The 72,089-nt window shown below is 37.1% G+C and overlaps 1 long non-coding RNA gene across 2 annotated transcripts; it reads left to right on the top strand.

The window, feature by feature from the left end:
- Positions 1-36,943: 36,943 nt before the first annotated feature.
- On the top strand, positions 36,944-58,500 carry LOC120226987. Of its 2 annotated transcripts, none has more exons than XR_005527137.1 (3): positions 36,944-37,029; positions 40,665-40,774; positions 56,544-58,500. It is a non-coding gene; the product is annotated as an uncharacterized LOC120226987 (long non-coding RNA). The 2 variants fall into 2 exon arrangements; XR_005527138.1 differs by lacking the exon at positions 56,544-58,500 and adding an exon at positions 46,875-47,074.
- The last annotated feature ends 13,589 nt before the right edge of the window (positions 58,501-72,089 follow it).

Raw genomic sequence — 72,089 nt, 5'->3', positions numbered from 1 at the left:
CCACCTTGAGATCCAATTACCCCCACTGCGTTTAGGTTTCACAATTTAGTGACTACAGATCCCAAAGTAAGGTCTGGTCTACAGAGACAAGCAATCACAGATCTCTTCAAAGATGATGGGGCTCCCCTCACAAATGTATTCCTCATAGTTGTTGTAAAAGATATATCTTCTGGACTCTTCTAGGGTGATGAATAGGTCTTAAGATCCACTCCAACATTCCAATGTCTCTAAGCCTCTGAATCTTTTTCTCCACATTAAACCAAGGTGGGTCCAACATTTTCAACTCATTCACAATGGGCCACCTTTTGTCCATATTTCAGCCAACCAACCAATGTAGTTTTTTGGGAGAATATTGTACCCCTTTAGGGATCATACTTTATACCTTAGTCATAGGGGCCTACTGGGACTTGAATCTAGTTATTGGTCCTGAAGCAAAGAGGGGTTGTAAAGGTCCTAAAGAGAACCAGCATTATCTTGCATATCAACTGTCTCAGGGGAGGCCATTATAGTTTCATCAGGCAAAATAGGGACAATCTCCTCAAATGGGGACAGAGAGGGTACTGCTACTGGAGATGAAGAAAGAGGCTGTTTCCACTGGGGTTGGAGAGGCCCTTTCCTTTGGTGGTGGAGAGGTTGCTTCCATTGACAAAGTTGATTCATCAGAATTTAGGGAGCCAGCGTCTCAGCTTCATCAAGGTCTTCTTACCACATCTCCATTCTACTTTCAGGATACCATTTCTGTCCCTTCAATGCCTTTACTTTAATAGTAGACACCCTTCAAGGCTGGGATTTCAACTTGCATTGTAATTCAGTCAGTTGTAGGTTACGAGTCTGCATTTGAAGGACACTGGGGTGGCTCAGTCGATCAAGTGTCCGACTTCAGCTCAGGTCATGATCTCATGCTCTGTGAGGTGGAGCTTTGCTGTCAGGCTCTGTGCTGAGAGCTCAGAGCCTGGAGCCTGCTTTAGATTCTGTGTCTTCCTCTCTCTTTGCCTCTCCCCTGCTCACACTCTATCTCTTTCTCAGAAATAAATAAATATTTAAAATTTTTTTAAAAAAAGATTCTGCATTTGATTTTCAGCAATTTGAGCCCTGAAGCTACAGGGGATATGAGTGCTCTTTAGAGCACGCACAGAAGCTTTTAGGTCATTTAAGTGGCACTTAAATTGGAATTTGAATAGTTGAGCTCATCTATTTCTTCCCCGACTCTGTCCAGCAGTGGAAATAACCAGCCAATTTCTTTATACTTGTTAGTTTGACAAAAATGTTCAAAACTATCATATACATAGTCACTCAGGCCTTTGCCTTTTATAAGTGGTTACTGAGGAGTCTCTACCAGTGATAGTTTGCTTATCCTCTATTGCCTGAACATGCAATGGACTATCAGTGCATTAGAGTCATTAGAATCTCTAAATCTAATCAGATTAGAAGGAGAATTCCAGAAACCCCAGAACCAATTCAGAAAATTCATCCTTCTAATTCTGTTTTTATGAAATTGCTCAGTACCAAAATCAGTTTTAGTTAGTATTCCCTAGAGAAACAGAACCGGTAGGATAGAGATCAAGATCAAGATGGAGATGGGGGAGGCAGATTGGGAGAGAGAGAGAAATGGAAAGGGAGATTTATTATAAGCAATTGGCTCACAGAATTTTGGAGGTTAGTAAATCTCAGATCAGCAGAGTGAATCAACAAGCCAGAGACTCAGGAGAGCCAAAGGTTTAGTTCCAGTCCAAATCTAAAAGTCTGTGAACCTGGAGAGCTGATTGTGTGGTCCTATTCTGAAGACCAATGCTAGAGAACCAGGAAGAGATGATGTCTGAGTTTGAGTTCAAAGGCAGAAAAACCCCAATATTTCAGTCCTCAGGATGTCAAGAACTCTCTTACTTATGAGAAAGTCAGCCTTTTTGTTCTATTTAGGCTTTCAACAGAAGGAGGCCCATCCAATCTAGGGAAGGCAGTGTGCTTCACTCAGTCTAATGATTTAAATGTTAATCTCATCTAAAACACCCTTTCAGAAACATCCAGAATAATGTTGACCAAATATCTGGGCACTCCGTGTCCCAGTCAGGTTATCACATAAAATTTATTCACTAATTCTATCTCTAGCCATAACTAGTCCTTTGTTTTCCTATTTCAGTGACTACATTTTTTATTTTTACAAGTTATTTTTTTGTAAGTTAACTTTATATAATAATAAATTTTTGGAAATCTTTACACATCAGCATATATGGACCTACTTAATCTTTTTTATTGCCATGAAATATTCTATTATATGCTTTTTAAAATAATGTTACATTACTGTCTTAGACTTTGGATTCTTTCCTTCATTTATTTAAATCAGTTTAAACATACTTGTTTGTTAATGTGTTTTAATCTCATGACCTAAAGTTCCTGGAGTCTTATTCTGTTAGCTTTTCCTGTGGTTGCAAATTTTTGGTGTCGACTGTTTTTTTCCTACCCAGATTCCAGGTCAGCTCAACAAGGTTTCTTTCAATTCACTGTGCCAGTAGATCGATTTTTCCCTAGCTACAGTTTCTCTCAGGACATAGCCCTTTAGGTGTCCTGGTTTTATAAAACGGTGAGGGGAAGGTTTGCTAGTCCAATTCTCCAACTGAAGCAATCCTAATGTCTTATTTTTTGGTCCATAAATTAAATTCATTTGAGTAACGAGACTGACTAGTATCTCCTACTTTGTTAAGCTGCCAAAGTGTTAGCATCAGTTAACTAATCTGGCTTTCAATTTTCTCCTTGCTCTTAGTCCCCTGGGGATTTTACAACTTCTTTGGGAATTTGAGTATGCATTTTAAACAATGCTAGTGATGCTATTAGCCCATTCATAGGTATTTGCAGTTGAAGATTTTCAGGATCTAATAATCTATAATATTGTTTGACATTGAAGTCCTGCTGTTTCATCACTTAGCTTAGAAATGTCTGGGGCACCTGGGTGGCTCAGTCGGTTGAGCGTCCGACTTCGGCTCAGGTCATGATTTCACGGTTCATGGGTGTGAGCCCCATGTCGGGCTCTGTGCTGACAGCTAGCTCAGAGCCTGGAGCCTGCTTCAGATTCTGTATCTCCCTTTCCTGCTCATGCTGTCTCTCTCTCTCGGAAGTAAATAAAAACATTTAAAGAAATTAAAAAAGAAATGTCTGGATGCCACCTTCCTGCCTCTCCAACTCTGGACACCTCTATCTTCATATGTTCTTTATGATATGTTTACATAAAAGGGGAGCTTACTTAAGTCTGAAGCTTTTTTTTAATTTTATTTTTTACATTTATTTATTTTTGAGAGTCAGTAATAGAGCACAAATTGGAGAGGGACAGAGAGAGTAGGCACAGAATCTGAAACAGGCTCTAGGCTCTGAGTTGTCAGCACTGAGCCCATCACGGTGGCTGGAATCCACCATGATACCATGACCTGATTGGAAGTTGGACGCTAAACTGACTGAGCCACCCAGCTGCCTCTTAAGTCTGAAGATTTGATGTGAGGTGTGATCTTGTCTGAATTTCAAAGTGAAAGTGAATACACATAATATACATGGTAGAATGTATCTGGCAAACATCTTTATTCTTTTTCTCCTATGTCCTCTTCTTTCACATGACAATTGTTCAGGGGTTACTTGTTTCAATTTCAAGTCCAATATATATTTTACAAATACATTTGAGGCAGTACATGTTAGTAGATATAATAGTGACTAGAGAGAAACAACCTGAATTATGGTTTAGCTATACTACCAAACTGTATGACCTTGAGCTGAATTATTCTACCTCTTAGTGACACTGTTAATCTGTATGACACCTTCAAGCTCTGTCTTGGATCATGTAATTCTAGAGCTTGTTACTTCTAAGATTTCCTTCTAGCCACCAAAAGTACAGAATGATTAAAAGCTGGAAGGTTTTCTATTTTTAAGTTTTTAAAATCACACTTTTTAAAGTCATTCATAAAAATTGAATTAAAGAGTAACTCTTGGTATCTGTTTTTTCCTCTGTAAATCAGGGAAAAGGAGTAACTAAATATATTATATTACAATTATTTAAGGTAAGAAAACAGATTGCTGTGATTTGAATAGGAAAAGTCTAGGCACCTGAACATGTAGGTGTCTAGGTTACATGAAAGGCTAGAGATAACTCTTCTGACCCAGAGCATAAGGAATTAAATGTAACCACAAAGCATATAATTAAACAACTAACTATTGTGTTTTGTTCTTTACAGTAATTTGACATTTCAGCTATAGCCTGTGCTTATCCTGTCTTCTCTCACATTTACTCTTACTCCTATTCACACGCTCTACTTAAGTCCAGAAATAAACAGAAGTCACTAGAGAAGGTCTCTGAATCTTGGCTGCCCTGGATCCTAAGAGCTTATGTAAAGAACTACATATTCATATTCTATGACCACAATGCTCCCTTTAATAAAAATGCTGGGAAGAACATTTGTAGATCTTTTTGCTAGTGGCCTTTTAGTAATTTTTTAAAATGTTTTTATTTATTTCAGAGACAGAGACAGAGACAGAGAGACAGGGTGAACAGGGGAGGGTCAAAGAGAGAGGGAGACACAGAATCCGAAACAGCCTCCAGGCTCTGAGCTAGCTGTCAGCACAGAGCTGGATGTGGGGCTCCAACCCACGAACCATGAGATCATGACCTGAATTGAAGTCGGATGCTTAACCGACTGAGCCAGCCGGGTGCCCCTGCCTTTTAGTAATTTTTAACATTTCAGAGGTGAATTACTCTTTCCATTTTGCCTACTCAAATGTATATGGGTTCATTCTGTACTTTTACCAGTGATTAATGTGATTATTTTATATTTACTTTTCTTTAACAGCAGTAAAGAACCTCAAAACCTGGGATATGATTTTCTCAAATAGTGATAGCATTTTCTAGACTCACTCTCTGCAGGCCTTGAGTTGCTAGTAGGGAAATGTACCTCCCATAGGCTTCCAGTAGATGGCAGGTACAGTACTTCAAACTGCTCATAACATGAAAAAATCCAACAGCTCAATACATAAATATAGATTATTACTGTGTTTTAAATCTCAAGAGCAATAAAAAAGGAGTGAAACTTTTGTTTATAGATCTTGTATCATATTACCATATAAGTATCTTCTTATTTTTGTCTTCTACTAAAAATACAAATGCAATGAATGAAAATATGTCTTTATCAGGGAATGCCTGCAATTCCAGATTGCAAATTAAGCATTTAAATGTTGAATAATATAATCACCATGTTATAGATGTTAATTAAAGTGCTTAGTGAACAAAGCCACATTTAGCAATTTTTAAATATAAATTTTGGAGGATGAGAAACTATTGTTTTATAGCAATTACAGTCTAATAGGCTTCCATTTACATTTTATTTATTCATTTTTTATAGATTCATAGATGGCAGAAGTATAAATATAGATAGATAAGTGCATACATATGTATATACATAGATACAAAGATAGATTTCTCAATCCATCTCTTTGCTTTCTTTGAATAATTAGTCCCATAGTGTTTCTTCAAGTTATTGTAGAAATGAATTTCTACAGTGTACTTGGAAAGAAATTCCTTTCTGTGACCTATGGTAAGAAACACAGAGGAATCTTTGGGTCAGACCCTTAGAAAAGAAAAATGAGCACTCAGTCAGACCATACATCACCTGATTAGACAGATGTTTGTTTTGAGATGAATGAGTGTGAAATCTGCAAAATACTCCATCACATATTCATATACACACTTTCATTGAATATATGTCCAGGTGTGGCAAATCTAAAGTACCCAGGGCTTCCAGAAGTAATTTTTTTAACTCCATAAAATACTTTCAAAGTATTTAAAAATCATTTTAACTTCGATGTATATTTTGAAGTCCTTATAAATCTGTCATATTTGTGTTATACAGAAAATGCTTACTGTGACTTATTTGAATGAAACTCAGCCAAAATTATAGTTGGGTGAGTTTGCACTCTTTGCTTGGTTTTCCCCACTTTAATTTTAATAAAATAAGTACATTTACTTATTTTATTTATTTTCTCTCCTTCCCCTTAGATTGTAAGCTGAGTCATTATATAGTTTTATTCATTACTTAATCTACAGTATTTAGAACAAGGCCTGGATCTTAGTGGATGCTTAGTACCTAAGTGTTGACTAAGTGAATGAATGAGTTTATTTTATATAGTAAGGTTACAGAATAATAGAAAATAAAAGCAGTCACTCAGTAAATGTTAGATTGGCTCAGTTCCCTCTTTTTCTTTCTCCTTTCTACTCTAGCTTACTAGAAACCTTATAATCATCTTTGATTCTTTTATTTTCTTTTATCATTTTGGAATAGATCATCATTTTTTTCAAAGCCTTGGCTCCTCAAAGTGTTGTCCACAGATTAGCAGCATAGGTGTTACTTTTGTTAGAAATTCAGAATTTTGGGACTCAGCCCAGAACTTACTAAATATGAATTTGCATCTTCAGAAGGTCCTAAAGTTTCATGCACACAATAAATTTTGAGAAGCTCTGATTTAAGTCACTGTTTCTCCTTCCACCTGTGAAGATTTTTTCACCTTTCCCTAATTAGAGAGATTAATCTTCCAAGAGAGAAAAGTCTTCCAATTTGGTTCATTTGCCTCTAAACTACATAGCATACCACAACCAGATTCAACTTTTTCAATATCATGTCACATTGCAACTCTGTTTAAGGATCTACAACTTCTCTTGTTATTGAGTCAGTTACAGGATGTCCAAATAGGTCCTCCTTCTGGAATCCAAGCCTCTTCATTATCTGACTCCACCTTCCCAACCCGATCTCATTTCTTATCAATGATTCATTCTTTAGTCGAATTTCTGCAAGTTCTTTGTGTTTTTGTCTCAATCTAGAACACACATCACTTTTCACTTAGCCAAATGTTATTCATCATTCAGTGTTTAGCACAAAGAATTAGTCTCTGAGGTCTTCTCTCATTGCTAGAACCCACTTGGATTTCTCCATTTTCTGTGACATGTAATTATGCCACATAATGCTCATTATAGAATAAGCTGTGTTGTTTTGGAGAGTTCTGTTGTAAATGAATTTCTTCTTTTACTGGGAAACACCCCAGTAAGATTTTAAGGTCATCAAGAGCAGAAATTTTAACTTTTTATGTCTTTGGTATCATTCATAAGTGATTCAGAAACTTAAAAAAAATATTTAGGTTCTATTTTAGACTAGTCTACTTTTAGGACTCTCTGGGTTTCTAGCAACACAAAGGAAAACTGGCTAGCTGAAGCATAAGGAAATATCTCAAAGAATCAAAGCACAGAAGTTCAGTAGAACATTGGAAGGTTAAAAACTAGAGTGTAAAAAGTTGTTTGGAATTCCTTCACTAAGATCCCTTTTCTTTCTTCCTGTCTGCTCATTAGCATACATTTGCTTCTGTCTCTCCATCTCTCTCTCTCTCTCTCTCTCTCTCTCTCTCTCTGTATATTAGTCATCTCTGCTTCTCTGGTCTGCATGCCAGAAAGATCACATTCACCATTAAGCTCTACTTTTGAGCCTGCATATTTCAGAAATTAAGTCAGGCTCTCCTCACCCTGATCTTAGATTTCTCATTAGTCCAGCTTAGAGTCATCTAGTCAACTGGTGTTAGAAAGAGAAATCATCACTGCCAGGGCTTCAGTATTTTTGTGATTAACAGTTAACAGTGAAGAGAGAGGAATCATCATGTAGGAAATTTTATTTCCAAGTATGTATGTTACAACCAGCTAAGGTAGAATCTTAGCCCGTGTCTAATCAGGTTGAAAGATAGTAAAGCTTTTTTCTCCTCAAGTAATACAGAAAGTATAATTAATTCAACAGTGTAGCTTTTTCTTTTCTCAAAATCTTCAGTTACACCTTTTCTTTAGTCACCTGAACAGCAGAAGATATTTCACTCTATTTCATCATGGCCATAGCCAAAGAGATTTCCAGAAGTTATCTTGACATCTTGCTTTTATTCAGGAAAGGCTGCATTTTTAAAAAGCTGTCTAGGAATGAAAATCCTTCAGTTCCAGTTAAGAATCTGTTATACAACTCCAATAACCCTAAATATAATATTTTCACTACCTAAAAAGGAAAGGAGGCAAAATTAGTTCTGTTCACAAAAAATGCTGCAGGATGATTTTTATAGCAATTAGAACTTTATAATAGATGAACTCTGTTTTTTCTAACTCTTAACACACACACACACACACACACATACACACATGGACTGAACCTATATGAAAAAGAAATGAATAGGAGTTAAACCCTAAAATATGGGGCTCCTATTAATTAAAAATATAATTATGATTTGAAACTCTAATCAGGAGAAATAATATTTTAGAATGATGAAATGTTCTAAAATTAGGTTGTGGTAACGGTCATACTACTCTGCAAATATAATTAAAAAAAACCCACTGAATTGTATGCTTTAAATGGGAGGACTTTACAGTGTGAAATTACATTTCAAGAATGTTATTAAAAAATAAATTATGTCAGAGTTAAAACCAAGTTTAGAGAAACCAAAAATCACAGATAAAATGTTGTTTGGATCAGTATTTGGACACTAAAATGTCACTTTGTATGTACAACTTATCATTTTGATAATGTTATGAATTATAAACAAAATTTTTGAGTTGGTTTTAGGTTGGTGAATATTTGAGTAAGATGAATTATTAAATAAAGCCAGTGCCATAGGAAAATTACAGATGTGCCACTGGAATGGAGAGTATAAATGAAGTACTTTATTTGTAGCAAATGACTAGCAGTTTTTATTAAAGTGATAGATGAATGAAGCTACCTATGATGTTGGGGAGCAGTAGGCTCTTGTTATTTGGATAGTCACTTAAAAGTCTAATATCAGAAAACTTTGAGCTAATTATTTTATAAAAAGCTCTTCAAGAAGAATCCTATGTAAGATTTTTGTGTATGAATTATCTAGAAGGAACCTGTTACCTTAATTGTAGTTGGTTATTCATGTCTTCATTTCATTTTGCTCACGGAGTCTCAACTTGGTCTTAGTAATCAGTACTCATAGACTAAGCTAAAAAGACCTTAACTTTGGCACATGCTTAATGCTTCAGTGTAGCTTTCTTACGGCTGTTGTGCTGGGTTTCACTCTGGCTCATAAACAACCTCTAATTCCAGTTATCAGTGTAGGCAAATGGAAAACCTAGCAGAGAAATCTAAGAGGAAAAAAAAGTTTTCTACTGACTTGAAAAGGTCTTCTATGCTTTTTGTTGTATGTTGTTCTCATGCGATATTCTTCAACTCTTGAAACCAGTTTTCAATTTTCTATTGTCATTAGGGATAATCCTGGGTGTAGTGATTTCCTGTGCCTTCTGATAGTGTAGCCCCTAATTGTCACCCACTACTGCTTTCTCAACAATTCATCTACAGGTTCCTTCCTTCCTCTATCACTTTGTAGAGCAAACCACATTTACTTGTATGCCAAAGCCTATATTTCATAAATGTTCATTTTATCCCTAATTCCTATGGCTCATGCTATCAGTCTTTATTTGTTCCTTTAATGGCCAACTCCCTAAACCTGCTGAGTACAAGAGCAAAATCCCTTTGTGTTTAGGGGGAAATGTGATGCCTATAAACATTTATTAAAGTACTGTGTTTATTGAGCTTTTTAAATCATAGCCCTTATCAGACAAACTGGACTTTAAATTAAAGACAATAACAAGAGATGAAGAAGGACATTACATAATAATTACAGGGTCTATCCATCAGGAAGAACTGACAATCATAAATGTCTATGCACCGAATATGGGAGCACCTACATATTTAAAACAATTAACCACAAACAGAAACAGGCTTATAGATAAGAATGTGCTAATAGCAGGGGTCTTCAATACTCCACTTACAGCAATGGATAGGTCAACCAGACAGAAAATCACTAAAGAAATAATGGACTTGAAAGACACATTGGACCAGATGGATCTGACGGATCTATTTAGAACTTTACATCCTGAGGCCAGGGAATTTACTTTCTTCTCAAGTGCGCATGGCACATTCTCCAAGATAGATCACATACTGGGACATAAAGCAGCCCTCAAGAAATATAAAAGAATTGAGATCATACCATGCACACTGTCAGATCACAATGCTTTGAAACTTGAAATCAATTACAGGAAGAAGTCTGGAAAACCTCCAAAAACATGGAGGTTAAAGAGCACCCTACTAAACAATGAATGGGCCAATCAGGCAATTAGGGATAAAATTAAAAAATATATGGAAACAAATGAAAATGAAAACACAACAATTCAAAATCTATGGGATGCAGCAAAGGCAGTCCTAAGAGGAAAGTACATTGCACTCCAGGCCTATTTCAAGAAACTAGAAAAAGCGCAAGTCCAAAATCTAACAGCTCACCTAAAGGAACTAGAGGCAGAGCAACAAGAATGCCCTAAACCCAGTAGAAGAAGAGAAATAGTAAAAATCAGAGCAGAAATAAACAATATAGAGACCAAAGAAACAATTGAAGAGATCAATGAAACCAAGAGGTGGTTTTTTGAAAAAATAAACAAAATTGACAAACCTCTAGCCAGGCTTCTCAAAAAGAAAAGAGAGAGCACCCAAATAGACAAAATTATGAATGAAAATGGATTTATTACAACCAACCCCTCAGAAATACAGGCAATTATCAGGGAATACTATGAAACATTATATGCCAACAAATTGGACAACTTAGAAGAAATGGACAAATTCCTAAATACACACTCACTACCAAAATTCACATGGGAAGAGATAGGAAATCTGAACAGACCCATAACTAGTGAGGAAATCGAATCAGTGATCAAAATTCTACCAACAAATAAGAGTCCAGGACCTGATGGCTTCCCCAGGGAATTCTACGAGACGTTTAAAACAGAACTAATACCAATTCTTCTCAAGCTATTCCAAAAAATAGAAAGCGAAGGAAAACTCCCAGACTCATTTTATCAAGCCAGCATCACTCAGATTCCCAAGCCAAACAGAGATCCAGCTAAAAAAGAGAACTACAGGCCAATATCCTTGATGAATATGGATGCAAAAATTCTCAACGAGATACTTGAAAATCGAATTCAACAGCACATAAAAAGAATTATCCACCAAGATCAAGTGGGACTCATTCCTGGGTTACAGGGCTGGCTCAACATTCGCAAATCAATCAATGTGATCCATCACATCAACAAAAGAAAAGATAAAAATCATACGATCCTGTCGATAGATGCATTAAAAGCATTTGACAAAATACAGCATCCTTCTTAATAAAGACTCTAGAGAAAGTTGGGATAGAAGGACCTACTTAAACTTCATAAAAGCCATCCATGAGAAGCCTTCAGCTAACATCATCCTCAATGGGGAAAAACTGAGAGCTTTCCCTCTGAAATCAGAAACACGACAGGGATGTCCACTCTCACCACTGCTGTTTAACATAGTGCTGGAAGTCCTAGCATCAGCCATCAGACAACAAAAGGAAACCAAAGGCATCAGAATTGGCAAAGAGGAAGTCAAACTTTCACTCTTCGCAGATGACATGATACTCTACATAGAGAACATGACAGACTCCACCAGAAGCCTATTGGAACTGATCCAAGAATTCAGCAAAGTTGCAGGATACAAAATCAACATACAGAAATCGGTTGCATTTTTATACGCCAACAATGAAGCAACAGAAAGAGAAATCAAGAAGCTGATCCTATTCACAATTGCACAAAAAACCATAAAATACCTCGGAATAAACCTAACCAAGGATATAAGAGATCTGTATGATGAAAACTATAGAAAACTTATGAAGGAAATTGAAGAAGACACAAAGAAATGGAAAAACATTCCATGCTCATGGATAGGAAGAATAAATATAGTTAAAATGTCATTACTACCCATAGCACTCTACACATTCAGTGCAATTCCAATCAAAATTGCACCAGCATACTTCTCAAAACTAGAACACACTATCCAAAAATTTGTATGGAACCACAAAAGACCCCGAATAGCCAAAGTAATACTGAAAAATAAAACCAAAACGGGAGGTATCACCATCCCAGACTTTAGCCTCTACTACCAAGCTGTCATCATCAAGACAGGATGGTATTGGCACAAAAACAGACACATAGACCAATGGAACAGAATTGAGAACTCAGAAGTGGAGCCAAAAGTATACAGCCAACTGATCTTTGACAAAGCAGGAAAGAATACCCAGTGGAAAAAAGACAGCCTCTTTAACAAATGGTGTTGGGAGAACTGGACAGCAACATGCAGAAGAATGAAACTAGATCAATTTCTCACACCATACACAAAAATAAACTCAAAATGGATAAAGGACCTGAACGTGAGATAGGAAACCATCAAAACCCTAGAGGAGAAAGACAGGAAACAACCTCCTTGACCTCCACCGCAGCAACCTCTTACTTGACACATCCCCCAAAGCAAGGGAATCAAGAGCAAAAATAAACGATTGGGACCTCATCAAGATTAAAAGCTTCTGCACAGCAAAGGAAACAACCCACAAAACTAATAGGCAACCAACAGAATGGGAAAAGATAGTTGCAAATGACATATCAGATAAAGGGTTAATATCCAGAATCTATAAGGAACGGGCACCCTCCTACACTGTTGGTGGGAATGTAAACTGGTACAGTCCCTCTGGAAAACAGTGTGGAGGTTCCTCAGGAAACTAACAATAGAACTCCCCTATGACCCAGCAATAGCACTGCTAGGAATTTACCCAAGGGATATAGAACTGCTGATGCACAGGTGCACATGTACCTTAATGTTCATATCAGCACTTTCTACAATATCTAAAACATGGAAAGAGCCTAAGTGTCCATCAACGGACGAATGGATCAAGAAGATGTGGTTTATCTATACGATGGAATACTACATGGCAATGAGAAAGAATGAAATCTGTCCTTGTGTAGCAACTTGGATGGACCTTGAGGGTGTTATGCTGAGTGAAATAAGTCAGGCAGAGAAGGACAAATACCATATGTTTGCACATAAAGGAGGATTAGGAGGAACTTAATGGAGGACCATGGGGGAGAAGAAGTGGGGAAATGTTGGGGGAAAGGGGGAGAGGCAAGCCATGAGAGACTCTTGAATGTGGACAAAAACTTAGGACTGATGGATTGGGGGGGGAAGAGGGGGGATGGGCACGGAGGGGTCACTTGTGGGGATGAGCACTGGGTGGTATATGGAAATCAACTTGACAATAAACTATTTGTAAAAAAAATAAAAATAAAAAATAAATCATAGCCTTATTTTTATTTGTTCAAAACCAGACCAAAAACAAAGAGCCAAGTAAAACAAGTAAAGAAATTGTTATATTTATATAGTAGAATACTATATAGTAATAAGAAAGTTGTATGGCTTTCACACACAAGATTGTTAAAATGTAGATATAATATTAAATGAAAGAATTATTCCATTTATATGAAGTTTTATAAGAGGCAAAACCATGAAAATAGAAGTAAACTAGGTGTATTCTTTTTCCATAGGATTATAATGGTAATTGGACATGAGGGAAGTTTCTTAGTTGCTGTTATACTATGTCTTGATCTAGGTGGTAGTTTCACAGATGTAATTACTTTGTAAAATTTACTGAGCTGTACACTTAGTGTTTATGTATATCGGGTGCATTATATTTTTTTTTCCTCATCTTTTCTCTTTAATGATATTTCATATAAACAGTAATGTTTATATACATTAAGATGGGCCACAGAGCTGTGGTTTCAAATAACTGTTTAGTATTAGATTCTCTTATTTCTTTTTTACCTTTTTGAGCGCCTTCACCCATTTCTCCCACTCCCCACTTCCTGATTCTGGCAACTACCAATCTGTTCTCTCTATCTGTAAGCCTGGTTTATTTATTTTAAATTCCACGTATAAGAGAGATCATACAGTGTTAACCTTATTATGTGCCTGGACTAGTGCTTGGTATACAAAGGTAAATTGCATAATCCCTATCCTTAAGAAGCTCACAGTGTAATTGGAGGAGACAGATGCAATCAGCTAGTATGAAAATATGTGCAAAGCATTATGGGACTATGGAAAAAAAGGAGGGAATAGCCTAACTTATACTAAAGCTAGGGAGCAAGAGTCAGGAGAGATACATTGAAGGGACTAATACCCGAATTGAATTTTTTGCCTAACGTTTTACTGCAAAAAGTTTCAAACATATAGGACAGTTAAAAAAATTTAGAAATGTTAAAAGAAAGCTTCCATCATTACAGTTTCACTATACACTATCAGATCTATACATCTATCTTTTCCTCTATCCATCAATTCGTGTCATTTTTAATTAATTTCAAAGTAAATCTCATAAGTACATTTTTCATAAATGTTCCAGCATACATGTCATTAACTAGAGTTCAATATTTGTGTCCAATTCTTTTGATGTAAAATGTATATACAGTAAAACACACAAAGTGTAACGTTTGCTTAGTTTTGATAAATGCTGACTTTTGACAAATGTGTAGCCAAACCCCTATCAAGATATTGAGCATAGCCTGATGCACAGGGGCACATGTAGCACAATGTTCATAGCAGCACTGTCAACAATAACCAAAACACGGAAAGAGCCTAAGTGTCCATCAACTGATGAATGGATCAGGAAGATGTGGTTTATCTATACCATGTAATACTACATGGCAACGAGAAAGAATGAAATCTGGCCATGTGTAGCAACATGGATGGACCTTGAGGGTGTTATGCTGAGCGAAATAAGTCAGGCAGAGAAGGACAGATACCATATGTTTGCACGTATAGGAGGATTAGGAGGAACTTAACAGAGGATCATGAGGGAGAAGAAGGGTAAAAATAGTTGGGGAGAGGGAGGAAGGCAAACCATGAGAGACTCTTGAATACTGAGAACCAACTGAGGGCTGATAGAGGTGGGGAAGAGAGGAAGGTGGGTGATGGGCATGGAGGAGGACACTTGTGGGGATGAGCACTAGGTGTTATATGGAAACCAACTTGACAATAAACTATTTAAGAAAAAAAAGATACTGAGCATAACCATCACTTCTGAAAGATCCATCATGCCCCATCCGTCCCCACCCATATCCACTGACACCAGAAGCAACCACTGTGATGATTTCTCCACCCAAGATTAGTTTTGTCTGTTTTGGATATGTGTACAAATGAAATAGTAAAATATATTGTCTTTTGTGAAGGATATTTTATCTTAAAAGATGAAAAAGGGCAGGTCAGGGAATTCTGTGAGAGAGGAGAAGGAAAAGTTTGGTCAGATTATACAACTCACCTATTTTTTAGATTCCACCATGAGTGAAATCATATAGTACTTGTCTTTCTATGCCTTATTTCACTTAGCATAATGCCCTCTAGTTCCATCCATGTTGTTGCAAATGGCAAGCTCTTATCCTTTTTATATTCAAGACCAGGAGTCCCGAGTTCATCTAGGTTCAACTATGTAGCCATAGCACTATTTTCAGCATGGCTCTTGTCTCCCAGTGTGATTCTCTATATTCTCCTTATGCCTTTAGGTGTGAAAGCACAACCAAATTCTTCTTGCATTTAAGCACTGTTAGTAAAAAATAAAATAAAATAAAATCCCAGATTTATGATGGGAATGTTACCACATGAGAAAATTCTTTAATCAGCTAAAAGCGCTTAGCTTCCGTAGCTATTCAAAGAATCTAATCAGACATTTTATCCTAAGAAAAAGCAAGTGGTAAAGATAGTCATAAAACACCACTTCCAAGAACTGTGTCAAAATTAAAACAAATATCCCCCCAAGTTAAGAATAAATGGTTACTTTACTATAGCGCAAATATATATCAATGTTCTAAGTAATAGTAAAACAACTTTTAATTCAATTGCATGAGTTTTAAAGGTAAATTTAGGGCACAGCGATCACATAGATGTCGTTTTTAAAGGCATTTAAGTAATCTCTCTTATCTGTTCTCATTACCGTTGTTTGCAAACACATTGTCTGTCCTTAGTGAAGATTATACTAACCATCACAATATTCAATAGTCTTCTAAAATATGAACATGATAGGGGTACCTGGGTGGCTCAGTCGGTTAAGCATCCAACTTTGGTTCAGGTCGTGATCTCACGGTTTGTGGGTTTGAGCCCCGCATCGGGCTCTGTGCTGACAGCTAGCTCAGAGCCTGGAACCGGTTTCGGATTCTGCGTCTCCTTCTCTCTCTCTGACTCTCACCTGCTCATGCTCTCTCTCTCTCTCTCTTAGAAATAAATAACAACATTAAAAAATATATGAACATAATATCTAGATAACTTGAGAGAATTCTCCTTTTTTATCCAGGAAACTATTCTAGCCCTCTAACCTGGTGGCAAGATTCCCTTCACCCCCTCTGGCTATGCATTATTTTATAGTATAATTCAGCAGTCAAGATGGCCCCAGACAGATCTACTCTATCACCATGTAGAGGAAAATGCCCTCTAGCTGTTTTCTGCTGTTACAGCCTGTGTGATCTTGGGTATTTCTTTGGACCTATGGTTTCCTGCTTGTACAATGAAAAACAATGTGGTTCTACCATAAATAAAAATGTCAACTTAACAAGGTACATAAAAACAAAAGTTATTCTTAAATGTAATTTTAACATCCTTGTTTCATACAGATTGTAGAAGTTCACACCATTTGGTGTTACTGGATTTGTTGGAGATTAAATGATTCGTGATCACAAGTTCTTCCAGAGTCCTTGTGATAGTAAGGTTTAAAGTTTTCTTTTAATAAGTTTTCTTTGGTGTGAATTCATTAATTAATTCAATTATACATTACTTGATTTCCTGTTATGTGCTTCATATAATTTTTACAGAATTTACTTTGTGCATAGTAGGCAACCAGGAACTAGGAAGTAAATGAAATGATTGAATAAAAAACCCTCTATCCTAACTTTCAAGAAATTGGCACAAAGGGGAAAGTCCTTCCACTCCCACTCCCTGTGCACTATTACTCTGACACTTCTGTTCTCCCTGACCAGGCTTTCCTAACCCACACAGCACCGTTTTGGGAATACGAAAAACACATTTCTCCTCAAGGAAAAGGCGCTTATATTAATATATTTTCTCAGTAGTCAAAAGTAGAAGTTATAACAAAATGAATTGCTACCCTAATTGGATTTTGTTACAACAAATGGATAAGCATTATTAAATGTTTGGTTATTAAATATAATTACATATAAATCATACCTTAGTGAAAGTACTTATAGATTTAAATTTGGAATTCAGCAAACATTCTGATGCGGTAAATGTAGATAATATTAACTACAAAATGAAACATTAGAATTATCTAGATTAAACCATAAGGCAACTTTCTAAAATTGTAAATATATGTCCCTTAAAGTAGTACAGCTTTCAGAAAAGAAGCTCATGAATTCAATGCCTGTAATGAACACATTCAAAACTGAAAAATAATAAAGATGTGCATTAAAACCCCTTAGATACAGTGCTTTTGCACAGTGTATAACCTCAGTAAGTGTGTGATACAGGTCTGTCCCTCACATACGACTCTTTCATATCTCAGATTTTCACACACAATCATTGTCTGTTGGAATGCCATGGCCCTTTATAATTCTGACAAATTTCTATTCACTTTGTGACAGACAGGTCAAATTGAACTTATCTAGTGGAATAGCCTGTAACTTTCTTCTCCTGGTTTTTTGAGCCTTCTCTGTGTGCCCAAAACAGGTGGTCCATTTTGTATCACAAGATATTTATCAAGTTGTTTTATGTTATAATTAGTACTGTGCTAGTAGACAAGCTCATTGGAGGGTGTCAGGGACCCCTGATTAGCAGCATTTGTTGATTCCCATGGTATAAATACTCTCACCTCAGCCAATTTTAAGTTATCAATGGTTTAACAACTGGCTGGCAAAAATTTCTAAATGGTCAACAATTGGCTCTCGTGGACTTATATTAGCTAGCTCCAGCACGCCAGTGGACATCATTGTTTTATGTATCAGTCTCCTCTGTTGGATTGTGAATCTCTCAGAGCCAGGAATCCTGTATCTCTGTATCTCTGTATCCCTACAAGTTACCACAGTGCTTGGTACAAGACAGATGCTTAATAAGTATTTTGAGATATTAACTTTAAATTGTTTTCCATGTGGAACTTTATATTCCACAGCTCAAGCAATTGTTTTTGAGCTCACTAATGCAGAGAATATGCTGTAGGGTAGAAAAAAGAAATAAGTGCATATGTCCAGTTTCAGTAAACCAAAATGTTGAGCCCCAAGGATTTAGAGTACAGATAAAATGTTAAGACATGGTATGTAGTTACATTTCATAAACATTTCTCTGTGTTCCAATTATTGGGTAAAGTTAATTGTGTTGTCCAAATTTTCCATATTGTCAACATTTTTTCCCCACTTAGTCTATCAACTATTGATAGAGGTATCTTAAAGTCTGTCATAGAGAATGGATTTTCCACTGTTCCCTGAAGGCTTTATCACCTTTTCAGTTGTATAATGTACATACAGAAAAGTAAACTTATTCATATCAAGTCCTAGTGTTTAGCTTGATGAATTATGACAAAGTGCATATACCCCGGTTAAGAACTCCAGAAGTCCTCCTCATGCCACTTTTCAAATCTTTTTTCCCAAAGGTAACTACTATCCAAACTTCTAACATCGCAAGTTAGTTCTGCCCATTTTTGCGATTTATATAAGTGGAATCATACAGCATAGTACTGTTTTATATACTTGGACTTTTCAATCAATATTATGTTTGCAAGACTCATTAACGCTGCTTATTTTGTTAATTTTCATCATGGTATAATGTTTTTTTGTATGAATATACCGTTATTTAGTCATTCTACCATTAAAGAACAAATTAAGGTTGTTTCTAGTTTGATACAATTAAGAAAAATGTCTGTCTTACATTTCTGAACATTTCTGTTGAATATAAATCTAAAAGTGAAATTGCTGGCCCTATGATACATATATGTTCAACTTTAGTAGGTAATGCCAAGCACTTTCCCCCAATGGCTACACCAATTTATAATTGTTTTACACCCTTAGAGAGATTTGATATTTTCAGTATTTTTAACTTTAGTCGTTCTAGTGTTGGGTTGGATTCTCTCCTTGGCATTTTTTAAAACTTTTTATTTTACTGTAATTGAAGATTTGCAAGGAATTGTAAGAAATTATACAGAGTGAGTCTATGTACCCTTTGCTCATTTTCCCTAAGTGGTAACATCGTCTCAAACTATAATACCATATCACAATCAGGGTATTAACATTCATATAGTAAAGATAAAGAATGTTCCCATCACTACAAGGGAATTCCTATCATTACTAATTTTTTCCTTTTATTGTCACAACAAATCTCTTCTTACCTCACCCCCTCCTTACAACCACAATCTGTTCTCCATTTCTATAAGCTGTCATTTCAAGAGTGCTATGTGAATGGAATTACACACCAAATAGTCTCTGGGGATTGGCTTTTTTTTAATCAGCATAATTGTCTGGAAACTTATCTAGTTGTTCCATATATCAGAAAAAAATTTCTTGAGAGAGAAAGTGTGTGTGCATGGAGGGAGGGGCAGAGGGAGAGAGAGAGAGAGAGAGAGAGAGAGAGAGAGAGAATCTCAAGCAGGCTCTAAGCCCAGCGTGAACTCACGACTATGAGATCATGACCTAAGCCAAAATCAAGAGTGGGACACTTAATCTACTGAGTCACCCAAGCACCCCTCAATTTTTTTAAATGATGTACCACAGTTTGTTTACTCATTCACCCACTGAAGGACATCTGAGTTTCCAATTCTTGGCTGTTACACATTTAAAACTGCTGTAAATATTCAAGCATAAATTTTTGCATGAATATAAATTTTTATTTCTCTAGTATAAATGATCAGGAGTACAAATGTTGAGTCACGTAATAGTTACATGATTAATTTTTTTAAGAAATCAACAAACTGTTCTCTAGAGTGGCTATACCATTTTACATTTCCAATAACAGTGTATGGGCGATTCAGTTCCTTCACTGCCTTGCCAGCATTTCTTGTCATTTTTTAAAACCATTCTGATTGGTAAGTAGTGGTATATCATTGCAATTTTTAATTTGCATTCCTTAATGGTTAATAATGTTGGATATATTTTTATGTACTTATTTGCCATCTGATTATTCTCATCAGTGAAATACTTCTTCAAGTCTTTTGCTCATTTTCTAATTGGTTTGTTTTTTATGGTTGAGTTTTGAGGGTTTTATGTATACACACACACACACACACACACAGACACACACACACACACATATACTAGTTCTTTGTTGGCTATATGGTTTGCAAATATCTTTCCACAGTATATAGCCTGTCTTTTTGTCCTTTAACACAATCTTTTGCAAAGAAAAAGTGTTTAATTTTGATGGAGTTCAAATTTATCAATTCTTCCTTCTATAGTTGATACACTTGCCATCAGGTCTAAGAATTCTTTGGCTAGTCATAGATCCCAAAGATTTTTTTGTATTAATTAATTAATTAATTAATTTCCTAGTTATTTTTGTAAAAGTTTTATAAAACTTCACTCTTTACATTTAAGTCCATCATCAATTATGAGTTAATTTTTATATAAGGTGTAATATTTAGATAGAAGTTTTTAAAAATGTTTTTAACATTTATTTATTTTTGAGAGACAGAGATAGAGCACGAGCAGTGGAGGCACAGAGAGAGAGGGAGACACAGAATCCAAAGCGGGCTCTAGGCTCTGAGCTGTCAGCACAGGGCCTGATGAAGGGCTTGAACTCATAAACTGTGAGATCTTGACCTGAGCCGAAGTGGGACTCTTAACCAACTGAGCCACCCCGGTGCCCCCCACCTTTTTTTTTTAATCCAAGGATATCTAATTGCTTCAGCACCATTTGTTAAAAGATTTCCTTCTCTCCATTGAATTGTTTTTTCACTTTTGTCAAAAATCAGTCAGACAAATAGGTAGAATTCTATTTCTGGATTCTTCATTCCATTCTAATGATCGATGTGTCTATTTCTGCCAATATTGTTATGTTTAATATATACTATTTATTCCTTTTATCTATAGATTTCTTTTGAAAATTTTAACTCCAGTGTAGTTAACATACATTGTTATATTAGTTACAAGTGTACAATATAGTAAGTCAGCAATTCTACTCAGTGCTCATCATGCTAAATACACTCTTAATCATCCATGTCACTTATACCCTGACTCATCTTCCCTCTGGCAACCATCAGTTTGCTCTTTATAGTTGAGACTCTGTTTCTTGGTTGTCTCTTTTTTTCTTTGCTCATTTGTTTTGTTTCTTAAATTTGACACATGAGTGAAATCATATGATATTCATCTTTCTCTGACTGACTTATTTCACTTAGCATTATACCCTCTAGATTCATCCATGTTGTTACATATGGCAAGATTTTATTCTTTTTTATGACTGAGTAGTATTCTGTTGCATATATACATATACGTATATATGCACATCTTTTTTATCCATTCAACTATGATGGATACTTGGGTTGCTTCCATAATTTGGGTATTGTGAATAATGCTTCAATAGACACGAGGTGCATATATCTTTTTGAGGTAGTGTTTTCATATTCTTTGGGTAAATACCCAGTGGTGGAATTATGGGATTATATGGTAATTCTATTTTTAATTTTTTGAGGAAACTGTTCATACTGTTTTTCACAGTGATTGCACCAGTTTGCATACCCAGCAACAGTGTACAATGGTTCCTTTTTCTCCACATCCTTGCCAACACTCGTTAATTCTTGTGTTTTTGATTTAAACATTCTTTTTCTATGTTTTATTTTATATTTGAGAGAGAGAGAGAGAGAGAGTGTGTGTGTGTGAGTGAGCAGGGGAGGGGCAGAGAGATGGAGACAGAATCTGAAGCAGACTCCAGACTCTGAGCTGTAGCGCAGAGCCCAATGCATGGCTCAAACTCATGAGCAGTGAGATCATAATCTGAGGCAAAGTCCGATGCTTAACTCACTGAGCCACCCAGGTGCCCTGATTTTAGCCATTCTGACAGTTGTGAAGTGACATCGCATTGTGGTTTTGATTTACATTTTCCCTCCTAATGTTGAATGCTGTTGAGCATCTTTTCATTTGTCTGTTGGCAGCTATACAGTATTACACAGTTTTGATTATTAAAGCTATATAATAAACCTTGAAATTGGATAGACTGATTGCTCCCACAATATAGTTTTCATAATTGTTTCAACTACTCTAGTTCCTTTGTCTTTCCATATATGTTTTTAGAATAATTTTGTAAATAAAAAATAGAGATTTTGATAGCAATTATGTTAAACCTGTATGTAAATTTGGAAAGAATTATATCTTTACTATATTGAATCTCCTTATCCATTAAAAAGGTGTATCTCTTAATTTATTTAGATTGTCTTTGGTTTCTTTCATTGGTATTATGTAGCTTTTAGCATATAAACCCTCTCTTTTTTATATTTACATCTAAGCATTTCCTTTTTTTTAGTGATTGTAAATGGCATTACATTTTTAATTTCAGTATTCACTTGTTCATAGTTAGTGTGTAGAAATACAACTGATTTTTATACGATTATTTTGTAATCTTGTAATCTTGATTAACTCACTTATTAGTTCTAGGAATGTTTGTAGATTTCTTGGGACTTTTCTATGTAGACAATCATGTCATCTGCAAAAGGGAAGTTTTATATCTTGCTTTAAAAAAATTTTTTTTAATGTTTGTTTTTGAGAGAGACAGACAGAGACAGAGGCAGACAATGAGTGGGGAAAGAGAGAGAGGGAGACACAGAATCTGAAGGAGATGCCAGGCGCTGAGCTTGAGCTTTGTCAGCACAGAGCCTGACACGGGGCTTGAACTCATGGACCGTGAGTTCATGACCTGAGCTGAAGTCAGATGCCCAACTGGCTGAGCCACCCAGGCGCCCCTCTTTCTTTTTAATCTATACACATTTTCTTTTCTTTTCTTGACTTATTGTATGGGCTAAATCTCCCAGTAATGTTTTGAGTAAATGCTTTGTGAAGCATGCATTTTTGCCTTGTTCCCAGTCATAGGGTGAAGAAATTCAGTTTTTCAGTCTTTCTCTCTAACTGTAATGTGTTTCTGTAGGGTTATTATAGATAATTTTTATTAAGTTGAGGAAGTACCTAGACCAGTATTTAGGATACAAAGGTGAATTGCAAAGTCACTATCCACAAAAAGCTCAAAGTTTAATTGAGGAGACAAATGCAAAAAGATAACTAAAATGCAATGATGAAAATATGTATAAGGCATTACAGAAACTCTAGGGAGGGGGAAATAATAACATTTATACTAGAGTAGAGATAAGCATGAAGGTTAGGAAAGAAGTCAAAGGGCCTGTGTCTGAGTTGTCTTTACCCTCTCAACATTTTGTTATGAAAAATTTTCTTTTTTTTATGTTTATTTTTTAGAGTTAGAGACAGAGCATGAGTGGGGGAAGGGTAGAGAGAGAGGGAGACACATAATCCAAAGCAGGCTCCAGGCTCTGAGCTGTCAGCACAGAGACAGACACAGGGCTCAACACAGAGCTTGAACTCACAAACCGTGAGATCATGACCTGAGCTGAAGTCATGCTTAACCAACTGAGTCACCCAGGCCCCCCCAAAATTTTTCAAATGTATAGCTACATTTAAAGAATTTTAGAGCTCCCATCTCAAGAACCTAGAAGAAGTAGAGTAAAATAAACCCAAAGTAATCAGAAAGAAGGAAATAATAAAGATAAGAACATAAATCAATAACATTTAAGGCAGAAACAGAATAGGTGAGTGTAACAAAGATCTGGTCCTTTGAAAAGATCAGTGAAAGTGACAAATCCCTAGCAAGACTGACAAAGGAAAGAGAGAAATCACAAATTACCAATATGTGGAATGAAACAGGATATTACTACCTATCCTGAAGACACCAAAAGGATAATAAAGGCTTACTAAGTACAATTCTACACATATAAACTTGACAACATAGATAAAATGGAACACTACTACACTGAAAAACATGAACTACCACAACTCACCTAGTATGGAATAGATAATTTCAATAGACATAACTATTAAGGAGATTAAATTACTAACTTAAAAACTACCAAAAAAGAAATCTCCAGGCCCATATAGTTTCGCTGGAGAGTGCACCCAAATGCTTAATGAGTTACCATCAGTTCTACATGAAATCTTACAGAAATTAGAAAAGCAGGGAACAATTCCCACTTTACTTAATGAAAAGTATTACCATGATATCAAAACTAGAGAAAGTTCCAAAAAAGAGGAAAAATAAAGACCAATATCGCTCATGATTGTAAACATAAAAATCTTTACCATGATATTAGCAAATAAAATCTAGCAATATGTAAAATGTATTACACACAAAGGTTAAGTACACTTTATCTTACCAAGATTTTAATATGTATTTTTCTGAAAACTAAGGTTTGAGGATCTTCTTAGATATTTATATGAGTGTCTTTTTTGGTCAAATATCAAATTTGTTGCCCATTTTTATTATATTGTCTGCCATTTGGTTAATGATTTATAGGAGTTCCTTGTATATTCTAGATACAAGGTCTTTACCAGTTAAAGGTGTTGCAAATATTTTCTTACTTGTGACTTGTCATATCCTTTTATCTAGGAGACCACAATGGCCATGTAGGGAGTGTTGGTTGGTGGACAGACTCCAATTGTTGCAATTTCTGATCTGCTGATACAAACGGCTATTGGGGGCCACAGAAAGCAATAGAGTGGAGCCCCATTAATTCCACAAGAGCCATGATGAGCTGAATCTGTTTGCTTTTTCATATCAGGTATCTGATGTAAGAAGATGACAAGGTCATGGGTGGAGTCAGGTTCAAGAACTGCACATTGGTGCTCTCCTCCTGTCTCCTTCTCCTACCAATTGTGTGAGACCTAATGGAAGCTTATCCCAGACAAAGAAATTTTACTTGAACCTCTAGCTGAGCTTCCAGACTGAGACCGTCCTGAGGGAACAATTAGTGACCCACAAACAAGAGAGGTGAGATATGAGTTCTATAATAAGGCTCCACTACTCCATGCAAAGGGAAAGGTCACCACACAGCCAGCCAGTGCTATCAGAGTAGGAGCTACAGTTCTCAAAACCCTATTTTGAACAAAGACACAAGTCCGACACTATTGAGATGGAGGTGAAAGTGATATCTGGATGAAATGTAAAATGTCTTTTCAAAAAAGATAAGCATTTCTGGGGCGCCTGGGTGGCTCAGTTGGTTAAGCATCCGACTGCGGCTCAATTCATGATCTCGTGGTGTGTGGGTTCATGCCCCACATCAGGCTCTGTGCTAACAGCTCGCTCAGAGCCTGGAGCCTGCTTCGGATTCTGTGTGTGTCTCTCTCTGACCCTCCCCTGTTCACGCTGTCTCTCTCACAGAAATAGTTTTTAAAAATTTTTTTAAAAAAACAGAAAAGATAAGAATTTCTAGAAGAACATTACAGGATGATATTTTTTTCTGACATTGACTTGCATTTCTTATCCTAGTACTTCCTCCTTTCCAATACCCCCATTACAACAGATAAAACATAATCTTTATAGACCTGGGGAAGGGAGGTGAGAAGTTTTAGGAAGTAGATTAAATAGCTAGGACAGATACATGGGAGAAAAAAAAAAGCCAGAGATTAGAAAATAATTCCCTTGGATCAAAATGGTGGGAGAACTTTGACTGGCTTTCTGAGAGTGTGTCTGCAGACAGACAGGACCCAGGGCAACCTCACATATGGGGTATCAGCTCCCAAGAGTGTCACAGAAGCCAAAGGTGTTTCCTAGACCCGAAGACCTTACTGACTGGATCAGTGAGCATCTTAGCAGTCACCTGTGTGTCCTTCTCCTTTGCCTTATTGCCATGTCACCTCTCTGGGATGTAATGCAACCCTGGAGAGGGTTGATGAGGCTGATGCCAGGATTTCCAGATATAGCCCAGTATCACAATGCTTTGAATGAGAAGTTTTATTTCTTGGACTTCTGAGTTTGTGGTCTAAGATGCAGTAACTATTGCATTCTATTCTACCAAACCTGAGAAGACTAATATAGTAGTTTCTAAAGAGTGTTTTTAGAGTAAAATTGGGAGTTCCTTTATTAGACAATTCTGTGGAATGTTGTCCAAACAGTGGTTATTTCTGTTGTTTATGAAGCAAAGGAATCATTAGGTGATCAGTGCTGGAATTGGCCCAGGGGTTCACAGCAAAGACAAAGTCACAAAAAGGCCATAGTCTATGGGTTCCTAGATGACTCAGTTGGTTAAGCGTCAACTTCAGCTCAGGTCATCATCTCGTGGTTCGTGAGTTCTAGCCCCATGTCAGGCTCTGTGCTGACAGCTCAGACCCTGGAACCTGCTTCTGATTCTATGTCTCCCACTCTCTCTACTCCTCTGCCACTCATGCTCTCTCTCTCCCTCAAAAATAAATAAACATTAAAAATTTAAAAAGAAAGAGAAAGGCCTTAGTCTAAGTGAAGACAAAGCTGGATATGGGGCCCAGCCATCTTCCCAAAGGCATACTGAGAGGTGGCATTCAGAAGAATCAGGTGAAATGGGCCAGGACTCCCCTTCTCCAAGTTGCCAGTTTCCATGGAAGATTGAAACTCTGGAGTTGGCCTCAGTACATAAGTGAGACTGGGGCTCTAGCTTTGCAGAGGGGCTGTCACCACATAACATAGAGAAACATATGCTTCAGAGGAGTACAATAAGATGTTGCCACTACCAGTCAGCACAAAGGGATAGCTGAGTCTCACCTGGGCCACCAACACCAAGGGCTGCTGGAACAGTTCCTCAATGGAGGGGCCTACTGGAGCTCAATCCAGTTGATTAGAACACTCTGGAATAGAAGTTGTAGCCATTTGCTAAGGCCATTTATTAAGAAGATATTGGTATTTTCCTTTTATTTTCTGCCCCATCAGATAAAGAACAAGCACTGTTGTAAGGAACAAAAATAGAAAGTTGTGTGAAAACAGAGTATGACATTTAAAAAAAAAATATTTCATGGTCAAAGACATTTGGGAGACATCATATTAAATAAACAATGAGTTTTTTTGTGATTGTGTGTGTGTGTGTATATATGGGGTATTTTTTGTTTTTTTTTTTGTTTTTTTGTTTTTTTACTGCACTGCTTCTTGGTACATTAAATCCTGAGGAAGAATATAATGCACATTCTGCCACCTAATCCTTTTAACTCCCACAGCATGGTGTAGAGGTCTGGTATATTGCTGAACAACTTTGGAGAAATGGTAGATTGTCTGTACACAGTGAGCAGCAGGGGCGAGGGGTTTACAGAACACCAGGAAAATATGCAAGTTCATTCTAACCCAGTGGTTAAGTAACACTCATATTTCTTGAAAAAATTAATTAGGCAAATATTTTTCTCTTCACAGCTGAAATAGTAAATATCAAAAGGTTGAAAGTCCTTTCATCTGTATATAGGCTACAAATGTTTCAAGTCTTTAGTGGGTTATCAAGTGTTTAAATGACCCTGTTTTCCAGAACAAAACATACCGGAGAAAATATTTCTTTCTGAGCCGTTGGCTGCTGTAGAACAAGATAAACAGGTTTTATTGAAAGAGGAAAAAAAGAGGTAACTTTTATTTCCAGAAGTAAATATGTTATTAAAAAAAAGTATATCTGTCATCAAAAATGTCTGATTGTATTTTGAACCTCAGTTTTACAAATGTATTCACACTTCTGTTTACTTCCCATCAGTTTTTTGACCCTTCTGTTAAACACACTAATTTTTAAGGATTAAAATATTTTTCTTGTATAGTCAGCCTTTCCCAACACACACACACACACACACACACACACCCTTCAAATGTATTTTTCTCTAAAAATATGTATAAGATCATTTCTTACCATCAAATACTCTTCTATTAAGAATCAATTGTAGTCAGCCTGACAAACATGAAATTAAAAGTCATTGTTTATTAATGACTGAATTCCTAAAGAGAAGAGTTCATCAGCAGAAGACCTCCCTTTAATTTGTCTTTGTTTAACTTACCTAAACTGGAGTTAGGGCATCTGAAGTGCAAGTTGGTAGGAAAAACTTTAAGTCAACAATTAATTTGTTTTCATTTCCTGGAACTTCTGAGGTCAAATGGAAGTAAAATTTTGTAGGAAAAGCACACTTAGCAATCACTTTTTTTTTGCGCTTTATTCCTTGTCCACATCAAAATGCACAAAACTCTTCTCAGGGAAAGGAGTTCTTGTTCGAAGGACCAACCTGATGGCACCTAAGGTCAAATTAGTTTTTATCTGTGAGTGACATGTACTCTGAGACATATCTGTGTAATTTTAGTAAGTAGGATTAAGATACCTAACAGTTGCCAAGAATGATAAACAGACCATAAGGTACATGTCATGGGCATGTTCACTTCTGGCTTTTGGGTACAAATATCAGACGATGTGGGAGAATGTGCAATGCAGTGTCTGAGATGATCATCAGGTGTCACATTTTGTTGGGGTAACTTTCAATGTCTCCCCTACTTAGCACCTCTCTCCCTTCAGAGAGTCTCATCTTCTAAGCCATTTAATAAATTAAGATGTATTCAACACAAGAAAGGTTGGGATTTCAGACACGGCCCGGGGGGCGCCTTTCCACTGTTTCTCAGACAACAGAAATAACCACAAGGCTTGATCTAGTGATGTAAATAAAGAAGAAAATGTGTTACACACATTTTATGTATCGACTGCTATTTCTTGTGGTTTTTCCTAAATTTGTTTTCTAAGTTTTCTAATTTGCTATAGCAACTTCTCAAGCTACTTAATAGTCAAAAAGTAAAACACCACTGGAAAGATAAAGCACCAAAAAGATCATTACTATCCAAATTGACTTCTTTTCCCAGTAAGGATGGATTTGCCGTGTCAGTTTTAAAGAGAAGTAATGAAAAAAGAAAATGGCCTGTAACAAACTGACCCACTAAACAAGTCTCATAATGGTAGGTAACCTTTTGAAATTCTTGGGGGTTCCACCATTTTTGACATACAAAAATGACTGTTTCATGGGCTTCAATGTAATAACAGAGCATACAGACCTTGTCTAAACTGGCTTGCTCTTGCCTTTCCGGACCCCAAAGGTGAAGATTCCACATGTAAACTGAAGAAATCCTCTAACTGCTGATAGATACTATGTGATGCTGCACTCTGGTGACAATGATAATAATGGTAGCTAACTACGTACTGATCATCTACTGTGTGCTAAGAATCTCATATTATTTATCATATTTAATCATTACAAACAAAACATTAGCATACCCATTTGCCAATAAGGCTCAAGGAGGTTAAATATTTTGCCAAATTCACACAGCAGGAAGGTCGTGGTGATGGTGTTCTTTGAACTTAAGTTTTGCCTAAGTCCAAAGTGTGCATCCCCTCCCACAAATCATATAGGTTCATTTTTATTTAATTCATTTTGTTTTCTGAAAGGCAATCTGTTTCACTATGTTTTTAAGGTGTCAGTTGGAGTTAAAAATAACTACTTGCCATTCACTGCTATAAAAACAAACAAAAACCCCCCACAAACTATAGTTGAAATACATGAGTTCAAAATGAAACCAATAGTTGCAAAACAACTAACCGAAGTGAAAAGTAATAGAATATGAGAATAGTTAAATTTCTGCCTGGTTTCCTCTAACCCTGGTTAAACTCACCTGCAATTCTTCGAATGCAAGTCTTCTTTATATTTTGTTTTTAAAGCACTTTTTAATACAACTCTAATAAGCCTAATGGTTTTTAAGAAACAAAAGCTTAGGTGTCAAGGGTAGCCAGGTGAATGCACCTTTGAGATTTGCTGTTTTCTTGCAATTCAGAAGCGGCGGGGGTGTTTCCTTGGGTTCTGCTGCCTGACCCAAGTGAGATGTCTGAGAAGGTACACATTACAATCCCTGGGAAAGTACCTAAGGAAGGAAACACAGAGAGCCTCTGTACACATTTCAATCATAAGTACACACACTTAATTACTACCAGATTTACCCAGGAGTCCTACTAAAATATTTTAGCCCATAGATTAAGGAAGCATATGTTCAAAATATCTGCCATCACTCTTCCTCTATAAGTTTCTGAGAGTTATGCATGACATTTGTGTTTCTAGTGAAATGATGATAAAATTTAATTTAATTTAGATCTTTATCACCAGTGTGCTGCCTATCTTACTTAATGTCATCATTCCCATATTTCATCAATGCTAAAGTGCACTTCCCACTCTCATTTTAACATCTTTAAAATCAGGATGTTTCTCATAGTTGATGACTTCATCTAATTATTGTTGACCTAGGACACAGTTGTAATATAATTTTCATTGCTCATGCATGCATGAATGTCTTAATTATTCTTGTTGATATAGCTGGACAATGGCAATTCTCTGAGCTTTTATTCAAGAAAAAATTTAAGGATCACTTGAAGGCATATAAATCCTAGACATTGTCTAAAAGCCTTCCTTTGACCTGTTCTTGTAAAATCAACACATGACAGAATCAAAGCTTATAACTTCAAAGACAACCTCTGAAACAATAGTGGAGAACTCTTGTTGGCACAGAGGGACCAAACTGTATAGAAAAAATGGATTTTGATAATTTGAGTAGAAAAATGACTTGTAAGAATTAGATTCTGAATGTGAAAGTATTTTAGGAATGCTTTAGCCAATTTATTTTTTTTTTTCCTTTTCGGAAGAGTGAACTATGACTTAAAATTTTTCCATCTAACTTCAAAACAGCCTCTCCAGTTTGTCCAAAATAAAGCATGCCATAGTTTAATAGAATTTTTCTTTCTTTCTTAGTAATAGGTAGAGTAATGGTGCATTTTATAATCAAAGTTGACGTAGATCAGTAATAATCTCAGCTAAATATGATCTAAGGTTTCCACAACATCTTCACTCCATGTACCCAATTAATTACTAGACCTTGTCAGTTTTTCTTCTGGAATATAATTTCAGTCTGGCCATCCTCCCCCATTCCCACTGTTTTTTTCCCCCCCTAATTATGATCCTTACAATTTCATCCAAATTGTTACAATAGTCCCTTATAGTTTCCTTTGTCTTGAGTCTCTTTCCAGACCAATTCATCCTTTATAACAACTGAGTGATCCTCATGAAATGTAGTTACATTCAGATCACTGCTCAGCTTGAAACCCTCAATAGCTCCCTATTTCCTGAAGCATGGTTAATAAATATACTATAAGCCCGGCCTCTCCTTACATGCCCATTGCTAATCAATCAAGGTTCTTTTTTGCCTTTAGTTTATATACTCAGTGAGGGCAGAGTTTGTGTCTACCTTGCCAACCATGAAATTCCAAATCCTTAGCATACCACGGGCACATATGGTCTCCATAAATTTTTGATGAATAAATACATGCACCAAATATGCTTTATAACCCATCTAAACATCAAATTCCAGATATCAACTATCCATCTCTTGGAGTTGGCACTTAAAGTTAACCAACCTAAACCTACAGGATAAATTCCTAAACTCTTTAAAATAGTTATAAAAATTATTAAAAGTCTACCCCTATGGTCTCTTACAGTCTCATGTCTTATCTGTCTCCATCATGCAATCTTATGCTATAGCCTCATTTCCTGACTAATCTTGCCAAAATTTGTGACTTCTCCCTCTGTGTTCCTATCATCCTGCTAACTCAATATTAAAACACTGACTTAATTGTATATGTGTCTATTTGCCCCCTAACAAGTGAGCTCTGAAAAGAAATATGCCATAATCATTTTTATACTTTGAATACCTAATGTCATTTTCATCAGAAAACTGTGCTATGGTAAAATGTTTATGGGTAACCATATTATTTTCTTTGGGATGCCATAACAAATCACTACAGATTTGGTGGCCCAAAACCACAAAATTTATTCTCTCACATCTCTGGTGGCCAAAAATCTGGAATCAAGGTATTGGCAGGGGCATACTCTTTTCAGTGTGTCTAGGAGAGAATCCTTTCTCATCGTTTCCAGCTTTTGGTGGCTCCAGACACTCCTTGACCTCTACTGTCACATGGCTTTCTCCTCTTTTCTATATCTTTTCTCCATCAACACGATTAAGTTGCTTTTCATTTGATTCAGGGCCCAAATGGGTAATCTTGAGATTCTCAGGTTATTACATTTGCAGAAAGCTCTTTTCCAAATAGGATTATCTTCACAAGTTCTGGGATGTGGACATATGTTTTTGAGGGCCACCATTTAATCCACCAAATGACTTTCTAGCATACATACTTTTCTCACAAATAGTTCAAAGTGCATGAAATCAATAAAATGTGAAGTTGTCTCAAGGAACCACATATGAAAAAACAAACAAACAAACACACAAAAAACACTCACACTTTCAAGTAATACTAATATATACTCAGGTTGCTTAAGTCTCAGGCTATTGTTGCATTTTGCATTACTGTATTGTATTTTTACTGATGTTAGAATTATAGCCGTTCTATGGCATATCGCTAGTCTACAAACAAGTTATTCAATTATAGGCTATGAAACATAATCTCATCTTTCCACATTCAAAGTAAGCATGTTTTTATTCATATACTTTTCAAACACAAGTAAATTATACCAAAAGTTATAAAGCTTTAATAGTCCCTTTATTAATTTCTTCTTTTGATAATGTCATCAGTTTCTTCCTAGGATCCTAAAAAAAAGAAACTGGCATTAGTGACCATTTCCTGTTTGAAAATCAACATTGGCTTGCTTTAGTGGAGATTGAAGACCTGACCATGGGGGACTGAGTGCCTATGCAATCTGAACCACCCATGTTATGATCTACTGAATCATAAAATTGTACCTGCGCAGTACTATTTTGATGTTAAGTGAAAATGGTTGGTATGAGATTGAGATTTAGCAGATCTGGAAGGTTCTACAGAATGAATGAGTAAGTAGCTCAGAATCCCATGGTATCTGCTTGTACTGCTTTGCCGCTTCTTTCTTAATTCTCAACCTTGGTTTAGTGCTATATGCTAACACAGAAAGTAGACAGTGACTGCATCACCGCATCACCCAGAGGTGGCCCTGAAAGTGCATAAAGAAAATCCTCCAAAAGAAAAGAATATCTAGTTGTCTACTTAGAAGGGAAAGAGAGTTCCCCCGAGATGCAGATGTATGTTGATTTATAAGAGTAGTTAGCAAGTTTTTTAGTTTGGCAGGGACCTGGAAAGAACAACATCAGAAGAATGGTAACAAGAAAGAAGGGGAAAATGCATCTAGATGAGCTTTTTTTTCTTATGTTTTATTTTTGAGAAAGAGAGAGACAGAGCATCTGCAGGAGAGAGGCAGAGAGAGAGGGAGACACAGAGTCTGAAATAGGTTCAGATTCTGAGCTGTCATCACAGAGCCAGTGTGGGGCTTGAACTCAGGGACCATGACACCATGACCTGAGTCAAAGTCTGATGCTCAACTGACTGAGCCACCCAGGTGCTCCTAGATGAGCTCTTTTTTTTATGTTTATTTATATTTTGAAAGAGAGACAGACAGAGAGATAGAGAACCAGTGGGGCAGGGGCAGAGAAAGAGGGAGACACAGAATCTCAAGCAGGCTCCTGGTTCTGAGTTGCCAGCACAGAGCCTTATGCGAGGCTCAAACCCACAAACTGTGAAATCATGACCTGAGCCAAAGTAGGATGCTTAATCAACTGAGCCACCCAGGTGCCCTAGATGAACTCTTAATACATGGATAAATAGAGGTTTTAAGAAGTCAGTTAGTAAGAAGACATGACCCGTAGGTCACAAGTCAGTTTTTAATCCCAGCCAATCTTAATGCTTGTCAATGAGCCTACGAAAAAGCACCACGTGGCTAGGAATGGAGGCCTTGCTTTATACTCAACAGTATGGACTTTACCCTCATTAAGGCTGAACACTATCTACTTCCTTCCTGACCCCATAGTCTCTCAATTCATTCTCAAACCTCTTCTAATCCTTGGGAGAAAGGCCTACCACTGCAGGTAAGAAAAACTGAAGCACGAGAGAGACCGGTGTTGAAAGAAAGACATCACCAACTTTACATGTGTGCCCAGAATCTTACCCATCTTCCCACCCTTTCCTTAAAGTCTATTTTGTAGTGCACAGTTATGGCTCTGTGGGGCTGGTTTTCTACTCATTTCACACTTTACCTAGAAGAAGAGAATTCAGATATTTTTAGAAGGCTTTTAGAGGAAACTATAACTCTCTGTGAAGTTGTCATTTTTAAAATTCATTTGACTTGCTTCTGTAAATACCTGAAAAATTCAGCAAGTTGCAGAATACAGATTACTCTGCTGACCAGACCTTGAACATGCTGCAAATGTCCCTGTTACCTTTCTAAAGCCCATGTACTGACCCTGCATTTGTGTAAATTGGAATGCCTTTATTAATTTAGAAAACTTTAGATTTGGAAACACCACTTACAAGTAATCTAGGTTTCATTTACAAATAGGAGACCTGGATCTCAGTCATATATATTGACTTCTTGAAGGTCACACAGACCTCAGAGAAAGAACTTTGTCCACTGTTCATTTACAGGCTACTCAGGGATGTAGGCAGGGATGTTTATTTGACCTCTCTGAAGTATACTCCACTATTTTCATGAATGAACCAATAAATCCAGTTAGTGTACAACAAAAATCAATAATGAAAGAAAGCACCACTGTTTTTTTAAAAAAGTTTATTGTCAAGTTGGTTTCCGTATAACACCCAGTGTTCATCCCCACAAGTGCCCTCCTCCATGCCCATCACCCCCCTTCTCCCCCCTCTCCCCCACTCCCATCAGCCCTCAGTTCTCAGCATTCAAGAGTCTCTCATAGTTTGCCTCCCTCCCTCTCCCCAACTATTTTTACCTTTATTCTCCCCCATGGTCCTCCATTAAGTTCCTTCTAATACACCTATATGTGCAAACATATGGTATCTGTCCTTCTCTGCCTGACTTATTTTGCTCAGCATAACACCATCAAGTTCCATCCATGTTGCTACACATGGCCAGATTTCATTCTTTCTCATTGCCATGTAGTATTCCATGGTATAGATAAACCACATCTTCTTGATCCATTCATCAGTTGATGGACACTTAGGCTCAAGAAAGCACCACTCTTTACTGGGGATGTGAGCATCCAGTTTCACATGGCCACTAAACACAGTGGAGTGTCTTTGTTCCTTCTCTTTGGATGTAGTGTGTGTTGATGTCAGAGTCTGACTGACACCTGCCAGCATCTCTGCCTCTTCAGAGTTCAGTTTTTCTCACATGAGCAGAACTATCCATGAAACCTCTGGATAGATGTGCACAGTTCATTTGTTTACCAAGACATTAGAAAATTAGAGTTTGACAGAGGTGGGTGGGGGATGTTATGCAATCATGCTCACTTTTGTCTGCTGAGTTCAATATACATTGTGATGTTAACATTGCTGAATGTTACCTTTTATCCTCTTGTTAAAATTCAAGGTCTTGTAAATTAACAAAAAAAGGAAAATTAACTAGTATATATATCCTGGTATGTACATACATATATATTGTTTTTTTTTTTTTAATTCAGCAGCAGAAATTTCAGGCCAGTTTTCTCTCCTTGAGACATAATTTATTGGTCCTGTAACTTTTTGAGTTTCAATTTCCTTATTTAGGTTTCCACAAGTTAGTCATCATTTAGAGCCCATATTTTTACTTTGTAAGAAGAGCCTGTGATCCCTTTAAATTTAGGTTGTTTGAGCTGTGAAAATGTTTACAAAAATAAACATGTTTTGTTTAATCTGTTGTAGTTGTCGGAAAACTGCACCCTATTCATGCTTTTGTTTTGTTCATTGTCTTTGCCTTGCTTCTGATGGAGTAAAACCTATGATTTCTAGTTTACATTTTTTATAACAAACTGGTAATTATTTTAACTCCTTTCCATTATAATCTGTGCTTCTCTTACTTACTTTGCAGAATATCCTTTAGGACATTTAGGGGTTAAAAACTAACGATTAGTAGGTAATTTAATCTTATTTCTTGAATTTATTGTAAAAATATAATAGCTAGATTATTCTTTATTTCCTTGTGTCTCACAGTTAAATAATCAGAAAATGTAAGTTCTTCATTGTGGCCACTTAAGATAAATATAAACTTAGTTTTATATGAATCTCTTCATCTGCCAATTCTTGATTAAAGTAATATATTAAAAGAATTGCTTAACTCGCATTTATTTCTGTTTTTTAAACTTAGCATCAGCTAATACAACCCCATTAGTATTAGTATCAGCAATACAACCCCATTTCTAGAGATAATACCTTGGTTACTTCTGGGTGCCAGATAACCTCTTAAAATGCAAATGGAAAAATATACCTGGTTTAGTCAGATTTGCTTTTAAGTACTTTATGTCCTTAAATTGAAAACCTGACTATTAATGTTTCTGAAAGTACTTGAGCATGACTCCTAAAATCAAATGGCTTTAATTTAATCTTCTTTTTCAAATACACTAGACTTAATATTTATTTAAAATAATCATTACAATAGTAATTTCTTTGAACTTAGCTTTCTAATCAATTACTAAAAAATGCATCATGATGCACATATTAACATATGCAAATTTGGAAAGTGTGGCAATATGGAATAAGCGATTTAGTCCAATATTTGGGAATATTGCATATAAAACTCATGCTGATTTTAATTTTAATTTTGACTTATATCTGACTCATCAGTCTATGTGCTTCCATTTTCAGTGTTGACAATTATAAACCACAGGTGCTATGACTGTACACAACTAATAATTGTTTCTTCATTACACTATCACTTTCATTAAATGAGAAGAGTTGTATCCATTTATATATACAGTGTGTATATATATATATATATATATATATATATATATATACAGTGAGAGTTAAGGAAAGTGATTTTAAACCATCTAAAATACACAAATCAAAAAATACGTTAATAACAGGGTCTGAGATAAAAGGGACATATTAAAAGAAAAGTCTTCTGCTGATTACCAATTGCACTAGTGCTCAATGAATTTTTTTAAATGTATAGAAAGAATAAAAACAGTAATTTTAGTCTTTGTCAATATACAGTTATTTTCTTTAATTATCTTTACAGCTCAGAGGCCAAACTATATGGCAGAAACTATGTCAGGATCATCTCGATAACAGGTTTCTCATGCTTATGGATAAAAATAAGAGGTAAGAGTAAAGTTGTCAAACTACATCAGAAATCATCAGGTAAACAGAATTAATATGAAATTATTTATTGTTAATATTTTTAATGTTTGTTTATTTTCGAGAGACAGAGAGAGAATGAGTGGGGAAGGGGCAGAGGGAGGGAGACAAAGAATCCCAAGCTGACTCCTTGCTGTCAGCACAGAGCCCCATGTGGGGCTTGAACTCACCAGTTGTGAGATCATGACCTGAGGCAAAACCAAGAGTCAGATGCTTAACTGACTGAGCCCCCCAGGTGCCCCTGGCATTATTTTTTCTTATAAGATTGTAGGCTTTGAAAAGAATACCTTTGGAGGGGCATCTGGGGGGCTCAGTCGGTTAAGCATCTGACTTCGGCTCAGGTCATGATCTCATGGTGATGAGTTTGAGCCCTGCATCGGGCTCTATGCTGACAGCTCAGAGCTTGGAGCCTGCTTCAGATTCTGTGTCTCCCTCTCTCTCTCTTTCCCTCCCCCATCTCTCTCTCAGAAATAAATAAAATGTTTAAAAATGTAAAAAAAAATCACACAAAACCTTTGGAAAAGTCTAACTAAAAACAGTACCCAGAGGGAAGGTGGGGGTCAAAATAGACAAAGGGGACTTAGGGGTACAGACTTCCAGTTTTACAATAAATAAGTCAAATGAACAATGAAAAGGAAATGAAAGTACGGCATCGGAAATATAATCAATAATACTGTAACAATGTATGGTGACATATGGCGACTACATAATACCTTGGTTACTGATTGGAGACAGATAACCTCTTAAAATGCAAATGGAAAAGTATACCTGGTTTAGTCAGATTTACAATGCTCAGTAAGCATTGAGTAATGTATAGAATTGTCAAATCAATATGTTGTACACCTAAAAACAACATTGTATGAAGATTATACTTTGCTTTTTAAAAAAAATTTTTTTTAAGTTTTTATTTATTTCTGAAAGAGAGAGAGACCCCATGAGTGGGGGTGGGGGTGGGGGTCAGAAAGAGACGGAGACATAGAATCCGAAACAGGCTCCGAGGCTCTGAGCTAGCTGTCAGCACAGACCCCGTCACGGGGCTCGAACCCAGGAACGGTGAGATCATGACCTGAGCCGAAGTTGGCCGCTTAACCGGCTGAGCCACCCACGTGCCCCTGTATTTTGCTTTTTAAAAAAATTGACCCTGTTTCAAATTTAGAAATCCTGAGGTGTGGGGACTGCTAATTATCTCTAGAGATTTACAAAGAGACAGACTCTTGTGAAAAATATACATCCTCAGCATCTCAAAGCATATATCTGGGAATTGGTATACTGACCCTAACTTCTTTGGTGCTTTCTGGGATATTGCCTTACACATTAGCCCTCAGTCTTCGCCATTTTCAACATATTTTGCCCTGGAGCCTCCTTTTTCTCTTCCTCTGGGCATGCAAAGGTCTCCCTCATTCTGGAAATCTGTTTCCTCAACCAGTCTTCTCCCCTAGTTACTCCTGCTCCTCTTTCATATCCTTCACCAACAAGCCCTTTTGAAAGAATAGTCTATATTGATTTGAGTTCCTTTCCTCAGCATTTATTTTCTCCTAGTCCTCTTACAATCTTGGCTTTGCTTCTAGCACTTTACTGATAACTGTTCTTACTAAGGTCAAGGAGAAGATTCTTCAAAAGTGGTTGAAAGGGTCACTATGTTAAAGGCTGTTGAAATGTCAGGCAGGATGGTAATTGAATGTAGGCCTCTAATACTTACCTGGCAGGAGAGAGATCATGTCTACCACGGTTGTGAACCTAAAAACTCCAAATGGGGCAATTAGGAGAAAGACAACCTAGGCTTTCTATTGTGGCATGTCTAGATAGCATGAAATAGCCTATACTCCCAAAAGTAGAGAAGGCACTTTTTAGCATTTTCAAATGCACGCCCTCTGATTCAAAGAAAGGTTAAACTAAAGTTAAGGCATTCAGAGATAGTCAATACATTTGAAAATAGAAATTCCACATATTTTTAGGAAAAGATGTTACCCCAAACTGTACTTAAGTCAACTGAAATGAAGTAAAGTTAGTAGCTCAAGAAGAGGGAACTTGGGAGAATTTATATGACATGACAAATAATGCAACTTCCTTGAAATTCAAGCTAATGCTATGAAGCAAACCAAAAAAGAGGGAAGGAAGGAAGGAAAAAGAGGAAACAGGAAGAGGAAAGAAGAGGAGATGAAATGCACGAGAAATAGAAGAGGGGTAACAGTAATGGAAAAGATAAAAATGTACTTGGAGGTAGCAAGATTGTCATATCAGTGCCCCAAGGAAAAGTCAGCTATTAAAAACAAAAACAACAACAAAAATCACAGAATTCTTATGAAAACAAAAGTGGACTAGAAAATATTATGAAGATTTAAATGAATGAACATTTCTTTTCTCCTGCGCTTTTGATAAGATTTAACATAGTAAATACATCAATTCCCCCAAATTAATTTATGTGCTAAATTCAGTTCAAATAAAAATCTTAACAGAATTTATAAATAATCGTAAAGTACTTGTATAGTGCTTTTGGAAGAACACATGAACAAATATTGCATGAAGAAATATAAAGAAGAGTAGAGGGAAGGAAATTACCTTACTAATATTAAAACACATTTGTGAAGTTATCACTAAAACATGGAAGTATATGAATAGTAAAATAAAAACCATGCAACAGATGTTTGTATTTTAAACCATATATGAATCATCAGAAAATATATCGGTGCTTCATCTCTGGGAACTTGCAACGAGGTGAACAGTTGTGTCTGAAACATTAGGCAAATCCAAATAAGGACCATCTAAACAAACAACATACCAAATAATCTCATGTTTATTTGAAAGTGAAGGAATGAAGTCACTTAATGAGACTGAGTGAAGAATGAACCAATTGTACGGAGAAAACATCAAAGCTAAATATATTAAAAAGAACACACAAAATCCTCTACTTCTTCTAGTAGATAATGAGTAAAAGAAATTGGCCAAGTAAGTTATTGGTAAAACATTTAAAGTAATAAAATGTCTTTTAAATTTTTATTTTTCAAATATTTGTGTTTCAAGATCAAGGAGAAGTGATAAAAGACCATCTTTAAAGTGACTTGACCATTTATAAGCAAATGTTCCTCTTTTTTATTTGCTTTATTTCAGATAGCGTCTAAAACAGTTACAGAATTCTGTGTTCCAAAGATTTTGTTTAGTCTTTTGCAAGCTCTTTAAAGTGGAAACAAAGCTGACCTTGGAGTGTAGTAATTTATCATTAAGGGCTCTCTGCAAAATAAACTTTAAAAGTCACAAATAAAGACTTATCACCAAAAATTTGTCACAAGATTAAGTTTTATGCTTAAAAACTTCATAGGAGAAAGTATTGACCTTGCTCTGGCAGTTTCTAGATGATGTTTCATTTATAGACAGAATAAATGAAACATGATGCTTGTCATATCAGAGTTTATTTTGCAACCTTAAACACTGCAGGTGGAGAATGACTTAAAAATTTTTTTTGCAAGATTAAGACATAATCATGACAGTTGTGTCTCCTCCCTATCATTCCAAAGGCTGTTCCAGTCAGAAAAATTATTCTAATCAGAACCCTCATTCACAAAATCTTTTTTTTTCTCATTGTTTTTCTTTGTGGAAAACAGCAATCTTTCATCTCAGTCCTTTGACTCACCTCCCAAGTCGCCTTTCAAAGACTTCCCTGAAGCTGGACAGAGGCCTGGTGGGAGGAAAAGGAAACTGATTTTGATAAAAGGTGAGACACTGGAAAATGTTATTATGTTAATAACATTGGAAAATTTATTATATGAATATCTACATGACCGTCCAGAAATAAAATGTGAGTGTCTACAGGTACCCTCCTTTTTTGAAACTAATTATACAGCTGAAGTTGGTATTTATAACTTTGTACATTTCCCACATATCCCAAGCTTCCTTTGCCCTCAATCAGAATCTTGGTTATGATCTTTACCTTGTAGGATGACCCATACCTTTAGTCCTGAGAGAGCTGAAACTTTTGTAGACTTGCTTGTGTGAAGTTATTATACTCTTCCATTGAATTTATTCCTGGAAAGTCTTTATGAAGGCTCTTTAGGCTTCTATAGATTCTGGATATAATTCTTCCTGTCCTCTGTGAATAAACTACCTGCTTTCACTCCAGTTATAAGGATTGGTTACCCATAGCCAACATGATATATATTTTTTTAATGTCTTATTGACACAAAAAGTAGGGGCACCTGGGTGGTTCAGTCAGTTAAACATCCAGCTCTCAGTTTTAGCTCAGGTCATGATCTCAGCATTGTGAGACCAAATCCCACATTGGGCTCTGCACTGGCAACACAGAGCCTGCTTAGGATCCTCTCCCTCTCTCTCTGCCTCTCCCCTGTCCTCTCTCTCCCTCTCTCTAAATAAATAAACAAATAAATAAATAAACTTTAAAAAGTTTCAAAAAGTAGAAAACTACTCACATCAACTTCCAATTTAATGGAACCATTTTTGTGTGTTCATGTGAAAGTATTTATTCCTAGGATCTAAGACCCCGAAACAGCAGAATCCTCCATTCCAGGGACAGGAACTAAATCTTTTATAAGTGCATGGTTAGGTATAATGGTGAAAGCTACCAATCTCAAGTCTACCCCTGTTCCTGAACCCATGTATCCTGGCTTTAGGAGAAACAGAACTGTTTCTTGGTTGCTGATTCCAAGCCTATAACATCCTATAGGACAGCATTTCAACTTAGCAAGGTGTTAACACCCAACTAAAATTATAAATCAATTTTTAGTGAGCTAGTAAACCATTCTAAGTCCAATAGATTCTAAGTAATAGGGTACAGAATAACACTAGCACAACCCATAGATAGGTTCTTTTGTCAGAAGTAACCTAGTAGGGGTTAAAATCTAAATATGGAATAGTATGAGAGTGAACAAGGCATTTGGTAAGTGCCCAGATGGTGTTACTGGCAGAAAAATGGTGGGAAAAAAAGGGAGGGCAAATCCAATGCAGAGTAAGTCTCTATTTCAGTGAGCATAAATTACTGCTTCCTAGACAATTAAACTAGCCTGAGTAGCTGTCCTCCCTACCCAATTATGTTTATTTATTAGGGGATCAATGTTGGTTGTTTTGGAAAGCTGGGTACACAGAAGTGGCATTAGCCATTTCAGTCTTGGTAAAAAGACCACATCACTGAGACAGCCTAAACTCCATAACTTTCAGCATTGGTTTTGAGGAAAATGGCTGATTGACTCCAAAGCAGGTCAGTTTGGCCACTTAGTTACAGAAAACCTCTTTCTCATCCAGAGTATCGTAATGAGTTTTCATTTGAAAAACTCATTTCATTTGAAACTCCGCCCACCATCAGTCTGTGCACTTTCTGAGAGGTCCATCTACAAACCTCTTCCCCAAGTTTCTTTGCCAACTATTTTCCAATTTTGTTCCTTGTAAGTTCCTTAAAATCTAAACATCTAGTCGTGAATCAGTATACATTCATAAGTCAGGCCATCATTTCTTTCAGGGAACGTGGATCATGATATTCACCATTTGAAATTTTGCCCATTTTTAATATCTCCTTTCACTGTTGTTCTTCAGGTCGCCCTGGCGTAGCTATAGAGTATATTCCTGCTTGATGCCAATGCTTACTACAAAGCCAAAGTATTCTAGACTCGATGCTTACCCTCCTCGGTGAACTGACAAAAGAGAATTCCTCATGAGGGCATAGTTGTAGATTGAGAGACAAAGTGCTATGTAGCAGGAGTAAGTATCACATGTACATGAAACTTGACTTGCGCCTGTAGGTCCTGTTAAACCCATTGAGGAGTCTATCACTTCCATTTGAACCAGGAATGCTAGTGTGTATACCAAATGAATGTAATGAGTTGTTTCACATGATACCTATGGGCATCTCAGTTGGAATGGTCTAGAGGCAACTATAAGAAGCAGTAGTTATAGAACAGCAGACATAGAACTAGATATAGAATAGCAGCTGCTACTGGATTTATCTTACAATAAACCACTACAATTCTCCAAGAATTATCTATCAAGACTGGAGGAAGGTTATATAGGGATGTGATAGAAATCACTGTTCTGAATTTTTCCAGTCCTTGATGGAGGTACTAAGTTCTGAAGTTCCTAAAAAAATGTAACATTGCTTTTGTTTTTTTCATTTTTATGGGGATTATGATCTCCCATGGCTTTCACTTGGCTGTTTCTACCTTAATAGGCCTCACTTCATAGGTTAAGTAACTAATATAGAGATTCTGCCAGTTGCTGATGATATCTATTCTAATAATAAATTAAAGAATTGAGGGAATACCCACAGGATGTGTTCACAAGCCCTGATCCTGTCATGCTATGTATTCAAGCCCAAACTCCATTTGTCACTGACCCCTCTTTTCCCCATAAAGATCTCCTCTGTCCAGAGGAACACTATTATGTTATAGGCCCCAGGAATTGGGGCCTGCCCACAAAATCCTCAGTGCACAGTTATAATCATGTGCAGGTCCTTTAGAGGAATGCTAACAGCAGTATTTATAATGACCCATATAATGTATGTAATGGGCATTGTGCATGCTCCACACAAATCTACTCTGATATTTTACCATTTTTGTAAATGTCCTGGGTCTATAAGTCTTCTTCTAGAAACTGCCTGTGGACTAATGGAGCCGCTTTCAGTCTACAGGTGCAGAGAAGCAAAGTAGCTGGAAGTATACTCCTGGAGCCTTAAGGTGGCCATTAGCCCATGTCTATGGGTACAAACACATAGGTCCAATTTATGCTCCAGAGATTCCTCAGCATCAAGCTGAGGATAAGATGTTGCCTGAAATTGCACCTGATTTGGCTTTGCCTTTTCCCAGTCCAGCCTCCCTCACTCCCTTCCTGGCTTTTCTTGGAAGCACTTTATGTATGTATGTATGTATGTATGTATGTATGTATGTATGTATTTAATGTTTATTTATTTATTTTGAGAAAGAGTAGGGGCAGAGAGAGAAGGAGAGAATCCCAAGCAGGCTGTACTCTCAGCACTGAGCCCAGTGCAGGCCTTGATCTTATGAAGTGAACCATGAGATCATGACTTAAGCCAAAATCAAGAGTGGGACGCTTAACTGACTGGGCCATCCAGGTGTCCTGGAAGCACATTTTAAATACACCACTTGCACAAGGATCTCCCCTTTAGAGTCTGCTTCTAAGGAACCCAGTCCAAGACTATTTCATCCCAGGGTTCATCCTAAAGAATTCCCGGCCTCTTCTTCAAGAGGTTCTGTGCTGTAAATTGACTCATGGAGCCATGACATTAAAGCTCAATCCTGGAATCTGTTTTCTAGGTGGAGTTATCGCTGTAGTTTGTTTATTTGTTTTGTTTTGCTTATACAGATAAAGTGGGGCCTTAGTGGGTGTACAACTTTTTCAAACCCAGGGATCCCTAATCAATCAGCAAGACAAAGTGGTGTGTGGCAATTGACTTTGCTTATTACTACATTGGTTAATTGCTGCTAATGAAGCACATACTAATGGCAGCATCTCCCACCATTGTTTTCAGCCTGCAGAGAATAGACACTGCATGCTTTTAAAGATGGTTGTGTGTATTTGTCTGTTTTTATCCCAAATTTTCCTTTTTCTAAACCTATATCTAAAACTTTGCCTCAATATATAAATTATATTCCATTTGTTCTGGTTCAGAACCTCAGAATCCATTACTACGTATATTCCTGCAGGCACTTTCCAATATAAGTTGGCAAAATATTGCATTCTTTTTGGTGTATAGGTTTGTCATACCTGGATTTAATTTTTCAGTGGCCTCTTGGAGCATGCTGGACTCTGACATGAGTTATGGGTCTAGGGCATTGAAGCATATTGGGAATAGGTTATGAGGAAATGTATAGCACCTTGTAAGGTAACTACCCCAAACAAGGTGTTTACATAATTTTCAAGGAAGGCAGGAGCAGATCATTAAACTCTGGGGGGAAAGCTATTTCTTCTAGCGAGGGAGTTTAGTGACTTAGAGTACTCAAGTACTCAGAGTTTTCAGGGTTTTCCCATTTGCTCCAATTACACCTGAGATTCTAAAGTCTTAACTTTCAATAAAAGACATTGTACCATTTGAATTCAACTGACATAAAAAAGAAACCACAGGATTAGACCGTGCATTTAATTTTCAGTTTCATCAGCCCTACGGAGATGCGAGCTAATTTTAGGGTAATCATTTTATCACCCTGGCTTTTTGACTCTCTTGAACTGAGAATTTTAAACTTTAAGCTTGTCATTTCCTTTCTATGCTCAGCACATGTAGCAGTTGACTTACCTTCAAGCTTTTGCATTCTTCATGCCCATTATACTGTTCTAAGGCACAACTATTCACTCTTCTATTCCTTGCTTTAAATAATCACTTTTTTCCAGGTGACCAAGGGCACAGATGATAAAATAAGCAACTGTTTCATTACAGTATGCCCTGGATACCAGTATTCTTTTCTTTATGACTAACTGGATCCAACTTGCCAGATAATGGCACCCAGATATCCATTTCCTCAAGGGTTCCTTGCACTTCTGATACAAATTATTCTATTGTTAAGAATTTCAGTTGCAATCAACATTCATTCTGCTTAGTTTAAGCAGAAAAGACATTTATTAAAGATACTAGACAGTTTATTCAGTCTTGAGAGGGCTATGGGAAGAGACAACTAGAGAATTACCCATAGTGTGTTGCCAACTTCTGAAATGCTTTGAAAGCAGTTCCAAGGGAGAAGCTGACTTTGACACTAACAACTGCATAACTACCAGAAAAAAAAAAAAAAAAAAAAAAGGATGTTTTCCAGAGCCTATCCTTAGTTAATCACTTCCAAATTGAAGATCCATGTGAGTGCAAATGATTGATAGAAACTGTTTCCCCTGGCTGTAATCCTAGGCACAAGGGAAGCTAGAAAATGCAGATTTTAAACTATATTTTGGGAAAGGCAGAATTCAAAAATATCAGGGCACAGGCGGGGGTCCAAAGCATTTTGTGCAGCCAAAATTGACAAATATATACTGTATATGGCTACTCTGTTTAAATTACCTTAATAAAATTTGTGAAAATATTTCAATAATTATACCTACTTTTGTCTCATCTATTTATAATACAAAAATGACTCTTGTAATACTTTCAGCAAAGCAATGGTAACTACGGTTTTACTCCGAATGTCTAGGTTCAAGATGCATTATTAAAACAACACCCCCAAATTATAAATTCTGCACATGTTATTGGAGTTCAGGTATATCATTCTAGTTTTTCAAAGCTTATATGTTATGGAAATTCTTAGGTGACAGTCCACCAAATTTACCATTATTTTTATCTGTTCATTTGATTTATCAATATAAGATGTACATTTCTTCATTAAGATATGAGAGGATATACATATTTTCTGAGCATGGCTTATTTGATTAGGTTTATAGGGAAATAAACATGATCAGAAAATTTGTGCATTCTATCTGCATATATATATATAATATATACATATATATTATATATATATAATCTCCATAAATGGAAAAACCCAAAATCACAGTTTTGTATTTGGTAAAACATAATAATTATTATTGAACAATCCTACAAAATATCTCAAGATTTAAATTAAAAAATAATTTGCTTAAGACTCAGTACTAGACCTTCTTTTCTCCATTCTTTCTCCCTAAGTAATCTTATACATGCATAGCCACTTAAATACGATCTTCACACTGATCACTTCCAGATTTATATATGCGTTCCAGAATTCTAAGCCTCAAAACCATATGTCCAATCAGATGTGTTTAAAAGTACAAGTTCAACATATTAAAACTCACATTCTTTCCTTCTACTCTTGGTCTTTTTGTGTTTGCTACCTCAATAGGTATTGCAGCTTCTGCTTTTGGTACCTTGGAACCCTAAGACCAACATGGTATGACACTCTCTGGGATGAAAAACCACACGCGAAGAGAGTCCTAACCTTGCCAGCTGTGCCAGCTCTCCTCGCTGAGAGTCTAGATGCATGAAAAGGCCATCTTCGACCATCCCATCCCAACAAAAGCAATAAACAAATGTTTGTCTCAAGACTGACTTCTGGGAGAACCTACATTAAGATACCTACTTAAGATCTCCTCCTCCATCACACTCCAACTCCATTTTAATCTCAAAGTCTTTCAATATTACACTCTAAATATCTCTTGAATCCTTTTACATTTCTTTTATTTTCAACCTATCTATGTTGTATTTGGAGTGAATTTCTTACAGACATCATATTGTTGGATTATGTTATTTCTTGTCATTGTTCTTATTCTAGTCTTCCAATGTCTAATTTTTAACTGGTATATTTAGACCATTCATATTTATGTAACTTTTAATATGTTAGAGATTAAGTGTTCTATTTTATTTGCTGTCTGCTTTTTTAAAAATTCCTCTGTTTTCCTTCATTATCATTTTGTGAGTTACCTAAACATTTTTGAGAATTCCATCTTGATTTACTTATAGTCTTCATTAACATATTGGTTTGTATAATTTCTTAGTTATTAATTTAGATGTTATATACATACATGACTTATCATAGTCTACTGTTATTGAAATTTTAGCACTTTGAGTAAAATGTAGACTTCCATTTATGTCTCTTTACCCTCCCCACTTTTAAAATATTATCTGGGGTATGTGGATGGCTTCTCTCTCTTTCTCTCTCCTTCCTTCTCTCTACCTCTCCTGTTCATGCTGTCTCTGTCTCTCTCAAAATAAATAAATGAACTTCAGAAAATTTAAATATAATTATCTTAAATATTTCCTCTATAGTCCTTTAATACTACATCAAATAGTGGTATAATTTTTGCTTTCACCATCAAATATGATTTAGGAAACTCATGAGAAGTGATATAGTCTATTACATTGATCCTTAGTTTTACCCATTCTGGTATTCTTTCTGTTCTGAAGTTTCAAGTTTTCTTCTGTTATAATGTCCTTTCTTTTTAGAAAACTTCATTTAGTTGTTTTTTAAGGGTTGATTTCTTGGAAACAAATTCTGTTCTTCCTCTTTCTTTTTGTCTGAGAATGTCCATATTCTCCCTGCATTCCTGAATGATGTTTTGAACACATATACAATTCTCTTTTTGTTATCTTGCCCTGTTATTCGCTTTACTCAGGTATAATTGACAAAGAAAAGTGTAATGTATTTAAAGCAAGCAATATAATGATTTGATAGAGGTATACATTGTGAAAGAACTTCTGCAATTGATCTATAATTCTCAATTGAAAGAAAACTATCAATACTTTTAAAAAATGGTGTACTATTTCCTTCTGGCCTCTCTGGTTTCTGATGAAAAATCAACTGTTATTTGACGTTTCTCCCTTAAGATGTTGTTTCTCTCTATATGCTTTCAAGATATTTTCTTTACCTTTACTTTGCAGAAGTTTAATTATATTGTGTCTTGCTACAAAATTCTTTCATTTTATCTAACTTGGGATTCAGCCTCTTGAATCTGTAGGTTTATGTCTTTTGCCAAATTTTAGAAATTTTCAGCCATTATTTCTTTATATACTTTTTCAGTCTTGCTGTCTCTCTTTTTTTTTTTTGAACTCTGGTGATAAATATAATGGCTCCTTTTTATTGTCCCATCAGTCTCTGAAACTTTGTTTATTTTGCTCACTTATTAATTTAATCTATTAATTTTATTATTTATTTATTTGCTTGCAGTCTCTCTTCTCTTTGTTGTTCACATCATATAAATTCTATTGCTTTGTGCTTATCTACTGATTCTATCCTCTGTCATCTCTATTATTGAGCTCATCAAGCACATTTTTATTTTTTATGCTGTATTTTTTCTATTTTTATGCTGTATTTTTATGCTCTATTTAATCTTCATCTGCTTACTGTTTAAAATTTTTTTTATTTTTTAAAATTTATTTTGAGAGAGAGAGAGCAGGCAGGAGAAAGAGAAACTCAATCAGGCTCTGTACCGTTTGCACAGAGTCCAACGCAGGGCTCAAACTCATGAACTGTGAGATTATACCTGAACTGAAATCAAGAGTCAGACTCTTAAACGACTGAGCCACCCAGTCACCCCTGGTTACTTTTTTATAACTTGTATTTCTTTGCTGATATTTTCTATCTTTTCGTTTGCTCCAACAAAATTGATAATGACATTTTGAAACATTTTTATAACAGTTTCTTTAAAATTCTTGTCAGATAATTCTAACATCTGATTCTTCTCAGTATTGGAATCTGCTCATTATTTTTTTCTCATTCATATGATTTTCCTAGTATGTTGAGTGATTTTCTATTGTAAACTGCCCGTTTTGGTTATTCTGAGACTCTGTATCCTATTTAATCTTCTTTTAGAAGGCATCCTCTTAGGAAGGTATAGTCTAAGGTGGGTGTGTATGTTCAGCTTCTTGAAATGTGGAACACTAACTGACTGTGCCACTGACTGTGACTGTCAAGCCACAATTCTATATTTAATGAAAACATCTTTCAGAAATTAAAGGGAAATAAAGATAGTTTCCGATGGGGCACCTGAGTGGCTCAGTTGGTTAAGCATCCAGCTCTTGATTTTGGCTCAGGTCATGATCTCACAGTTTGTAAGTTCAAGCCTTGCATCCAGCTCTGTGCTGACAGCAGGACCCTGCGTGGGATTTTCTCTCTCCCTTCTCTTTCTGCCCTTCCCCTGCTTGTTCTCTCTCTCAAAAATAAATAGAATAAACATTTTAAAAAAGCCCCAAATGAAGGAAGGCTAAGATAATTCAAATATAGCCAACAGACTTGCTCTCAAAGAAGTGCTAAATGATAGAAGGGAAATGATACCAGAAGGAAGTGTTAAATATTTGAAATGAAAGAACTAAATCCATGAGAGAGTTACACAGTAGTTGGGGTGTGAGACAATAAGAGAGAGTTGATCCACTGGAAGCACAGGCCAGTCATCCAGAAGGTAAGGATATAGAACTATGAGAAAGGGGAATAGATTTAGGGTATGAGCTATTAGGCCTCCCAGCTAGGAATGCAGGCCATGAAGAGGGTGGAAAGTTACACAGAGATACAGGCCAGCAGGTTTGATGGTCAAGGACACAAAATGGCATCGGAGGCTGCATAGGAGTACATGTACCCCAATTTTCATAGCAGCACTCTCAACAATAGCGAAAACATGGAAAGAGCCTAAGTGTCCATCAAAAGACGAATGGATCAAGAAGATGTGGTTTATCTATACTATGGAATACTGCATGGCAATGAGAAAGAATGAAATCTGGCCATGTGTAGCAACATGGATGGAACTAGAGGGTGTTATGCTGAGCGAAATAAGTCAGGCAGAGAAAGACAGATACCATATGATGGCACGTATAGGAGGATTAGGAGGAACTTAACGGAAGACCAAGGGGGAGAAGAAGGGTGGAAATGGTGGGGGAAAGGAAGAGAGGCAAAACATGAAAGACTCTTGAATTCTGAGAACAAACTGAGGACTGATGGATGTGGGGGTGGGAGAGGTGGAGATGTGCATGGAGGAGGCCACTTGTTGGGATGAGCACTGGGTGTTATATGGAAACCAAGTTGACAATAAACTATTTGTAAAAAAAAATCAAATAAAATGTTGAAGCTTTTAAAAAAATGGCATCAGAGGCAATGTGGAGGTGGAGGGTAAGCCAGTGTTGTTGAGACATTGGTTACATTGAAAAAACAAACTAATTGAGCAAATAAACATATTGAGGATGATGGGAACCCCTTTCTCATGTTGAAGAACATATTAACAAACTCATAAGAGAAGAAAGCTAGAAATCCCTGAGGTATTGGATTACAATTGGGGGTGTCAATATGAACTCATTGTTTTTAATAATACATTTATGCAAATGAATATAAAGTAGTTATTGAAGCATAAATGTGTGTATGTTTATGTATGTGTACATATATTTCCTAGCTCTGTCTACTAAGAGAGGCTAGAAGGTATGACCCAGAAATAGCAAAGGGCTCTGGCAAGGTCCTGATCTTGGTTTCTGGTAACTGCCTTTCATTTCAAAGAACTAGAACTTCTTGGGGGAAATGATTGACTCTAGGGCTGAAGATGGAGGACAATATGAGCCTGGAATATCTTTTTGTGCCAAAAAACAAAAAACAAAAAAAAAACAACAAAAAACCCTCAATGATAGCAACACATCAAAAGGACCTAGATATAAGCTGAAAGGGGCTTACTGTCTGAGTATAGGAAATTCAAGCATCAGAATAAATAATAATAAAAGATTTCAACACTTCAGTTAAGTAGGAATCCATCACCCACAATCATAAGTTTTATAAGTAAGTAAGTAAGTAAGTAAGTAAATAAATAGGATATCTTCTCAGATAAAAGGGGAACATAATAGCTAACAGTGACCTTTGTTACCTTGTAGAGGAAATGTCTATTAGAGGGCAGACGTTAACAAAAACTTATAGAAAAGGTCTGAGGTCTCCAGATCTGAGATGAAATTCTTTTATACCTTAGACTTGAAGTTGGCAAAATGTGACAAATACGTTTGAGTTTTCACTCTTTAATATACACTAGTTCTTAAATTTTTAATTTTTTAAATGTTTATTTATTTTTGGGAGAGAGAAAGAGACAGAGCATGAATGGGGGGGGATGCAGAGAGAAAGAGGGGGGACACAGTCTTGAAGCAGGCTCCAGGCTCTGATCTGTCAGCACAGAGCCTGACACATTGCTCGAACTCACAAACTGTGAGATCATGACTGAGCCAAAGTCAGTTGCTTAACTGACTGAGCCACTTAGATACCCCAGTTCTTAAATTTTTAGATCAAAATTTTAAAACTAAACTTCAGGGCTTCTCTTAGATACTTGACTTTAGCCAGACTTAACTGCTTTGACTACCTTATGGCCTGTCTCCCGTCCTGATTCTCCATCACAACTAAACATTAGTACTGCTAGTTAAATATCCAGATCTTTTCTGCTCTTCCTGAATTCCTGAAAATCTATCACTGGTCTTTCCCTATACCAAGGATTTGGGACAAAAGCTAGCCGCCTTCAGATATGGACCCATTCACCTTGCTTTGTTTAGACAGCATGCCCTCTTACATTGGAAGCTACTTCTACTCATAAGTTCTGGACAAATGTTATCAGTCTATGATTACAGCCAAATAATAAGATACAATTTAAAGTTATCAACTCATTTCACTTTTTGTAAAACTAATTTGTTCTATCAGGAAGGAAAGAAATGGTGGAAAATCTATTGAGACCATTAAAAGCATTTTTTGGCAAGACCTCACTCTTGTGTCCTAGTCATATACAGCTATGATTCTGGAGGGTCTTGTCTTGCCTTTTTCCTTTCCTTTCCTTTTCTTTTCTTTTCTTTTCTTTTCTTTTCTTTTCTTTTCTTTTCTTTTCTTTTCTTTTCTTTTCTTTTCTTTTCTTTTTTCTCTTCTCTTCTTTCCTCTCCTCTCCTCTCCTCTCCTCTCCTCTCCTCTCCTCTCCTCTCCTCTCTTCTCCTCTCTCTCTGATCAGATACAAAGGAGCCAGGTCTCTACTTCCTTACATTTCTAGCTTCCAAGAAACAGTTTTGAACCTTAAATCCATCTCTGCCATTGTAACCAGCAATTTTTTGCAACTACTATGAAAGGCAGTCTTAGAAAATTATGGTCAATCTTTTTAGCATTTCTTGTAGTCCTAAGGATTCACACAAAACATAAACATTTGACACCTGAACAACGCAAGGGTTAGGGATACAGATACCCCTCATCCTACAGTTGAAAATCCACATATAGTTCTTTACTCCTCCAAAACTCAATAGTCTGCTGTTGACCAGAAGCCTTACTGATGACATATACACTAGTTAAGACATATTTTGTATGTTACATGTATTATATACTGTATTCTTATAATAAAGTATCCTAGAGAAAAGAAAATGTTATTAAGAAAATAATAAGGAGGTGTGCCTGGGTGGCTCAGTTGGTTAAGTATCTGACTTTTGATATCAGCTCAGGTCATAAGCTCAGTGTCCTGGAATTGAGCCTTGAGTTGGGCTGTACACTGAAGTGTGGATCCTGCTAGGGATTCTCTTTCTCTCTCTCTCTCTCTTACTCTCTCACTCTCTCCCTGTACCCCTCTCTCTTGTTCACATTCACTTTATCTCTCTAAAAAAATCATAAGGAAAATAAAATACATTTACAGTACTGTACTATAAAATTCCATTATCAGTGGACGCATGCAGTTCAAACCAGTGTTATTCAGGAGTCACTGAGTTAGATTAAAGCCCTGATTTCTCAAAGAGGTGTATATACAAAGGGGAGATGAGAGAAACATTAAAGGGCAAAAATAAATTTTTTAAATTGCTATTTGAATTTATTTTTAATTAATTTATTAATTTAAACTTTTTTATTTTGAAATAATTATAAATTCACAGAGAATTGTAAAAATCATATTGGGAGGTCCCATGTAGCATTCACCCCATTTTCCCCAAAGATTAAATCTTATGTAACTGTAGTACAATATCAAAACAAGAAAACTGATATTTAAAGAAACATATTTACCATACAATCCAGCAACTGAAGTGGAAATCTGTACATGAATGTCCATAGCAACTTTATTTGTTTATTTTTTAAACAAACTGCCAAACTCTCTTCCAGATTGGGTGGGTCATTGTACTTTTCCATCAATGGTGTATGAGAAATCCAGTTTCTTTGTATCTTTTTCAGCATTTGCATTGCTTCCCCCCCCCGCCTTTTTTTTTTTATCATAGCCATTCTAATATGTGTATACTGATATCTGTGTTCTTAATTTTCATTTTCTAATGGCTAGAAATGTTGACAATCTTCCATGTGTTTATTTACTGTCTGTATAGCCTTTCTTGTGAAGTGTCTCATAACCACTTTTTTCCAATAGATTTTTGCTTTTTACTGTTGAATTTGAGAGGTTTTTTTTCTAAATACACATCCTAGATTTTAGTCCTTTGTTAGTTTGTTTGCCAATATTTTCTCCTAGTCCAATTTGTCTTTTCATCCTCTTAACATGGTTTTTTTCCTTAAAAGCATTTTTAATTTTGATGAAGCCCTATTTATTGCTTTTTCTGTTATAGACCATTGCTATGGACTGAATATATACTCCCCCCACTCCCAAATTAGTATGTTGCAGCTTCATCTCCAAGGTGATGTTATTTGGAGATGGGGACCTGGAAGGTAATTACACTGTGGAGTGGAGCCCTGATGGATGAGATTAGTGTCTAGCTAAGAAGAAATACCAGAGAGCTGACCCTCTGCTGATACAAGGAGGATATGGCCGTCTGCAAAGTCCCTTACCAGAAGCTGACTATGTTGGCACCCTGATTTGGGGTTTTCCTGCCTCCAGAACTGTAACTAATGAATTTGTTGTTCAAGCCGCCCAGTCTATGGTATTCCGTTATGGCACCCTGAAATGACTGAGACATTCGTGCTTTTGATGTCATGTCTAAGAACTTTTTTAAATTATGGATTTAATTTCCTTAATAGTTACAGAGTGATTCATTTACCTGTTCTATTGAGTGAGTTGTGGCATTTGTGCTTTTTGAAAAATTGCTTCATTTCAGATAAGTTGTCAGATTTATGTGTGTAGAGTTCTTATTCACTTATCATTTTGATTTCTGCAGGATCTATAGTGATATATCCTGCTTCATTCCTGATATTAGAAATTTGTGGCTTCTCTTGATTCTTTGACAGTTTTACTAGAGGTTTTTTTTTTCTTTTTTTAAATTTATTTTTAATGTTTTATATATTTTTGAGACAGAGAGAGAGAGAGAGAGAGAGAATGAGAATGAGGAGGTGAGGGGCAGAGAGAGAGGGAGATACGGAATCCAAAGCAGGCTCCAGGCTCTGAGCTCACAGCACAGACCCTGATGCTGGGCTCAAACTCACAAACCATAAGATCATGACCTGAGCCAATATTCTACTGAACCACCCAGATGCCCCCCCCACCTTTTCTGTTTTCATTTTTATTGATATTTTTAAAGAGGTGAATTTCTGTTTCATTGATTTTCTCTATTTTTCTGTTTTAAATTTTATTAATTTTTGCTCTTTATTATTTCCTTCCTTCTGCATGCTTTGGGTTTGTTTTCTTCTTTTTCTAGGTTCTTGAGGTGGGAACTTAGATCATTAATTTGCAATTTTCCTCTTTCCTATTGTATGCCTTTAGTGTTATAAATTTCTCTCAGCATTGGTTTAACTGCCTCCCATAATTCAATGTTATTGACTGATGGTGGTGTTGATTTCTTCCATATACTTGCTGATTTTCTATCTCGTTGTTCTCTCATTTGTTAAGAGGGGGGTATTGTCATCTCCACCTCTAAGTGTGAATTTGTCCGTTTCTCCTTTCACGGCTACCAGTCGTTTTCCCCATCCACACACTCACTTTGCAGTTCTGATATTTGGAGCATGTACATTTGGGATTTCAGTGGTTTCTTGGGTGATTGAACCTTTTATCATTACGTAATGTCCTCCTCTGTCCTTAGCAGTTTTCTTCAATAAACTCTACTTCATTTCATATTAGTATAGGCACTTTATTTTCATTAATGTTTACATGGTATATCTTTCTATACTGATATATTTGAAGTGAGATTTTGCAGACAGCCTAGATTGGGTCATGATTCTTAATCTACCCTGCCAATGTTTATCTTTTAATTAGTATATTTAGGACATCTACATTTAGTGTAATTATTGATACGTTAGGGTTTATATCTGCTATTTTATTTGTTTTTAGTTTGTTCTGTCTATTTTTCTTTTATGTTTATTATTTCTGCCTTCCTGTCTGTTATTTAAACATCTTTTAATAAGTTTGTTTTGATTTATCTGTGGTGAGTTTGAGTGTCTTTGTATAGATTTATTTTAATAGCTGCATTATATTTTATATTATGTATTTATAACATTATGGTATACTAGTATCAACATTTTACCCATTTGAGTGAAGTATAGTAACCTTATTCCCCCTTAAGTCTCTTTGCCTTCCATCATTTTAATTATCTTAACTATTTCCTCTATATAGACCAAGAGTGATATCATACAATGTTATAATTGTTTTTTTCTGCTATTAAATCTAACTTTAAAAACTAAAGAGAAGGAAAGTCTATTGTATTTATCTGTGTATTTATTTTCCCATAGTTCTTTCTTCCTTGTTTATGTTCCAAGTTTCCTTTTTTTAATCATTTCCTTTCTGTTTCAATTGCCTTAGTCATTTTTCCTTAGTCATTCTTTCAGAGTACGTCTGGGGACAACACATTCACTTTAGTTCCCTTTTATCTGAAAATGTCTTAATTTTCCCTTTATTCCTAAAGGATATTTTTATTGGATATAGAATTCTGTGTTGACAGGTCTTTACCTTCAATACTTAAACAACATTATGGCTCTTCCTTCTAGCCTCCATGATTTCTGAAGAGAAATCCACTGTTATTTGAATTGTTATTCTCTAGAGATGAGGTGATATCTGCTGATTTTCTTTTCTTATTGAAGTTTGGATTTCCTTGTTCTTGTTTTGACAGCGATTTTTAATTGTAATCTGGAAATTTTGGATACTCTGTTACTTTAACTTTGTTAAATCCCTTGTTTCCACAGGTCTTCTCTAACACTGTGCAAGTGAAAAGGAGGTGCATCTAAATACTGTCAGGTAGAGATGGAAGTCCAATTCCTCTGTCAGTCTCTGTTGTCACTCCAGTGAGCAGAGTCACCTCATTGCTGTGAAGGTGTTGAACTTCTGGTTCCCCAACAGGCCTCTGCTGACACCATCTAGCAGTAGGGGAAGGGATGCCTCATTATCACTCAAAAGAGTGGAAGTCTAGGTTTATCATGTTCTGGCTACTGATAGGAGACTGTTAACACCTGAAAGATTTGGAAGCCCAGGCTCCCTACTTGACTTCTCTGATATCATCCCAGGGCAGAGTGGTGTGTGTGTGTGTGTGTGTGTGTGTGTGTGTGTGTGTGTGAGTGAGTGAGGGGCGTGCCAATTATAGCAGGGTGATAAGGAGTAAATCTAGGCTTCCCTTGTAGCCTCTGATGATGTGTGTAGGTCCAGTTTTTCCCATGGTGTTAGGCTGGAGTAGGGCAGTTATTGTCTCAAAATATTCTGTCTTACTAGGTTTCCCCTCTCCTGGTCCTTTGGCTGGACAAAGCAGATATTTTTTAGTGCTTTTTGTTTGCATTTATTAGTGTTTCTAGATTGTAGGCTTCTCTAACACCCAGTGTAGGCATGTGAGGCAAAAAGAAAACATAGAGAACTTCCTTCTCTGTTATTCCTTGGGTCTCAAAGTCTGTAGCTAATTTCTTCTCTTCTCTTCTCCGAGTCGTCTCCCTGTATTTCAGAGTTTTTAGTTGTACTTAGCAGTAGGAATAGGGACAAGTATATCTACTACATGTTATCCAGAACTGGAAGCCCTATAAATGCCCTTTTAAATGTTTCTTTTTGTATATGTTTTATACCAGTCATATAACATTAATATAATAATACATACATTAAATTACAAAAAAACCCATACAAACATATATGTCAAAATGCTCAATTTTATTATTTTTTTTATAATGGGGTGCATACTCAAATGCAGATTGCAGACCACTGGTGTAATCACAACAGTGTAAACTCATTTCTTGGATTGCCACTTCTACTAACTTGTGTGATTTGGAGCATTTTCTTTTTCACCTCTAGCATGAAACAATTTAGTAAGATGATCTTTAATAACACATCTACCTCTAATATTCGGCAAATAATAACAGGTAGTATTCCTTCCAAAATATAAAATACCTCATGAAAATTGTTTCCTTTACTTATGGTTTCTTTAAAGCATTTTTTAAATCCTGAAAAAATATTCATTCCCTCAAGCGTAAAATTTTATCCAATTTGTAATATAATAACTTAATCAAGATTGATCTCATAAATCTAATTGTTACTAAAAAACAGCAAAATAGATTTGATTAAAAAGAGTCTATTCTAATTTTCAGTGAATTGTTAAGTTCAGGGTTGCATTATCTTATTAAGTAATTTAGTATTTTTCCTTGACATTTTTCAGTAATACACTCCTCTCCCACACTTTTTGGATGGAACTAAAAAGGTCAAAAATTGGCAAGAGAGGCTATTGTACTCTGTGCCTACTGGTCTAAAAAAATAGACCATTGTCTTTTGTGCTCTGTATGTATACATAAAATATGTTCACTCTGCCCTAGCACATTATATGCTACTATCTTGGTTTGCTAAGTGCTGCCATAACAAAATATTACAGACTAGGTGGCTTAAGTCACAGAAATTTACTTTCTCCTCGTTCTGGAGACTGGAAGCCCCCCACAGCCATCCTGGCAGGATTGGTTTCTCTTAAGGCATCCTTGGCTTGCAGATGCCTGTGTCCCTGGTGCCTTTTCCCATGATCATCTCTCTGGGCATGCATGCCTCTAGTGGCTTTCCATGTTCTTTTTATTTCCTCTTATTAGGATACCATTCAGATTGGATTAGGGCCCACCCTAACAGCCTCTTTTTAACTTAACGGCCCCATCTCCAAATACAGCCACCTTCTGGGGTACTGGCGGGTTAAGGCTTCAACATATGATTTTTTTAAAGTTTATTTTGAGAGCGGGGGCAGGGAGGGAGGAACAGAGAGAAAACAAGTGTGGGAGAGGCAGAAACTTAGGGAGAGAGAGAATCCCAGGCAGACTCCACATCTAATGCAGGGCTCGATCTCACAAACCATGAGATTATGACCTGCACTGAAATCAAGAGTCTGACTGAGCTACCCAAGTGCCCCAACATATGAGTTTTGGTAGGGACATAATTAAGTCCCTAATAGCCACATTTACCATTCTGCTTTAAAAAAATAAATACTATGAGTTAAGATTTTGAGATGAGTCTGAGAAGAACTGTTTTACAATAACCATAGCTTTAGTTTGGGTAATACAGTGCAATGGAGTGTGTGTGTGTGTGTGTGTGTGTGTGTGTGTGTTGTGTGTGTGTGTGATACTTGTTCAAAAGCAGCTAGCCATCCCCAGGTTGTTTCAAGGCTGCAGGCTGCCAAAGTGCTTCACAGATATCCAGTTTAACAGTACCTGAGTTGGGGCACCTGGGTGGCTCAGTCGGTTAAACACCGACTTTGGCTTTGGTCATGATCTCACGGTTTGTGGGTTTGAGCCCCTCATGTGTTTGAGCCCCTCGTGGGCCCATGTGCCGACAGCCAGCTCAGAGCCTGGAGCCTGCTTCAGATTCTGTGTTTCCCTGTCTCTCTGACCCTCCCCTGCTCACGCGCTCACTCTCTCTCTCTCTCAGAAATAAATAAAACATTAAAAAAAAAATCCAACAACCAAGAACAGTACCTAAGAGTACAGATCAGTTAGAGATATTATACTGACATAATCTGGGGACAAACCAAGCGAATTTTCTAGGCAAAATAGAATAGTGTTGTTTAATTAAGTTTTAAACTAAAACTTGGATTATTTAATCAGTGTGTCATTACTCAATAATCTATGACTTTATAGTTATTGATTCATTATATTGTATACCTGAAACTAATGTTACATGGTGTGTCAACCGTACTTTAATAAAAAATACAAAAAATAAAAGTAAAAGTAATCTATAACTAAGTTTGAGTATTAGAATCAGTTTATTAAAGTAGAAAGTTTTCATTTAACATAACTTACTAGATTATAAACATTTTAAATGTCCTTTATCCATCTGCTTTTGAACCATGTGCTTATCAGTTTTGAAGTACTATACTTTAACATTAAGAAAATTAGATTGGCACTTATATTTCTAGCCAATTAACAAAAAGTATGGTTGGAAAGTAGCAAAGCAAATACTTTACAATTTCACTTGTCAGTGATATTTCATGAAGTTAATTAATTTCTGTCATAATAAAATACAGTAAAAGTATATGTATATATTTATATTCTATTACTTTCCAAATATAGCATACATCACTGTTTTGATTTCTGACAGCAGAGCTGATGTTCTCCTGAGGTGTCAAATTTGATTTGAATATTCAATTTAAAAAACCTGTAAAATGTCTTGCTACTTTAAAAAATGAGTTTTTAGATTTTATGTCAGCTAAATGTATTTCACCATCATGAGTTCTTTGAAATTTTGTGCATCTTATAAATTATTCCATTTTAATATCCTCTATATAGAATCCTTGTTAGCAGAGTCAATCCCTCCTACAATTTATTAGTCTTATTTGTATTTTTTTCTTGTAACTACATTTCTAAATCTTTCAGTTTATGAATATATTTTCTGCCCAAGAATTAGTGCTTAATTCACATTAAAAAAATTGTCACCCTCCCAGAAAAAGAAAGTATATGTTCAATTATAGGGACTCAGAAACTATATTCTAGAATATTCTACAGCCATCACAAATGTTGCTGAAAAATATTTAAGGATTCTAGAATAATACTTGGTATATTAAATTTAAAAATCAGATTAACAACAATATTTTTAATATGATTCCACTTAATTTTAACTCTGAGTTAGATTTATAAATAATTTTTTAACTTACATTTTTGTTTTCTCCTAATATTTTTAAAATTAATATGTATTACTTTTATAGTCAGGAAAATAACAATACATATTATTCCACGCTGAGGTGGTTGATTTTTGGAAAGCCATTAGATTATGTTATCTATTTGTTTTTTGGAAGAGTTTTATTTTTTTATTTTTTACTTTTTTAAATGTTTTATTTATTCCTGAGAGAGAGAGAGAGAGAGACAGCATGAGTAGGGGAGGGTCAGAGAGAGAGGGAGATACAGAATCTGAAACAGGCTCCAGGCTCTTAGCTGGCTGTCAGCAGAGAGCCTATTGCGGGGCTCTAACCTGCAAACCACGAGATCATCACCTGAGCCAAAATCGGAGGCTTAACCGACTGAGCTACTCAGGCGCCCCTGGAAGCGTTTTAAACTCAAGTCATTGACTCATTCAGTAAGCAGTTATTGAACTATTACCAAGTATCAGCATCTATTCTATATCAGGTATGGTTCTGGAGACACTTGAGAAGGGATATGTGGACATGGTTATAAAATGGTTCCTACAGGTATAGGGTGCAAGCAAAATCAATACTATGTTATGGGTGCTAGGGTAACAGTCCTAAGAAATTCCTGTAAGTGTATCTGCACAGAGTAGCTAACTATGTCAATCTGTGTGGGTCTGACTAGATCACAAGAATAGAATTTGTCTGAATCTCATTAACTGAGACCTACAAGGAAATGTCTATCGGGAGGCACCTGGGATAGCTCAGTCAGTTAGGCATCTGACTTCAGCTCAGGTCATGATCTCACAGTTCATGGGTTCGAGCCATGTGTCCGGCTCTGTGCTGACAGCTCAGATCTTGGAGACTGCTTCGGATTCTGTGTCTCCCTCTGTCTCTGCCTCTCCCCTGCTTGTACTCTGTCTCTGTCTCTCTCAAAAATAAATAAACATTTAAAAAAAGAAGAAGAAGAAAGGAACTGCCTGTCTGAATTAGAGTTGGTCTCTGTAACTTGGGCTTTTGAATAGGGTCTATATAATAGACTACTACCTTTTACTGTTTATAAATTTTTAATCTTCAAAGTGTAGTTGAACAGTTTATTCCAAAAGCACATTAATAAGCATTTATTCTGTACTGGTACTGAGGGATAGAAGGTAAATAAAACAAAGAGTCTTGCTCTCAGGAAATTTAGAGTGTAAATCAAGAGTTTTTCCATATCTTGTGTAATATGGACACCTGTGATAATTTCATCTAAAATTTTGTTTAAAATCTGATAATATTGAAATAAGTTTGAAATTTTTTTAATGTTTATTTATTTTTGAGGGAGAGTGAGAGAGCAAGGGAGGGACAGATTGAGAGAGAGAGAGAGAGAGAGAAAGAGAGAGAGGAAGACACAGAATGTGAAGCAGGTTCCAGGCTCTGAGCTGTCGGCACAGAACCTGACATGGGGTTGAACTCACGAACTGCAGGATCATGACCTGAGCGGAAGTCGGAGGCTTAATGACCTGAGCCACGCAAGTGTCCCTGAAATCATTATTATACTATATGTTAACTAACTTGGGTTTAAATAAAATTAATAATAATAATTAAATTAAAAAATAAAATCAGATGATAAGAATTAGGTATTCCTAATTTCATGGTTTTCATTCTTTTGTTTGGCCTGTGAAGAAGGTTAAAGTTAAATGTTACAGCAGAAATCATGGATATTAGCTAAAATGTTTGTGCTACTTATTTATATTTATTTTTCCATTCATTAAAATAGTTTGTTTTTTGGAAGGACACAGATGAAACATCATTAATTAAAATTATATAAATACTTTTTATCACCTAATTATGAAGTATTTAATATACTATATAAAAATAAAGAAATGTATTTGATAAATAAAGGTTAAGATGACTCTTCCTCACTGATGATTTAAATTGTTTATTTCTCCCAAGCAAGTAAAATTTATTTCAATAACTAAATTTTTAAAAAGTTCAACTTGTGAGGCACCTGGTGGTTTAGCCATTAAGCATCCAACTTCACCTCAGGTTATGATCTCACACCTCTGCTGAGTTTGAGCCTGGCATCAGCTTCCAGCTCTCTGCCATCTGCACAGAGCCCACATTGAATCCTCTGTCCCCAATCTTTCTCTGCCCCTCCCCCATTCATTCTCTTAAAAAAAAAGTTCAACTTGTAAGGTCAAATATAGATGGCTATGTATTGAAATAAAGACAAAACAAAGATGTATTGGATAGTCATAGGATAGCTGTTGCATGGACAAACTAACAAGAATTTAAATCCCATTATCTACACTTGTCGACTTTGGCATTCAACCAGAGAAGCAAAGAGCAAAGGTTAAGGAATTCTAGAATGTTCTTTCATCCAAAAGAATATGTACATAATTTTTTTCTTAAGTACATTCTTAAGCAAATCTAAAATTTAATGATTCTTCATTTTTCAGTCTATGAGGACTTCAGTTTTCCTAGGCAGTCTGGTTGACTGAACAAAACAAAATAAATTATTTAAAGTACATATATCATATAAATATATGCAATTTATATATTTAAAATAAAAAGGTAATATTAATCAAGAAGTAAATATTCTACTTAACGCTGAGACAGAGATTTTTAGTTTGAATACATGTGAGATCAAGTTTGTAAATAATTAAATTTAAAGATACTAAAATATGGGAAAGTTTACTGTGGTTGCAACAATATGACTTTTTAGGTTTGTATGTTTAAGGATAAGAATAAAGAAAATACAGCATGATGATTAGATAAAATATAGCTTCAATTCCATAAATATGACCTCATTTTAATTATGCATCTTTTCATCCTGGTGCCATACAAATTTTACAGTAATATGTGGATTTTAGAAATAATGCCATTTAAAATTTTTCTAAGCCAAGTAAAGCAAATTATTTTTTCTTAAAGTATTAAAACTATTTTTCCTGGTTGTGTGTGTCACTAAGAAGTAAATCTGCCAGATTCTTTCCCTTAAAAATTTCATTTTCCAAATCAAGCATCAGAAACCACACACAAGAAATTTCAGCTCAAAAAAATTTTTTTCCAGGAAGGAACCCAAAAAGTAACTTTGGATTAATGGAACCTCGTTTATTCTTTCTTATTAATTTTTCAAAATTTAGTCAGTGCTTTATAAAATATACTCAATAAAATAATGTTGAATCTCACAGAATGGTATGTACGAAGAATATTAGGTTATGGAATATTATCAACTAATGGAATGTGTTTGATAGTCATAGCTGGAACATGTTAGGCTATGACAACAAATAAAATCCAATAAGAAGGGAGGAAAAGTTTGCATCCTGGAACCAATGGGCCTTGAAACCAGGATTAGAAGAATTGCATTTTTATAAAAAGAAATGTGCTGCTGTTGCTGTTAATGTTTTCTGAATTTGAATGTTGGATTGACCTAATAAAAGCTGATGTGCACAATTAAAATTGGCAACTGTAAACAATAGCCTTTGAGTATATTAAAGTTCAAGAAAAAAGTGTTTTATTCTGTTTTCTGTGGGGAACGTGAGTAAAGTTTATACGTTGGAGTCAGCAGACTTTAGTTATTAGAACATCAGAGTCAAAGTTATTATTTTCCCTGAAGGAATGATGTTCAGCAAATCAAGTCTAGCAACAGCAACAAAATATGGCATAACAGAACTGTAAATGTAGGTATTTTGCATGTGTGCAAAATAAAGGCTTCATATTTTGCACAATATATTTTATTTATTTATTTATTTTGAGAGAGAGAGAGACTGAGACAGAGACAGAGAGAGAGAGACAGAGAATCCCAGGTTCTGGCAGCACAGAACCCGATGCGGGGCTTGACCTCACGAACCCATGAGATTATAACTTGAGCCAAAACTAAGAGTCAGATGTTTATCTGACTGAGCCACCTGGGCTCCCTAGGCATGACATTCTTTATATATAGCAATCTCTCATTTATTAATGTGTAGAAAAGGAATATTCCAACATAAAAACACAAGGAATTTAGAATATAAAGTTCAAAAAAGAAAATATACAAGTGACCATTAAGCACATTAAAATATTTAACCTCAGGTAAAAATCAATATTCAATTTTTTGAATATTAATGATTGAAATATTCAATTTTTGCCTGTAAATTAATTATTAAGGGGTGGGAGAGTGTTTAAAAACTTAACACCGGTTTTTAAAGCTCTCCACCAACCTGGCATTTGTTTGAACTCACAGCCCCAACCCAAGATCAAGAATCATAGGCTCTATTGACTGAGCCAGCCAGATGTCCCCAAAACTTAGCATTCTTATATACAGTAGGTACGTGTTTCTTTTAGCTTAAAATTACCTTTATTTACACTTATTCTTGTTCATATAACATATCTATTTTTGTTCATTCTCTTTGCAGATCTATATTCATCTGGAATTTAGCATATGGTCATGTTGCTGTCTGAGTTTATTCCTCAACAGGATCATTATTATTTTATAGTCAAAAGCTTGTCTTCAAAGGCCTCCTGTCCTTTTTGGGGTCTGTAACTCTACAATACCACCTATTTTTTCTCTGAATTTTTGAAATATGCTTTCTTAAAGAACAGATCGATTTTCTTTTCTTCTTGATGAACTAAATATGTGCCCCCCCTTTTTTTTAATTTCCTATGAAAATATCAGCAAGATAGGCAACATTTTATCAAATGCTCAGGTTTTAGCAGAGTTTTGGCAGATGTCTATATGGTTGATGTCTCCAAGAGGACTTTATTTTTCTGGTGTTGTGCCAATTTTGTCACATCGTCCTTATTTAACCTGATCTTACAGACTGTAACTTGTGAACACTCTTAAACAAACAATATAAAATGCCTTTAATCATACATATTAATCATCTATCATCTATCCATCCATTATCTTTCTCCTCATGCTTACAACTTCCAGTGTTCAATTATACAAAAAGGAGGGCATCCTGAGACCATACTTTCTCTTTCCAGTTTCTCATTTCCACATTGGTGTATGGTTTCTCTCTTCCTCAGTTTCTTAGGTTGTAAAACGGTTGTTCCAGAGAATAGGCTCTTTCAGCTATAGAGCTGCATGTCTTTTCTACTCGCTTTTTGTCTGTCTATTGTCCATTTCTTTTGGACAAAGCATATAGTCCTTCCAGACTGACTTCAATTCAAATGAGATTATTCTTATTCCTCTTTCTGATTATTAATTGTGAATTAGTGGACAGTCCCAATATTGTGAATCTGTTTTTGACATCCATGCTCTTCTTCAAAGTATCTGCTCTTAATTATCAGAGAAATGTTCTTTACCTTCAACTTTTAACCTAAATTCTTTTATATATGTTATATACCACTCCGTTTCCCAAAGGGTGTTCTGTGGAATGCTAGCTATGTGAAATGCTAAGATACATTACATGATAAAAATCAACAATAACAGCTATGAGGAGGGATTCTGAGGTAAAAAATGTCTAGGAAGTATTGGGTTAAATGAAATAAAACTTTTGTAGGAGTTCTCAGTGCCTTTAAATGCTAATTTCTATTGAGAATTTAAGTGCTAGTTTAATTTATAAGCTACAACAATGAAATTTATGCAGTTATTTTCAAAATTATTTCAATATCCATCCCTCTCTTAGAGAATATCCTACAGAATTAGCACTTATCTTTGGAAATGGTTGTAAGTACCTCCCTATACTTCTCCATACCCAAATCACTTTTACATGGAGGCCTAATTAGGGTATCGAATCTTCTTTCTAAGATAGTATTCTCAGTTGCTGCTGGAAGTCCCTTATTCCAGGAATATTACCCACAATTCATACAATGAAATCCCATTTCATGAATATAATTCATATAAACAGTTATTCATTTTCTATAACCTCTTTTCTCTTCCAAAGTTCAAACATCCAGAAGGGATTAAAAGCACTGAATTCTCTAAAACCCCTTCAAGTTTTCTACGTATCTTTTTGGTCATGGAGATACATATCAGGTTTCTTGCAGGCATTATCTGTTGCTCATTCTTTGCATTCAGCAAGAGTGGGTAGCAGTTGGCAAACTGTCAGATCTCTCAGGTATCCACCACAGAAATTGCAGTTATCAAGTCCATGGGAATTTTCTGTTTCTTATGTGGAGTTCCAGTTTTTTGAGATTATTTTTTCTTTTCCTTGTTTCTCTTTATTCATTCTTTTCCATTCAGTAATTTATCAACTTCTTAAAAGTAATTTTGATTATTAGGGCTTCTTTAGAATTTTTTCTCCTGTCCTGCTTCTTTCTCAATGATTTCCAACACCCAAGAGAATCTTTCATACTATTGAGAAACCAGAGTATAAGACACTGTTATTTACATAGCTTACTTTCTTCCTAAGTAGGACATCTAAATGCCTGTAAGTGTCATGGAACTGATGAATGCCCTAGGCCCTCTCTCTCTGTAGAGATCTCATTTAATATCTTTGCCATACTGATGATTTCCCAATGTGTTTCTGGCCCTACTCTCCTTCCTGAACTCTGGGCTCAGCTATTCAGCTGTAGATGTTATTTCCAGGTTGAATATCTGGTGATATCACAAATTCAACAGTCAAAGCAGAAGTCTTACTTCTCCCAAAACTTGCTTCTTCCCTATCTTCTCTATTTCCATCATTGGTCCCACCAATAGGCTAATTGCTAAGAAACTGAGGAATCTTTCATACTCCCATTCTCTCCCTATAGCCCTGATCAGCAAGATCTTCAGTTCTGCCTCCAAAATAGAGCCTGCATCTTTCTATTTCTTAATATCTCTACTACAACTGTAATCATCCAAGCCACACGTATTTCTAGACTGGACAACAGCAAGTTTTCTATCTGGTGTCTCTGCGTGGATTCTTTTATATATAGTAGTCAGAGTGTGGTCTTTTATTTTTTTTGAGGTTTTATTTATTTATTTTGAGAGAGAGAGAGAGAGAGAGAGAGAGAACATGTACGCAGGCAGGGGACAGGAAGGGAGAGGAGAAAGAGAATTCCAAGTGGGCTCTGTGCTAACAGTGCAGACGTGGGTCTCAAACTCACAAACCCCGAGATCATGACCTGAACTGAAATCAAGAGTTGGCCGCTTAACCAAATGAGCCACCCAGGCCCCCCCCAGAGTGTAATCTTTTTTAAAAATGCTAATTATATCTTACTCCCTGGTTTAACACCTTCCAGTGGTTTGGCAGTGCACCAGAATAAAATCTCTTTACTTTCTAGACTCTGTGATCTGGCTTCTACCAGCTATCTGACCTCATCTCATACGCTTGTCTTTCTTTTCCTGGGCCTTGAAAACACCAAGTACATTCTCTTATTATATTCTTTATGCTAATTCTTCCCTATGTCTGGAGTGTGATTAACCCAGATACTTCTTAAGACTTTCCATTACTAGGTTTTGGCTCAAATGTAAACTCAGTGAAACCTCCTCTTATCCCTAGTTCAAAGTAGTGTTCCTTGTTCCACTATCTCCCCCCCACCCTCAAGTCACCCTCATTACTATTACATTAATTTATTCATTGCAACTAATTATCAGAAATAATCTTACTTATTGTTTTCCTTCTTTTCTTCCCTTTTAAAATATGACCCGTTATAGCAGGGACCTCATCTGTCTTCACAGTTGTATGCCTGTGTAGGTGTAGTGCCTGACATAGAGAAGGCCTCAATACTTTGTTGTGTTATCTATAAAACATGAATGTCTTCAGCTCTCCTGAATCTTGAGCTAAACTAGCTTTTTGTAAGTACTTTGTAACCTGACCAGCAAACTTTTTTTTTTTCTGATAATGGAAAATTGTGGGAATACTTCAAATTTAAAAGAATATGAATCACACTTTCTGACATTAAAAAAAAACTTCCTTGAGAAATCAGAACAGCATTGTATCAAGGATAATCCCACCATTCTTCTACTTTAGCTAAATCTGGCATATTAGGAAAATTAGACTCTACCATGGATGGAGAGAACCACCTCATAAGTAAGGACGCAGGGAAAATGCCAGTGCACACAGGTAGACCTTACTTATGACACCATCAAATCCAGAAAGAATAAATTCAAATCTCTTCTAGAGCATTGAATGAGACAGTGTCATTGGTGACATTCAAGCCTCCCTTGCTAACACTGGAAACAAGGGTCTAACAGGAAACTAACTTTCCATGCTCTGTCCTGGCCAGAAACAGAGATCAAGACAGACAGAAAGAACCAAACAGAATAAAATGCAACTGACTAGAATCCAAAACATGCATACTGGATCGCTTGCGGGTTTGTTTTTTTTTTTTTTTTCCGTATGCCCACTTGTTCAGTGTAAGGGGAAGACTGGAGAAGCGGGCTACATAATTTGCCCCGCCCACTGCAAAACGGAAAATTATGAAGAATTCCAAGATCCTGACAGCAAACCACAGTTGCGGAGTATTAAACCCAGCAGAGCCCTTCTGAGGTCAGGGCCTTGTGCACCTGCACGGTCACACACCTGAAGCCCATCGTGGTGGTGGTGGTGGGGAGGGATCAGAATTCATCTCCAAGGACTGGGATCACCCATCTGCCCACCCCTGCCAAAAGAACAACAACAACAACAACAACAACAACAAACTACCCACATTGGAGCAGAGGGTGCCCAACCTTGAGGGTGTTGCTAGCGATGGTGGTGGCGCTGGGAGAAGCTGGGAGCACCACTCCTACAAAGCAGACTTTAAAATGATGAGGGAAGGAAGAAACCAGGATTTCGGAGACTCCAGAAATAAAAGTGCCAGAAACAGAGAATAAGGTAAAGAGAAAGAGGCCACATCAGACCTTCCTCCCGCCTTTATGTAAACAATGCCTGCTCTTTCAGAAGAGGCTGTCTCTTGAATTCAGCCACTTGCGTGTGTCTGGTGCCTTCGGAGCTGCGGTTGGAGTAGGTGGGGTCGGGTATCGGGGTGTGTCAGAGACAAAAAAAAGGTATTGACAGGTTTAAATACATTTTCGTGGACCTGCTTCCTACTCTCCTTGGCAAGAAATCCAAGAGCTCCTAGAAGGAGGCGGGATGTCAGTGGGTTTCTGAGGACCCTCTGCATTCATTCTCCCTGACGCTTCGAAGGTAAGACCCACGGGAAACCGCAGGGCTGGCGTTCTTCGTCCGTCACAGGTCACCTCACTAGAAGTGCGCTGTATTTGGTCTTTGGAACTGGTGGCAGGGACTGCGGGCGGCGCCGGGAAGCTGGTCGGAGATGCACCCCGTCCTCTCCGTCTGCGCCCCGGGGCAGCCGGACTAGCCGACACTGACGTCCGGGCAGAGAAGTACGGACCGCGCCCGCGGAGGCGGCCCCGAGCGCCGCCGCTCAGTCCTGCCCGGGCTCGGGGAGGCTCAGGCCCGGGGAGCCAAGGGCGGAGGGGGCGGCGACCGGGCGCCCTGCGGCTACTGCGGCCGCGCGGCCGCTACTCCCGCGGCTCCGGCGCCCGCCGGGTGGTGTCTCCGCAGTGCCCGCCTCCCGCTCCCCTTCCCCGCCCCTCGCGCCCCCTTCCCCGCCTCCGCCTGGCGCCCGGCGCCCGGGCTGCGCTGACCCGCCGCCCCGTCCCTCCGAGCGCGCGGCGGCTGCTCCGAGGCGGCGGCGGCGCCTCCCCCGTGCGGCGCCCGCGCTCCCGGCGGCGCAGCCCTCCCGCCTCAGCCATTTTCCCTCCCCTGCTCCCCTCCCGCTCCCCATCCTCTCGCCCTCCCCCCGCGCGGGGACTTTTCCGGAAAGTTTTTATTTTCCGCTTCGGCTCTTGGAGAAAGCAGCTCCCGACTCCGCGGCGGCAAAACTTTTCGGCTGCCGTTCCGCCGGCCCCCGCCCTCGGCTGCCCGGCCCCGCGACCCTCGGCGCGTCCCGCCGCGCCATGAGCGCCCCTCCGGTCCTGCGGCCGCCCAGCCCGCTGCTGCCCGTGGCGGCGGCGGCAGCGGCGGCCGCCGCCGCGCTGGTGCCTGGGTCCGGGCCGGGGCCCGCGCCGTTCCTGGCTCCCGTCGCGGCCCCGGCCGGGGGCATCTCCTTCCATCTGCAGATCGGCCTGAGCCGCGAGCCGGTGCTGCTGCTGCAGGACTCGTCCGGGGACTACAGCCTGGCGCACGTCCGCGAGATGGCTTGCTCCATCGTCGACCAGAAGGTAAGGCGCCGTACAGGGGGCGCTGCCCGTCCGGTCGCCCCTCGCCGCGCCAACTTTCCGGCTCCGGGGGCTCGGCCCGGAGCCAGCCTCGCCGGCGCTCTGGAAGGGTCTGGCACCGGCCAAGGCTGGACGCCGGCAGCCGAACCGCTGCGTTCCCTGTTGTCCGGTTCTCCCTTTGCCCTATCTTCTTGCCTTCCCGGTTTCTCTGCAGTCTGCATCCTCCTCACCCATTTCCAGTGCTCTCCCCATTTCCAGGTATGTTGCTTGCCCGTTTGTCTCAGCGCCTCTCCCTCCTCTTAAGACTTCCCTGCTCCCCCCTCGCTTCCCTCTGGACCCTGGACCGGCACGTTCCTGGCGCCAGAATCCTCCTTCCCGTACCAGAGTTTTCCCCCGGGACACGCTCAACACGGTTTCAGCACCACTCCCTTCCTCTTCAGGCCCCTCTCCCAGCTCGGACTGATGCTGAGGAGTTCCTGGAATGCTCTAGAGATGAGGAATTTCTCACCTGTCAAATAAGCTTTTAAGAGGGACTGATTGACTCGGCCAGCTGTGAAAACAACTGACCAGATCACAACTACTCACCTCCCTGTGGTTTTTTTTTTTTTTTTTTTTTTAGTCCTACCTTTGAATGTGAAAGCAAAATTTTCAACGATAAAATCTGAAAAGTTGCAGCCTTTTTGATTTGCATCCCTGAGGCACTGCTAGTAGGGCATTGAAGTGGAGGCACAGACATTGAATTGGTGGGGGTGCTCCTAGGAGCACTCCGAGGCTGGCTGTACCCTTAAGTTTGAGGCTGTGGGACTCTGGACAGCAGTCACAAAAGGCAGGTTGGAAAAGGGGCCATTATCCTGGGCCAGGCCACCCAGGGAAGAGACCCACCCTGACCACAACTGTTTATAGTGCAGTTCTGAATTTCAGGTTTCTGTAGCCATCCAGAGTGATGTTGCATGGAAAAGGGTGATAAGAGTGTGAAGGAGAGGGGGCCATGGCGTATAAACAGGCAGGGTTTAGGGGGTGGGAACATAGTCTCTAAAGGTGCTAAATTTCCACCCTGGAGGACTGGCTAATACTTGCCTTATAAAGGTCACTTGAATAATCATTGAATGCTTTCTTCAAAGTATTTGGTGTAGAGATTGCTAATCCTGTGTGTTGTTAATTGTGGCCTCTAGCGCAAGGATATTAGGAAAAGCCCCGGGGGAAAATCAGTAATCTAGGAAGTTTGTAAAAGTTCTGGAGGGACACTAAGGCAACAATGAGTGTCAAGAATTTTGGGTTATTGAATGTAGTGACACTTTCTGTAACATATAACTCTCAGTCGTTTTCAACTTCCATGTAAATGGCAAATTCTAATTCTGGTTCATGTCCTGTTATGTGTCCCCTCATCAGTATTATGGGATATTTGTTGCAGGTGAACAGGAGTACTCCAAGGCATTGAAACCTTCCCTTAGAGGAAGTTGTAGTCTACAACAATCTCCATTAGGGTGCAAACCAGTTAACTAAAGCATTACAGGATAAGCATAAAAACCGTGTAAAATAAAACTTCTCAAAAAGGCTAATGCAATTGTATAGAATTTCAATGTATCTGAATTCTAAAGCAAGTGATATAGGGAATAT

This window comes from Hyaena hyaena, unplaced genomic scaffold (genome assembly GCF_003009895.1).
Source record: "Hyaena hyaena isolate Hyena2069 unplaced genomic scaffold, ASM300989v1 scaffold_1928, whole genome shotgun sequence".
Lineage (NCBI taxonomy): Eukaryota > Metazoa > Chordata > Mammalia > Carnivora > Hyaenidae > Hyaena > Hyaena hyaena.
The sequence above is the reverse complement of the archived record's forward strand: the minus strand, read 5'-3'. Positions and strand labels throughout refer to the sequence as shown.